The following is a 69,507-nucleotide window of genomic DNA, read 5'->3' as shown; positions in this document are numbered from 1 at the left end:
GGAACCATTAGCCATGTTTGATTTCAAGTTAAAACTATTAGAATTGTTAGCTGAGGTACTAGCTTAACTCTTATCCCTAGCTACTGCACGTTGAGATCTAACCTGAGCTGCTCTCTTATTCTTTCTTTCGGGCTGTAACTTGACCTTTCTCTTTGGGAGCCATCTTTCAGGATCGGGTGGAGGACCAAGATTTGCCGGGTCAAACCAGTTGGGATACCTTGGCTTTCACTTCCTCCGTTTCTTTGATCTGTCCTTAGTCTTTCCTTCCACTTGCGCTTCAGCTAGCCCACCATGAGGTGCTCTCCTTCAACATATTTTGCCACAGAAGTTTTATCCTAAACATCGACATCAACCCCCTTCAAACCTGGCAACGGCTTCAGTTGCTTCCTATATTCCTTGTCAATATTCACACGAGCAACTGTAGTTATTAGCCCGACTAATGCTTCCATGACTTTTTACAAGCTCCTTGAATAGGTATGCAACATCCTCTTCCTTGCCATGCCTCTTACATTATAACATTGAGCTGCTCGTCTTCAGTCATGGCAGTTTTCCACCATTTGATTGCGTAGTTAAGCACAGCAGCTGCACCATTTTTGTCTCCAGCGCTCTTTTGAGAGAAACAGTGGTGATCATGTGCTGGATATCAGGCAGCTTAGAAAGAGATTCAGCCGCAATTTGACGGTGGCCAGCAGCAGCAATCTGTGCCCCTGCTAAGAGGATGATCTTCTTTTAATGAAATTTCCTAGCTAGCTCACCTAACATTTCTTCGGCTTTCTCTGCGTTGTTTATTCTTGCTAGTACAGGCAGCACGCTGTCAGGAAACAGCTCTGGCAAAACAGCAACAAGTTTCCGAGCCTGTAGAATTTCACTAGCAAACAGAAGAAATAAAGAGAACCATCAAATTCATTAGCGAGCTGTCTATATTCTCAAATAAAGAACAAAAGATCAAAAGTGAGAAATGCAGAACCCCAAAATAGAAAACCTGATCCATCTTGTTTGCATGAAGAAGTAGAACAGGATTTGCATGTATTATCTCTCTTTGTTAGTTTCAAGTCAATTAATTGCATGTTCCAGCTGAAACTTCTTTGATTTTTTCTCATTTAAGCAGATCAAGCTTCTTTAAGCTATTAGATATATCTTTTGGACCTTCCGCTGCAGTAAGGTTGTTCACTGCCACTGCAAGTGATGGTTTATCAGCCGCATTTCGGATTATAATATCTGTGTAAGTAGATTAACAAAAATGAACCCATCTTAAAATAACCTTGTGATATTTTTACTGCTTTTATCATCATTATTGGTATCATTATAGCTAAACATGTTTACTAATATATTTTTTAACGTCATAGCTCTCATATTTGTAGGCCTATTTTTGTATTATTACTCCGAATCTTGATAGCATTTATAGTTAAGCATGTGTATATATACAAATTATAGGATAGAAGGGTGTGCAAGCTGCTCAGGAACTCTTTCTGCACTGACAGTGATAGTGGTAGCTGCAGCCTGCCAAACATAGTTTTAGGGAACGAAGCACAACCAGATGCAGAATAGCATGCATTCAAAAGCACTGGCGACTTGTTGGTACTAATTATGACTTTTCTTTTCCTTTTATCCTTGAAAATTTTGTTCATTATTACTAATTTTTTTAAATCTAATTGGATTGTGATAAAAAAAAACAAATACACTATTAAAACATGCTTTTTTTTCAAAATTTATAAAAAAATATATAAACTTTTAAACATGATTAGTATGTTCAAAGTCGTGGCATGTTCTATTTGGCACAACATAGATTGAAAATAAAAACATTAACCTTTTGTACATGTCCACGGTTATGACTAAAATTTTATTTTATTAGAGAGAAATGTCTCTTCATTTTAATACAGTACTTGTAAAAGTTAAATGCATGAATTCTTGGATAAAATAAAATATCAGCATTTGAAAAGCTAAGAGCAAAGAAAGGGAAACCAGCAAGCAAAATTATATTTAATTTTAAGTCCAGTAAGAAGGCAATCGTTTAAGTCTATCCCAATAAAAGGTAGGCTCATATTGGACTTCCTGAAGCCTTTTGGGCAATGGCACCTTTTGAATGTTCTTACTCAAACCAAGATGAGCCATGAGAAGTGCAACGCGGGTGAGCAATTCCTCACCTTGCTGGAGTTGCCTCGCATCTTCTTTCCACGAACATTCAGCCGCGATGTAAGTCAGCATGTCCAACCACACGTCCGCTATCAGTTTCCATTTATCTTCGTGACCCCACCTGAATTGCTCTAACAGTGTCTGCAGTTGGACGGCGATTTGGCACCCTTCAAAGAATGGCGACTTCTTCAAACTTCCCATCTGGGCAAAGAGTGTTTGAGATCCTATGTTAATCTCAAACAACCCTCTGATGACGTTTAAAATTGGACTCATCATGGACGAAGTTCTTGGCTTCAATGCAGGTATCTTGATGCCTTATTTTATCAATGCCTTGGGGAAAGCATTGCAGGGCATAGAAAAAGAAGATACACCATATAATCCAATAGGAGCTTACTGATTCTGCAATACTTACCCAAGTTTCCTGGCTCGAAACCAGTGATGATTGTCGAAACCACCCTTTTATTTAAAATTTTAAGGTTTAATGAAAAAAGCGGACGAGGATCGACTTTTGAAAAATAGAAATATGGAGTTGCCACTGATCTTTTTGTTTTGGTGTGATCGGATCACCTAAGAATTTAGTTATTTTAATAAAACATTTTGGTTTACTAAAACAACGATTCTGGTCTATGAAAATATGAGAAAACGGGCTCGGGAGTCGGTTACGTATGAGGAAGGATTAGCACCCTCACTACGCCCAAAATTGGTACCAAATCGATTAAATACTGTCCTCATGTCTAAAATTAAAAATGTTTTTGAAATGTGGTTCTTTTTTAATAACATTTGAATAACCCGAGTTGGTTGCCAAAAATCTTCTTGTTTCGACGTCCGAAAATTTATAATTTGAAAATTACAAAAGGATACCCAACTATTTGGTCCAACGAAAAACCGAAAACCCAGCACAGTAGGGCACGATTCCTCGAATTTCCAAACATTGGACATTGCCTCACTTTAGAAAATACGAGTGAAACTCCGAAGAGATATTCGATTATTTTGAACAAACGGAAAATTGCAACCCAGCACGATAGGGTACTATTCCCTGAATTGTCAAACATTGAATATTTCTTTCGTTTTAAAGGGTTTTTAGAAAACGTGAGTGAAATTACGAAGGGATCTTGGATCGTTTAGAACAAATGAAAAAGCGCAACCCAGCACGATAGGGCACGATTCTCAAATCACCAAACCTCGAACATCCTTTGTTTTGAAAGGTTTTTAATAAACATGAGTGAAAACCTAAAGGAATATTCAATTGTTTTGAGCAAACAAGAAATCACAACCCAGCACAATAGGGCATGATTCCCAAATTGTCAAACACCGAGTATTGCCTTCGTTCTAAAGGATTTTTAGAAGACCTGAGTGAAATTTTGAAGGGATATTTGATTATTTTGAGCAAACGCGAAATTGCAACCCAACACGTTAGGGTACGATTCCGCGAATTGCCAAATATCGCACATCGCCTTCGTTTAAGGGATTTTTAAAAGACATGAGTGAAATTTTGAAATGATATTCGATTATTTTGAGCAAACGCGAAATTGCAACCCAGCACGTTAGGGCACGATTCCGCGAATTGTCAAATATCAAATCTTGTCTTCGTTTTAAAGAGTTTTTGAATGAATGATTATAAAACTAACTTAAAACGTATTAATTCAATTTGAAATAAGATGAAATTGTTCATAAAAATTCGGATTTTATAAAACAACATTTCATAAACTAAATGGAGAATGATGATATGGGATAACAGATATATGAGATACAATCAATTAACAAACTAATAATTAAATATGGCTAACCTAAAAAAATGTAATCCGATTACAATAATGCATGGAGAATAATTCATGTAATGACATATAAAAATGGGCAAGCACGAAGTAGCAAATATACAAGAAATATCGTGAATATAATTAACACATGAGATACCAAACTGTAATAGCCTAAATTCAAGGTTATCGGAATAGTAGTTTCGTAACCACAAATCCGATTTAAAGAGAAATTTATTTCAATATTTTTGCATGAAAATTGATATGATAGGAAAATCGTATGAAAATATTGATAGAAAAATTTTACCGATTTAGTGGTTAGTTAGAAAAAGAAATTATTGAAGAAATTGGGTAAAAACAAGATATCGGGACCTCTATCTTGTAAAACTGAGTCGAAAATATTTTTATAAATATTTATGAAATGTTATTAGTGTGGTATTTAAATTTCGTTAGGAAATTTTAATGTTTGGGTAGTCAATTAAATGAAAAGGACTAAATTGTAATAGGTGTAAAAGTTCCTGGAATGATTAAATAGCTTAAGAGTCTAATGAGAAAGGATTTAAAAGACAATTAGACCCAAAATTTATTATGGCTGGACGGCAAGGGCATGAAATCAGCAGGAAAATTGATAAATTAAGGGCAAAATTGGAATATTGCAAAATTAACTAAATGAAGCTAGGACTAAATAGGAAATATCTAGATTTCTCTTCATTTCTCTTCAATTCCAGCAGCTAAAAACGCCATAGGAGGGTTCTCTAAGCTGGTATTTCATAATTTTTGCACCAAGTGAGTTAATCCTTGCCTTTTTCTTGTAATTTTTGTGTTTCTAAGACTTTTACAACTAGGTCCTACTATTAAATTCATTAGTTTTTGATTTAATGGATGAAATTTAAAGTCACCATGGTTGAGTGCTGTAAGTCTATGATGAAATAGAATGAAATTAAAGCTTTAATTTGTTTATGAGATGATTTTATTAGGTAATTTCAATAGAAATTGATTTTTAGGATCTAATTGTGAAAATGCTTGGAATTAAAGTCTATTGCTGAAATTCTGATTCCTAAAGGTTGTAAACTAGTTTAAGGTGATAGAATAAAATATTAATTGAGAAAAATCAGTTCAATTGAGAGGCTAATTGAGTAGGGACAAAATTATCATTTATTAAAAGCTTAAGGGAAAAATGGTAATAAACAGCTTGCACAAAAACAGTTTGGACAGCAGCAGTAGACTAATTTTGAAAAATCACCATAGATTATAAAAATCGAATTAGAAGATGAAAAAAATATAGAATTAAAGCTTATTGAGTCTAAAAATATGGAATTAAAGCTTATTGAGTCTAAAAATATGGAATTAAAGCTTATTGAGTCTAGTTTCTCATAGAAGAAATAGTGTAAGCAATGGATTTGTAAATTTTGAGATATAATAAATTTTGTGAGACAAGGTCAGAATGAATTCGGGTTTCCCTGTTCTGACTTTGAAAAATCATAAAAATTTGAGGAAAAATAATTAGGGGCTTAAATTTATATGTCTAAAATCCAGAATGAGTCTATTTTTAAGAGAAACAAACAAGAACATCATTTGAATCCTGTATGAAGAGATAATTAATTTTTAGTGAAGAAGGGTCAGAACTGTTAGACAGCAGAACAGGGGTGACTTTAAAGAATAACCTGTACTTATTGGCTAAACCAAAAATTCTGAAAATTTTATGGTAAGAAGATATATGAGTCTAATTTCAGGAAAAATTAATGGATCTTAATTTGGAGTTCCGTAGCTCGATTTATAAATAATTTAGTGACTATGACTCAAATAGATAGCTTTGAATAAACTATAAATAATAATAGTTGAATTATAGAGAATGTTGCATATGAACATGAAATGTATTAAATTGATAATTAAATTTATTTATTTAGATCCAGAAGATTCAAATACGAAGCTAAATCGAGGAAAGGAAAAAGTTCAGGATTAGTAGATTTTTGTACACGAATAAGTATCAAGGTAAGTTCGTGTAACTTGAATTATATTCTTAAATGCTCGAGATTGTATGTTATTGATGTGAATATGATTTGAATGTTCATTGTATGAAAATTAATGAGACATTGATATATTTGATAAAATAGGAAGAAATCCCGGTTGAATGAAAGGAAAATTCGATGGATCTCTGAAAAGAAATTGACGGTAAAAAGGATCTAGCCCGGACGGGTGATCCTATCCTGATATAGCCCTCTCGAAGAATATGTGTAAAATGGATTTAGCCCGGATGGGTAATCCGAATTAGGTCTCAATTTAGCTGGACTGGTAATTGGATCCAAGCTCATTAGAGTAATTGTCGTTGCAGGATTTAGCTTTGGTGGTAATCCCGACAATACTCTATGAGTTTATATTGCAGGATTTAGCCTAGACCGGTAATCCCGCTGTAAGGTTGAGGTTCACGGGAGTGTGCTCTCTGAAATGGAAATGTGCGCACATGAATATGAATTGACGGACCCGGAAATGTACACTAAAAGTGTAACTCTGAAAATCTATCGAAATTCCGATAAATTCAACGGGATAAATATGAAAAAATAACAAGGAAATGGAAATTATGATATTGATGAGCTCATCAATCATGGTATATATTATTGGTACATGGAAATTATTGTACTAACTTGAATGTTGAGTTTGTGCATATTAGGGTAATAATGCATTGAATGGATATATGAATGTTTATTGTACTGTATTGAAAATATTAGGTAAGTATAATTCTTGTTACATGAGCTTACTAAGCACGAAGTGCTTACCCCGTTTCCTTTTTTCCTGTTTTGTAGTGTTAAGAGCTCGGAGGTCGGATTTGGTCAGAGACACATCACACTATCAACCTCAGGACTTCGGTATATAAAGAAACTTTATTTTGGAAATCAATGGCATGTATAAGCTAATAAGGTAAATAATTCTGTGAAATGAATGTAGAGTTAGCCATTGGTATGGTTAACAAACCTGGTTTTGGGTATGTGATGACGTTATTTTATAAATATGCATGAATTTATCTTGAAAATATGTTGAATTGGATTGGTTGATTTGGATTGGTCTCGATATAATATTGCAGGGAAGGTTAAATATCTGTAAAGGGATTATATTGAGTTTTCCTAAAAAAAAAAAAATTCGTAAACTCCGGTAATACCTCGTACCCTATTCCAGCAATGAATACGGGTAGGGGGTATTACACAAACGATACAGAATCAACGTGACATAAAAATAATAGACTAAAAATGATGGACTAACAATCAAATGATATATGCTAGAGTTTGGAATAATTTATAAAAGAAAAGTTGAGAACATATATATACGTAAAGAAAATTTAATAGACGTTACAAAAACGTTTGGATCAAATAAAATACTAAATATTTAGCCATAAAGCATTTACTTAAGGTTGGTAATATCCCTACCATGAGAATAATCTATATAATATATAAGATGTGAAAGGATAATGGGTATAAAGCATGTAGCTACATATATATATATATACAAGTATGAGTAAATCTTGAAGTAATTTATACAAAGATAAAATGGAATTAAAATATGAATTATATATATGAAAAAATGATTTTATCATAAATTATATATATATATATATGTATATAAATAAACTAGAAATAATTGCTTGTAAAAATGCTATAGAAACGTACTCAAGATTGAATTATTTTATTATAAATTATGACAGACTTAAAAGCATACTCTTGTATAAAAAAGACTATATATAAAATGTAGGTTTAATATTGTATGTAAAACAAAAACATATACTAATGTAAATGAATGTAAAATAACTTAAATTTTATGTAAAACATATATACAAAGCATATTCGAATAGCAAAAATGTATATTAAAATATATGGATTTAATAATATATAGATCAAAGGTAGGTATCGATATATATATATACACTTGCATAACGATGATTTAAAAGATATATTATAAGAATTATGTAATATAATATAAGAATATATTTGAAGGAAATTATATGTATATAAAATAATACAATATTAATAATATGCATGAAATAAAAATAACTTTGTTATAAAATACTTGGGTTAGTAGTGTATAGGTTAAATGTGAGTGTTCACATTTAATGATAGTAGCTAAAAATATTACATAGGGTTACATAACGTGCACAAAATAAACTTAAATTTTATTATAAAGCATATATATATATAATAGTAATATATACAAGGATATTTACGAAGCATTGTGCAAAATGTTGTAATAATATGACATAAAAAAAGCAAACAATACAATAATGATCCAAGAAAAGAGAAATAAAATAAAAGCATTAAACTAATCTAAAATATAAAATGTAAAACAAAGATAAAAGTGTCGAATGTGCCTTTAAAACAAAAATGAATCACAAAATGAAAAATAAAAATAAAAGGGACTTAATTAAAATAGAATTAAAATAAGAGAGACAAATTATAAACAAAATCAACTAACAAGATACAAAGGGACGGCGTGTAACATGCACGAATCTGTGAGGATGAATCTGAAATAGCCTGCACCCCAAAACGCAGTCTTGAAGCTCGGACCACGGTGTAACGCGCAAATTAGGGGAAATTTTAAAAGAAAAAGAAATGCGAAATGTGAGTTGATTTGCACATAGCGTGAAAGGGAAGGGGCCTGTATCGCAAATTCCCCATTTGAGGGACAGAGGCGTGGATCTGAGTCTTGGGACGAGTCGACGCGCGGAGCCTCAATGTCCCAAATGGCGCCGTTTTCATAAACAGGTTATTTGAAACCCTTTTTCTTTTTTCTTTCTCACCGAACGCAGCCCTCATTTTATCCCTAATTTGCAGCCCCCAAAAGACGATTTTTTAGGGTTCCTTCCAGCGACCGCCGATCCACCATTTCATTCGGTGGTCAGCGATTCACGGGCCACAACCAGATTTCCCCGACGACAGCACCATGCGAGGAACCATGTATGCCATCTCATTTCTTTCGTTTTCTTTTAAAAAAAAAAACATCAGATCTAATGCTGTTCTAAAAAATGAAACCGAATATAAAAAAAGAAACTTAATATCATCCGACCCTCATCCGTATCTCAATATTTCTGAGATATTCGGGGTTGCATTGGTGTCGTTCCAAACGTTTCTTTCTTTTTTACTAAAGTCATAAGGGAATGAGAAAAAAAACAAACGGATAAACAGACTTGAAGATCACCTTTCTCTTTGGTCGCTTTGTATTGCTTGTGTATATTTTCATTTGTAAAAAATGTTCCCCCGATTATAAGATTAAAATATGGCTTTATAGCCGAAAAAGCCGAAAAGAAAGAGGAAAATAAATCAAAATACAATATGTGTTTTTTTGTTTGTATTTGCTGTTGTGTTTGTCTGTTTCTTTTGCAGGTACGGGTGTGTGGCGTGTGTACGAGGCTGTACTGGCGTACGAGGACTGTTGACGTGGAGGCACGAGCGGCGTTGGGGCTGTACGGCGGCTGATGGCTGCGGCGCGAAGAGAGAAAGCCCTAGGGTTCTAAAGTTGTAATTTTTTTGGGCCTATCGGGCTTGTATTTGGGTCTTGGGTCTTTAATCATGTAACTTGGACTGTTATAAAACTTGGGTTTTATATTTATTTATTTATTTTATAATTATATATATGTTTGGGGTTTTTAGCAGGCCCGCGCCAAAATTGGTCACTACAATGATCATCGTTGAAAACGTCAGTAGCGATATGCCATGGGAGGAGGCTGTGGGTGAATCCCACATCGGATATACTCCAACCAAAGTCATCAAAGTTACTTTTCTCAGACAAATTTGAAGCAGTCTAAGGCACTTCTTAGTGATTCGTAATTAATTTAAAATATTAGGCTGGATTGCCTTTTTGGTTTATTATTGTGGTCAGCTCAAGTTCTGTTTTGGGCTATTCGTAAATTGATTTAAAATATTAGGCTGGATATTAAGTATTTTAACATAATATATATAAATATTAAAAATATTTTTTTATTGTCATATCTTCTTGTATTCGTGTCTTTATTTTTTTTAAATTACCGTATTACCGTATTGCCGTATTCATATCGTGTTGTATCTGTATTGCATTTATGTGTACATGCTTCATAGGCACTAACTCTCCCCTGCTCCAACTCAAATATGTGATTCAATTTATTGTAAGTTCTGAGCTTGAGATCCGAAAACATGGGCTTGAGCACCTGAAAATAATGAAACGCTCGATAAAGATACCGATATTTGTACTTAATTTGTTTCTGATCCAAAAATTCCTCCAGTGTCATATCGCCTCCTGAAGCCCCCTGTGAAAGCTCAACTTCCAGCTGGGAACCTTTGTCACTAGATTGAAACTCCATCCCCATTTTGCTAGCTTGGAAGAGAGCCCAAACCCTCTCCCCATACTTTATAATCCCAACAATGAAGATTGGAATGGCTAAAATGAGCATAGTTGGGGCTGCTAGCGTCCAGAATTTAACATATATATAGAGAGCCACTCCACTGGAAACGGAGCCCGAAGAAATGTCGGGGCCATCGATCATTGTGTGAGAAAGAGCGAGCTGCGATGGTAGTGGCGCCACGAAGATGCATGAGCAAGAATGGGGTCCAAAATAGAACCGGTGGATTGGTTATTGGCTCCTTGTTAGGGTAGTCAAGGTAACTCTGCGTAGATGTATGCCGCTGACTCTGCGTAGATTCCCACAACTTACAAGTATAAGTTGAACAGTTAGGCTGAGGACAACCATTACCCTGAGTTCCCATTCAGCCAAAGCGCTGCCATCACCTTCGACATCGATTTCAGAAATGCAGCATCCTTGATCTCTTCGAACAGTAGAGCACTTGCAACTGGAATTAAACATATGACATAAGGAAGGAGAATACCATTGCGGAAGGAATTCTAGAGTCATTAACAAAATGGAATTTGCCATTTGGCCCTTTGGAACGTGGATTTGAAAAACAAACAAAAAGAAAAAAGCCTTTTTTTATTTTATTTAGATTTACAAATCCAAATTTATGCTTTGGATATAAATAAAGTTGGCTTTGTAAACTTAAAGTTGATTTAATTTAAATAATTTGTTTGGAGAGTTAAATTTTGAATTTGGATTTAAATTTAATTAAATAAAACTTTATCTTTATTTTTAATGTGTGATATTATGTAAAGATTAAATGAATTTTTATGTTAAAAAAGAGAGGAATATTTGATTGAAATTATGTAACATGAAGCGGTGTGGGTAATTTTCTAAATTTAATAAGGTTAATTTAACTCTTATATTCTAAAAAACGTTGACTAACATTGGTAAAGAAATATTATGGATATTGTGCTAATGTATTGATTGTATTTAAGTTTCTGAACTCAAAATGGTCAAGCCTAGATAAAGAATATGATTGTGTATTTGAGCAGAATAGGTTAATGGAGCATGTATTGAAGCCTTTGCTTGGTTTTCCAAGGAACGGTAAGGTTACCAAAACCAAAGGCAGAGTTAACGTTAACACACACTTGCTAGGCTGCTCTGCTTTTATTACTATAAATACGTTCCAGCTGTCTTCACTCACCAACACCGACTTGCTGATCCCAAAATCAATGGACAACCGGAGTCTCCATCTCACTCTTTTTTCTTTCCTTTTTCTTCTCTTTTTTTATTTGGCTACCTCAACAACTGTAACCACCACTTCTTCACATGTAACATCAAATCCATTACAAGGTAACATCCATCGTCTTCGTAGTTCAGTTACGATGAAGAGATTTGAATATCTGAGGATGGAACCTGTGGGCATGTTGCAGGTGTTTTCTGCTCGGTTATAGATTGTGGGCAAGGAACATGTCAAGCTTCCAACAACTCACTGCTTGGATTTGACTGCCTTTGCAAACCTGGTTGGAAAAAGATTCAGATCGGTCCTTTCACCTTCCCCTCTTGTCTTGTTCCTAACTGTCAGTTTCCCCTTCTCCCTCTCTCTCTAAGATCAAAGCATCCTTAAGTTTTTTAACTAAAATTAAATAACCATTCAAGTTTTCTTCTTTTATTGCAATCTCAAATTTTTATTTTTATTTGATTAAAATAGATTTAAATCATGATTAATTAGTTTTTGTTAGTTGATGGTTTAAGTGGGTGAAAATAAAATTTTAAAAGCTTAATTTTTTTTAATTATAAGAGGAGAGCAAATAACAATGCAATTAGTGCAATTTAAACTCAAATTACATTTGAGACAATAAACATTTTTAAATTAACACACAAAATTTTTAAAACTTATTAAAATGTACATAAATATTTACTTATATATAATTTTAATTAAACCCTTTTAATATGTTAATTAGTGGTCACAGTTTACTTATGGCTGAGCTTCCATTCCGCCTAATATCGGCCAAACTTTTGGTTCGTCTTAATTATCTTAGAAAATAGCGGCATGATAAGCTTGTGAAATTATTTATGTGCAAGTTTTAAGTCATCATCTTTATTAACATTCAATTAATTAGCGGATAATAGTTAAATACAGAAAATTAGCATGAATTTGCATCTATCTTTGTTGAGAACAAGAAAATTAATACCCGCAATTATAATTAAACAATTGCAGGCACAATCGATTTTGATTGCGGCAAAGGATCTCCACCGCCACCTTCTCTTCCACCACCACCAAATCAGACTAACAGTATAAATAAATCACTGTTATATAAGTTTTTTTAATTTTCTTTTATAATATCTTTGCTAAACATCTGTGCTTAACATGTATTTAAATATGAATGTAGAAGTGTATATCATCTTTCAAATATAAAAAGAAACTGAATAAATCAATATCTAATGCTTTGATTGATGAAAATTGCTTTCAATTACTCTATTTTTAAGATTGGTGGTTAATATTTATACAAGCTCCAACTCAAGGAATTAAAGAAGGTGCTTTACTTTTGACAGATTGTGATCTTGTTTGGTGCGGTGATGGGGAATGTGTGAGTAATGGAACTGGATATATCTGCCAATGCCATCAAAACTCTGAGAATTTGTTTAATTCTTCTGGGCTAGCCTGTTTTAAACCATGTAAGTTGCCACTACCCACTCTCTTGTTAGGTTAAAACCCAGCAAAGAGAACCGAGTATAGGAGATTAAATACTTCAAATTCTGAACTTCTTGTTGCAGGTTACTTTGGAGCTGACTGCCAGGGCCTTGGCTTGAAGTTTCCCTCTGGGAATCCGCCGCCACCACCACCATCGTCTAATAGTCCAACCTCATATGGCAATGGTAACTACTTTAAGTTTAGTATACTATATATGTTTTCTTAATAAATAAACTTGAAAAAAAAAATTGCTTACTATTATTAATTATTTACATATTCTGAGTTCATCATCTCGAATCAAATCCAATCATAAATACTCAAGATGAGTCAAAAAATTAAATACCTAATTTTATTTTATTTTTACTTGGGAGTCAAATAACCCTTCATGCCAGCTGATTAACGAAAATGAACCGTCTTAAAATGACCTTGTGATATTTTTACTGCTTTTATCGTCATAATATTGATATGATCATTACAGCTAAACATGTTTTGAACGTCATAGCTCTCAAATTTGCAGTCCCTATTTTTGTATTATTACTCTGAATTTTGATTGCATTTATAGTTAAGCACGTGTATATATACATGTTATAGGATTGAAGGGTGTGTCAAGCTGCTCAGGAACTCTTTATGCACTGACGGTGATAGTGGTAATAGCAGCCTGCCAAACATGGTTTTAGGGAACGAAGCAAAATCATATGCAGAATAACATACATTCAAAAACAATGGCAACTGGTTGGTGCTAATTATGACTTTTCTTCCCCTTTTATCCTTGAAAATTTTGTTCACTACTACTATTTTTTTTTTAATATTACAATATCACACTTGGATATGATAATATAATTAGACTCTGATAAGAAAAACTGCAAACACAATATGAAAACATGGATTTTTCAAAATTTATAAAAAAATATAATCTTTTAAACACTATTAGTGTAAATGTCCAAATTCATGACATGTTTTATTTGGTAAAAAAGGAAATGAAAATAAGAACACCCACAAGCAAATTATATTTAATTTAAGCTAAGTAAGAAGTCAAACCATGAAGCTTGTCCTAATAAAAGCTAGGCTTAAAGACTTTGTAGAGCCTTTCAGGCAATGGCACCATTTGAATTTTCTTATTCAAACTAACATGTGCCATGAGAAGTGCAACGTGGGTCTGCAATTCCTCGCCTTCCTGGAGTTGCCCCGGCATAACTCAACATTTCCAGCCACAGTTCCCCTATCAGTTTTTATTTATCTTCGTGATCCCATTGGAAATCCGATACCAAAGTCAATTGCTCGGGGATTTGGCACCCTTCAAAGAATGCCGACTTCTCAAACTTCCCATGTCGATAAAGAATGATCGAGATTCAATGTCCATCCCAAACACCCCTATGATAGCTATCTTAAATTTCAAGTTTTCGAAGACGAAGTTCTTGGCTTCAATGCAGGTATCATGGTGCCTTATGTTACCAATTCCAATCGATATAATAGCTGATTTTATTACTGTAGTAATTAATTTCATTAAAGCCAATTTCACCCCTCATTCAAATCAACGCTAAATTAGAATTTCCAGAAAAATAATTATGTGAGTATAAACTGTAAGCAATGAAAATTGACAGCCACAAACAAATCAAATATTAAAATTATTATATTTTAATTTTTATTTAAAATTATATAAAATATTATATTTATAAGAGTAAAATTACAAAATAAATAATTTAAAAATCAAGATTTATTTTTATTAACACTAATATTCCAAATAATATTATAACATAATTTCAGTATTTGTAAAATTTAATGACAAAAATTCAACATTTAATTTTAGCATTTAATTTTTATTTTATCAAACAACACTTAGTATTTTTGGAAGTAATAAAACAATAAAATGAAAAAAAATATTATTAACTTTTCATTTCATTTTATTGCTTTACTATTTTAATCAATTTTTATGTCAATGTCATATTTGAGTTGTAATTATTTCATTGCTCTAAAAAGATATCGTTTTACACACATCATTTAAAATGTTCACACATCAAATTACCATGTTAATACCGTTAATATTTAATAGTACAATTAGCATTTCTATTAAAAAAAATAAGTAATTTAACTTGAAATTAAATGCCGAGGGTCAAAATGCTTTGAAGAAAAAAATTGAAGCCAAATAGGGGCCGATTTTGAATTATGCCATCATGGTATTATACATGATAAACCTTTTTTTTTCTCATCAAAAGGAATTTTATGAAATATAAAAGAGAAACATTACAGACAGTACTTCAACAATCCACTCAATACACAAACAATAACAATCCCTTACCATATAGAAAATAAGGAACTACTATCAATTCCCCCTTTAGCCAGGCGTCACCAATGTTGTTTCCATGAGATGCAAAACAATCAATAGATTAAAAGATCTCCAAAGCTGTCAGGGCCTTGTAGACGGACTAGAATACCATGTCATAATAACATATGAATTGGATACAACAATCAAATACCAATTATTTTTCTATTTTATTTTATCTAAGATGCACAATGTTAATAGAATCGCATGTACTTCAGTTTCATTAGACTTCTTGTTGCCTAGAGAACAAGAGAATAGCTAGATTTGAAACATTATGGTTTCTTTAACATGCCACTAGACTTTTCACTTTCAGTTTGCCTTGTAAAATACTATTGACACTTAATTTAAGTGGCCTTTCGATAAAAACATTCATACAATCTTAAATCGAGATTTTCTATATATAATAGAAGGTACACAAAATGCCAGATTGTTCCACCTGTATCAAAACATAAAATTTACTAGTATAAAAATTTCAAAATAAAATTACAACTTTATCCAAATAATAATCCATTCGAGAAAAGAAAATGTAATATGGACTGTGAACCATAAAAAGAGAATGGAGCATCCTCTTTCACGCCACAATAGATTAAAAATTTAAACCAATGTCAACAGCAAACATGGACGGCAACAAACTGGAAAGATCAACTCAGAGTGCCATTAGGACTAGTTATCGATCCCGGAGGCATCGAGCCAGCTGTTGGAGCTGCTGTACAATTAGTGAGCATGCCTAAAGTAAGAGGAGTTGCCAGGAGTGTTCAAAATATTTTCTCAAAGTTTAGATGAGTTTTCGAGCTTCAACAAGTAATTTAATTCTTTAACAAATTTAATTATATATAAATATAATAATATAATTATACACAGTGAAATAATGTTGATAAAAAATAAAAATAAATTATAATTTGAAAAAAGAATTCTTAGCTTTGATGCACATGTTCAAAATTACTACAAACATTTTAGTTTATTGGAATTAATTGGGATCCTCATGTTAATATTATCTAATAAGGATTTATCTTTCCTTTTCTTTTCTTTTTTCTGTTTCTCGTAAAACTTTTGATTAAGATGGTATTATGAGTTAATCGAGTATCAATTTAATTGAAAAAAATATTTATTTTTTCTAAAATGATAACTAATATTAGTCTTTTACTTTTTGCAAAGCTTATAATTGAATTCGTTTCACAAGTTAACCAAGTATCACCTCAATTGAGAAAAGATTTATTTACCCTTTTCTAAAATTATAACTAACATTAATCTATATATACTTATTAGATTACGATGTTTTTGTCCTTTCATGCTTTTATATAATTTTTAAATAAACAATTAAAATTGATATATCTAAAGATTGAATTTTACGTTAATAAGATTTAAACTCCAAAGATTATAGCTGAAAAATTTTAAAATATATATTTTTACTTGAAATATTTATGTCACATCATCTAAAATACATGAATTCTTTTATAAATATAACCATAAGAAAGCTAATTTCAATATTTTGTAAATAATTGAAAAAAAAAACAACCAAAGCAACATTTATTTGATTTAAGCCAAGTAGGAAGGCAATCGGTCAAGCCTGTCCCAATAAAAGGTAGGCTCATATTTGACTTCCTGAAGCTTTTTGGGCAATGGGACCATTTGAATTCTCTTACTCAAACCAAGATGTGCCATGAGCAGTGCAACGTGAGTCAGCAATTCCTCACCTTGCTGGAGTTGCCTCGCATGTTCTTTCCACGAACATTGAGCCGCGACATAAGTCAGCATGTCCAGCCACACTTCGGCTATCAGTTTCCATTTATCTTCGTGGTCCCATCTGAATTGCCCTAACAGTGTCTGCAATTGGACGGCGATTTGGCACCCTTCAAAGAATGCCGACTTCTTCAAACTTCCCATCAGGACAAAGAACGATCGAGATTCTATGTCAATCCCAAACAACCCTCTGATGATTTGTTTAAATTTGGACTTATCATGGACGAAGTTCTTGGCTTCAATGCAGGTATCATGATGCCTTATGGTACCAATGCCTTCGGGGAGCATTTCAGGACATAGAAAAAGAAGATACATCATGTAATCCGATAAGAGCTTACTGATTCTGCAATATGGGCCAAGTTTCCCGGCTCGAAACCAGTGATGATCATCGTTGTAAACAACGTCAGTAGCGATATGCCATAGGAGGAGGCTGTGGGTGATTTCCACATCGGATACACTCCAACCTAAGTCATCATCAACATTGTTTTGTAGAAGCGGAATGCGACCTCTCTCATCCAATAACTCTAAGAGCTCTTTGTACTCAAAGTTTTTTTCTTTATATTTTTTTCGTTTTTTTTGGAAATGGGAGTAGATGATCTGTTGCAGCTCAAGATCTACATCTTTCCAACTGGTGTGTAAGTACTTCTCGGCAGTGTCCTCAGGGTCGAAGATGTTTAAAACTTTAGCAAGCTTCAGTTTCCTGGGCTGGAGGCAATAATCTAGGAGGCTGTGTTGTGCCATGGCTCGAATTCCCTTGTTGGGCTTACTAAAATGGACCAATTTAGAACCAGCAGCCGTAAGAAGCCTGTTGTTTTGACTAGTCAACCAGCGGATCCCCCAATCCGAGCTAAGATGCAGGAAGGCCGAATAAAGTTCAAGAAAGATGGCACCAACTATTAACAAGTAGGAGATGCCAATGTCAACTTTGGAGAATCCATGCTTCCCAACCACCAGCAAGAAGGCAATCAGTGTGGAAGTGATTAATGACAGGGAAATAAAGCGAAGAATCACACCGATTCGAGTTATAACTATAGGAATCTTGGTATACAGTAGATCATAGAGGAACCCAAGTTCAATCCCCACAATTTTGAAGGCCTCTTCTGCATCAACATTCTCCTCCAACTCAAAGATGTAATCCAATTTATTGTAGATTCTGAGCTTGAGATCCGAAAACATGGGCCTGAACACCTGAAACAAAAGAAATGCTCGATAAAGATACCGATATTTCTTATCAATTTGTTTTTTATCCAAATATTCCTCCAGTGTGGTATCGCTTTTTGAATCCCTCCGTGAAAGCTCAACTTCCAGCTCCGAAGCTTGGCCACTAGAAAACACAGATTTCCTAAACCGAACGTTGCTGGCTTGGAAGAGAGCCCGAACTCTCTCCCCATACTTGATGATCCCAACAATGAATATTGGAATGGCCAAATAGGTGAGCTTTGTTACAGTTAGAGTCCAGAACTTTACATATACGTAGAGTGCCACTCCAACCTGAAAACACAGCCCGAACAGGTGTCGAGGCCACAGTTCATTGTCCGACAATGAGTAAGCAGTGATGGTATCGGGGCCACCAAGATGCAAGAGCAAGAATGGAGTCCAAAATATAACCAGAGGACTGGTTATTTGCTCCCTTCTACTTCTAAGGAGGGTACTCAAGGCCACCGTCGCCAACCAATCCGCAAACAGGTACATGGTCCACACCAGGAGGGAGACGATCTTTAGATGTCTCCCGCTGTTTTTCCGCCGATTCCCAAATTTTATCAATATAAGTTGAACAGTGAGGCTGAGGACCACCATTGCCCGGAGCTCCCATTTCAGCCAAAGCGATAGCATCACCTGCGACAACGTTCTCATAAATGCTGCATCCTTGATCTCTATGAACAGCAGAGCGCTTGCAACTGGAATTAAACAAAAGATTTGGGATTTAATTATATGTAAAAAATGAGAATACTATTCTTGAATGCTTACTTTTCAATTAATAAATTTGATTTTTTGACAAACAGAGTTTGCTAAACGGCTCCTTGAAGCTCAGATTGGATTTGGATTTCCAAATCCAAATTTGTGATTGAATTTCAAATCAAAGAAACATTGTACTTAGATTTCATCAATTCATTATGTAATACAAATCTAGAAATTGAAATTTCTTTTAAAAGGAGAAGTTATATATATATATATATGATGATGAATTTCATTTGTCTTTTTTCTAACTTTATTTGGAAAATTACAAATTTATCTCATATATGTTGTTTTATCAAAAAATATTTGTACCACCATTTATTTCATTAGGATAATTTATAAATATTATCTCTAGATTCAGTTATTTATTTTATGTAGATTTGGAAGTGTCGATGTGCTTATATTGTGTTTCAATTAGGTTTTTAACATAAAATGTAATAGGATTCATGCTACTTACAAAATAAATAGAAAAGAAAAAGGATTTTATACCTATATATGTAAGTCCAAATCATAATCTTCAATAAATAAATTTCTATTTCTATTCATTCTTATTGATGTTGAATTCGGATTTTAATTTCATATTACATTTGTTTAAAATTGAAATTAATTCATGCGAAACACTAAAAACTATTCAAGCAGCCGAATAAAATATAAACAAATAAAATAAATAAATGGTGCTGTGATATATATAATTCCACCTCCATGCACTTACTTGTAACTATCATTCTGGGCGGTGCTTGTTATGCAACAAATTTACACTTGAGCCCTTGGAGACCTTGCCTGCAATCGCATTTCAGTGTGATTAAATTAATGCAATTTATAGCATTTCTAACTTGACCTGTTATTCACAGAATCTCTATCCTTTTTTTTCCTAACAAAATAATAAAGAAATGCTATAAGCAATCTATTGGGGAAGATTCCATAAGCTTTCTTAATTAGTTACAAACTCTGGGGCTAAAGACCTATAAACCCTACTGTCTCTGAAACCTCAAATGCGAAGGAATGCATGGCTCAACATCCCCACCCCATAGACAGTATAACTTGCTTTGAGGTTTCAATAAATGTATTTATAACTGAGAAAAAGGGGATTCTATAATCGATGTTCATGATACATGTGTTATAAGATTTGTGAATGCAATGAAGTAAAGAATCTACCCACCACCTCTCACAATCTGTCAACCTTTTCATGAAAAATTAATAATAATAATAATGTTGTTGTTAGTAGTCAACTCTTAAATGTTTATCAGTGGACAAAACTAATAGCCAATTGCCCAGTTGGGCAAGTTCAGTCAGCATATTTGAAGGAATGGAAGAAGAAATATAAAAAAGAAAAAGGATCAAATTTTATCACTTTATTAATCTATGGGGTGCAGAAGAGAATAATAATGGTAGATAAACTTGGATCGGCCCATAAGCAATGAATTGATGCAAAGTGTTGGGTACTTTCTACTAGCGTAAAGGAAATTGAATCGTAGACATGCAAATTCCGAAATAACAGTTCCAAAGATCAAGCAATCTTATATTCTTACTACAAACTCCGTTAAGCAATCTTATATATGCTAAACCACCTATTTCTTATATAAATTTTATTTAAAAATAAAAAAATATAGGTTGAAATTATAATTAATAATAAGACCTGAAATATATACAATATTAAAATAAAAAATTTGATTAAATTAAATTTTAATATATGAATACATCATATTAAGAATACTAAATAAATATAATTATTTATTATGATGGTGTCACCAATTCTAAGTTCATGTCAAATTAATTTGTAACACAGTCTCAATCAATAACATTATTAATATATACAATATGATGGAGGTAATAGTTTTTGCATAATTAAATTAAAATGTATAAAATCAAACTAATGTTTCGATTAAGTGGTAAATTTAGGGCTTTGTCAATGCAACTAGCATGGGTTCAAATTTCTTCATGTGTATAATTTTTATCGGTTTTTTAAATAAAAAAGACTAAAATATCTTCAAATAATATTACTTGTTTTAACTAAGAATGGAAATTTTTTTTAATTATCCTAACTGAGTCGGTGCCCGATTGACTCGTGACACCAACACAATCAAGTGTTTAAATAATAGTATAAATACAAAATACTTTATATGTGAAATTTTTTCAACTTTACTATTTTAATTCATTTTACTTAAACCAAAATGAAATAGTAATTAATTAATAATTAAATCCTATGCTTCTTTAATATTTTTTTAAGTAACATTATATTTATTATTTAAAAATTAAAAATTTTATTTATTTTACTCTACTTGAAATGTTGGATTACATATGTAATATAAAATAAGGAATGGAAATAATATTAATTTTAGAGTTCCAAAATATTTGCTTTAGTTATATTTAAAGTAGACTTTGTTTTAAAATTAAATTTTAATATGATTTTTTACCATTAGTAATAATGGTGTTTTATTAAGTTAATAATAAATTTTAAATTATTAAACATTTTAAATGACTCCTCAATACATTTTTTGCATTTGCATTGTAGATTCCTAATACTCTATTTTGAATTGTAATTTACAACTAGCACAATTTATAACTAAGCTAATTAATCACCATAATAATAGATAGTGAAGATATTTACCATATAAAATGTCAGCACTTAAAAGGTTCTAAATAAAAATTTTAATATAAAGATCAATTTGTTCTTTAATATAATATATAGAGATTAATTTACTTACTTTTTAAATAAAAATAAAATACAATCTAACTTTTAATATATTGATATTTTTATCAATAATATTTAACTAAATTCGAGCATATCAAGTTTTGCACTAGAATAAGCTGCTGTTAATGTTAATACTTTTGAGCAACTCAATTTATTCATCATATACACGATTTCTTTTAAGGAAAAATAAGAAGTGAAAAAAAAAACTAAAGTTTTTTATTCCCCATACTTCTAACACGGTAATATATCTTAAAGTACAAAATTTTCATATGAAATTGCAACTTTATTCAATGGTAGCTCAGTAGAGAAAAATAATTAATCATGAAGTGTGAAGTGTGAAGTGTGAAGTGTGAAGTGTAAGAAGATTGGTATCCTCGATCCTCAATATAGATCAGAAAATTAAACCCATGAAAATGGGGAACATGGACAGCAACAGAGTGGCAAGAGCAGATAATGAAGATGAAGAATTAGGAGTGGCATCGGGAGCAGGTATCGAGCCAGCTGTTGGACCGGATGTCGGAGCCGGTGTACAATCATTGGAAGTAGGAGAAGGGGTTGTAGGAGTAGTAGGTGAAGGTGCTGGCAAAGGAGAGCTGGAAGTGGCGGAGACGGTAATGGCTAATCTTTGGCCGAGTTCACAGTGCCGCCCAATTGTGCAAATGTAATATTGCTTGCCAGTGGAGTTGAGGGTAACGTTGGCTGGACCGTTGATGAGCATGTTTCCGATAGGGTTGTCGTCGCTGCACTCGTCGAAAGATGCCTTGGGGACTTGTAGTACATCATGCTCATTTGTTGTGAAGTTGAACACTTTAGACATACATGAAGTCAATATTGTGTCAAAAATACACATCTTTAAAGCCAACAAAAACATCATTAACAATTTTTATTGGAAATTACTTTAAATGGAGAGAGATAATAAGATGAGAGCTTTGTTAATTACCTAAGATATCTCCAACCAAGAACCTCTTACTAGCCGCCCAATTGCTGTATGCGGTGGCACCGTTCTGCGGAACGATCCATCCCAAGTCATCCCCGACAACATGCACCGTTTGAGCCGCCGTGAATTGCATTAAAGCCACCGCATTGATGATTACGAAAAATAAGATGTACATGATGAACCTCGCCATTGAACCAGAACTCTTAATATACTATTTAATTGAACTGTATATATAATTATAAACGTGGTGAGATGAACCATGTTTAAGCCTGTATATATAAGAAGTGAGCATAGACACCGGCAGGAAGAAGAAGAAGAAGAAACGGGTGGTCGTGGGCACCAACGTAGACGAAAAGCATGAACGCCGGTCTACTTAGTGCATATGTGAGGGGTGGGTCCCTCTCCCTCCCCGGTATACCCGACATAGAAAATCTGAACTCAAGATTAGTCAACCCTTATTTATTCCTGGACTACCTAAAACTTACCTGGTTATTCAAAGCAGCTTGACCTTAACTTCACAAATTTTTCGGTTAGCTTTCGCTATAGGAATAAAGTAAGGATTACTCCATGAATTTGGCAAATTTTGCACACACCATAATTCCGTACTATACTTTACTTTCTTTTTTCTTTTTTTTTTTTAATATTTGTATGATTATATAAAGGCATAATCTTCCAATTATATTAAAAAATTCAAAAAATAAATTATTTTATTATAATTTTTATTTTTAAAATACTTGTATTCATGTAATACGAGGACGAATGTACTGCATCAACTCTTAAAATATGATTTTTTTATCGAACACAATTCATGTTAAAAAATTTTCAAATATAATATATACACGTAAGTAGAAGAATGTTATCAAAATTTTGCATATAAAAATGTTAATTTATGTTTATTGGATCTATTAATTACACGAAATTAAAGCGAAGGAAAAAAGTTAAAAAAAAAAGAAAATTCTCAGGGCATTATCTGATGGCTAAAGATTTTTTTTTTTAAAATTAAGTAATGGTGACTTTGTGAACGAGGGATAGGATATTTCCTCAAAGTAGGACATTTTAGCCTCCAAGTGAATAAAATACAATATTTTATTTAAAAAACAAAGAGCTTACAATTTATTCGGCGTTTAATAAATTTAAAATGTCATTATTATGTTTTTCAGAAAAACAAAACAATAAGACTAATTTTTTTCAAATAAACTTGGAGGTTCCATTACCATATACGTTTGAATTTTCCTTGTAGAAAGGGGTTTTAATATTACGCTCCTTTCAAGTGATTTTATATGTTTATATTTATATTAATTGAAATAATAGTCTCAAAAATATATACGTTTATTAATTTATTAAATCTACATTAGTATAAAACTATACCACTGTTGTTCCTAAAGTGAAATTATTTTTATATATAACTGTAATATTTCAAATTAAAAATAAATAAATTATTAGTCTTAACTTGTAAAAAGTAGTTGTTAAAACTCTTGTACACTTATATTCTATATAGGTTCAAACCATGTGACTCTTATCCAATATTGTATAAAATACAATAAAAACTAAAACGCTATAAAACTATACTAAAACAACTCTAAATATGAGAATTATCATAAAAACTGAATTATTAAAGTTTTAATCGATAATATATACACATATTCTGGTTTAAAAGAAGCTTATTTGATCAAATTGCAAAATAAAAATAAAAAAAATTACAAATTAAGACCTCAGTAATGTAACAAAATAAAAATTAAATGAAGTTTATATTTTTTTAAATAAAGAGATAATCTAATGATACGGTAAAAGTATTGATATCTAATAATTCATATATATATATATATATATATATATATCAAACAAATTTAAAACTAAATACTCTTAGTAGTCTAAAATAGAAAATAAAAAAAGATTGTTATAAATTTAAAATAAATAAAAACATAATAACCTAAAATATAGAATATAATGATAGGGTAAAACTAAAGGTTGATAACTTTTAACTTCAAAGTTTAAATACTTAACAACTTAAAAGCAATGAATAGTTAATAAATTTTTGCTGAAAATAAATTTTTTAAAATAGTTAATTGCAAAATACAAAAAAATTGGTATTTTAAATGTTGTGATTCCTCTCATTGAGGTATTAAGATATGGTTTAAATGTAAGGAAATTGACCCTTCTCCTTTCTTTATAAAAATCCCTAATCCGAAAGGATTCCCATTTTCTTCACTTAACTTTCCCTTACTTTTTTACCAATCCAAACATGTTTATTTTATTGATTACTTCTAATTTGTAATAAAATTGCTAGCTCATAAAAAAAATTTGGGAAAAGTTTATGAATTTTGAAAATTAATTGAGTATACTAAGAAAATAATGAAAGTAAATAATTAGATCAAATAAACAAAATATTAATCAATGTATTATTTTGAATAATTACAACAAAATAAATAAATAAATTCTATAAATTAAAATTGAAAACTCTAAACATATAAAACAAAATAATTAAAAACTATCATTATCTCACCATTGATGTAATAGCCCAAATTTCAGCGATGTCGGAAATAGTGGTTCGAGACCACCAAATATGAAAAATGAACTTGTAGATTATATTATTTAATATTTATGAGCCAAATGTAGCTTTTAAAATATTTTTGAAATAGTAAATTATGTTTTATAACTATTTTTGGTCAAGAAATTGAGAAAAAAAAGTATCAAGATATTGGTGTTAGAACCAAGCCATAAATATTTTTATAAATATTTATGGAGTGCTAATAAGATAGTATTAAAATTTCCTTAGAAAATTTTGAAGTTTGGGTGATTAATTAAATAAAAAGGACTAAATTGAAAAAAGTGTAAAAGCTGATAGAAGAATCGAATAGCTCAATTTTCAAATGAGAAAGAACCTAAAGGGTAAATAAGCCCAAAGGAGATATTTCGTTAGAAAATTTTGACGTTCGGGTGATTAATTAAATAAAAAAGACTAAATTAAAAAAAAAGGTGTAAAAGTTGCTAGAAGGATTAAATAGCTCAATTGTCAAATGATGAAGGACCTAAAGTGAAAATAATCCCAAAATAGATATTTTAAGCAGCAATAACTGAGTAAAATCAGGAAATGGGTGAAATAAGGGAAAAATTGAAAAATTGCCAAAATTAGCTAAATAAAAATGGGGCCAAATTCGAACATCTAGAATTCTCTTCATTTTCTCTTCATTTTCTCTTCATTTTCATCAGCTGAAAAACAGCCATGGAAGAGGGTTCAAGCTGGATTTTATACTCTAGCTTCATGTAAGTTTAATTCTTGCTTTCTCCTTGAAATTTCTAAGATTTTGGACTTTTACAATTAGGTCCAACTTACTATGTCATTAGTTTTTGATTCCATGGCTAAATTTTAAAGTTGCTATGGGATTGCTGGAAACATATGATGAATAAATATAGAATTGAAGCTTTAATTTTGATATATGATGATTTTATCAAGTAAAATTGATGGAAATTGATTTTAGGACCTAATTATGAAAGAGTTTAGGATTAAGGTCTAGTGCTAAAGTTCTGATTTTCATGGGTTATGAAGTAATCTAAAATGATAGACTAAAGTATTAATTGAGAAAAATTAGCTCAATTGAGAAGTTAATTGAGGAAGGACTGAATTGTATGAACTGTGAAATTTGGGGTAAAATGGAAATCAACATTTTGATTTAAAACTGTTTTGGACAGCAGCAGTAGTCTAACTTTGAAAAATCACCAAAAATTTTAGAAATTGAATAAGAGGATGAATAAAATAGAAATTAAATCTTATTGAGTCTAGTTTCTTATAGAAGAAACGATGTAAGCAATGGAATTGTAAATTATGAGATATAATAAATTTTGTGAGACAAGGTCAGAATGATTTCGGGTTCCCTTGTTCTGACTTTGGAAATCATCAAAATTTTAAAAAAAATAATTATGGGCTTAAATTTATATGTTTAAAATCTTGAATGAGTCTATTTTAAAAAGAAACAAACAGGAACATTATTCGAATCCTGTACGAAGAGATAATTAATTTTTAGTGAAGAAGGATCGGAACTGTCAGACAGCAGAATAGGGGTTATTTTAAAGAATAAATTGTACTTATTGGCTAAACCAAAAAATTAAAATTTTATAGTAATAAGATATGTAAGTCTAGTTTCAGAGAAAATTAGCGGATCTTAATTTGGAGCTCCATAGCTCAAGTTAAAAATAATTTAGTGACTATGACACGGACGGATGGCTTTGGAATATAAATATAAGTAAATAGTGAAATTATAGATAATGTTACTTATAAGCATTTTATATACATTAAATATGTGGAATGGAGAGGAGGAGGAGAAAAATATGTGAGTGACTTAAGCATAAATTGATCACATGTTTGATTATATTTGGTAAATGTTAAACTTTGTTAAAATAAAAATGTTATAAATTCATGTTTGAATTAAATGTTATATATGTTAAAGAATAATTTGAATATTTGATATTGCCTAATAAATGAATATCCAATATTGCTTAGTAAATGTCAAGCCAAATATATAAAAAAAAAATATGTTATAAGTGGAACATGTGTGATAGAATGTGGTAAGTATTTTCATGGTTATTATTGAGCCCATTCACATGAATATGTCAATTGAAATTGTGATAGACAGGAAGAAATAGTGAATGGCATGCTTATGTATTGTTATATGTATTTATCTGAAACACAAGAAAATGATGGTTATATATTTGATATATGGAGACATGAGACTATGATATATGAATATGGAATATGTTTTATAAATGCGTTCGTTCATAAATATAGAATTGTGCAACTCAAGTGTACTACTTGTATAAAGATAGTATTTCAAATGATTTGATGAGTAAAGCTCCAATGTGAGATAGTCCAAAATCAAGACAAATTGTTATTAAAGCATATTTAAAATATACAGATATGATTGTTATAAGTTATGTGAATAATGATGTGTAAAAGTATATACATACGAGAAATTTAATGAAAGTTGAGCCCATACATGTTTCTTAATATTTATATGAATCATATGACTAATAATGTGATAAGAATAGGTATTAGGGCTCATGATCAATTCGAATAATTATGTTTTGCACAATTATGTTGAATATAGAAAAGCAGTAAGTTAATTACTATGATATACGAATTTATTAAATATTACATGTTTACTTTGTTTTACTTTTTCCCCTAATTAATAATGATTCGATAAGCTCAGGTAATACCTCGTACCCTGTTCCGATGACGGATACGGGTACGGGTGTTACAATTGATCTTCCATCTTCCAAGTGCAATTGTGATTTGATATTTCTTCTTTAAATAACTATGGTAAAACATTCACAATTATCTAGTATTATTAAATATCAAATAATAATAAATAATATCTATTAGGAAATAGTATCAAAGAAACTCTCGTATTAAGAGTTAGATTACATTTTATCTCATTTACTTTAAAAATTTGGCAAATTAATCAATGCACATTAAATCAAAGAAAAAATTAATATTTTTTATTAAAAATTTCATCAATTTCTACTTATTAACAACAAGTCCGTGCATATTAGCGCGAGGTACACGTGACACACACGTATAACTATCTAGTTATTCTCTCAACCACTCTCATTTTTAATAGTAAAAAAGGATAAAAATTTTAACATAATTAACCAATTTACTTTTTAATCTACCATATAAAATTAATTTATTTATTTTTAATAAATGAACTAAAATAAAATCTAACTCTTATTATATGTTTATAGTACTTTTACTTCTATGCTACTATATATATAAGAGGCCCTAAAGCCTCCCTTATATGGCACTGACTCTCTCTTTGTACTCGATAAGATTGTTACTACTTTAATTTTAATTCCCTTTTTTTTAGATTATGTAAGAATAAGATAATTTTCAATTTTGATTCTTATACTCCATTCAAATTTTTATTTAATATTTATATATAAATTTTAACATAATTTCACACCTCAATTGATCAAATTAATTAATTTAACATTACATACTATCACCTTAGTTATTATTTAATTATTGTCACATAGTGATTAGTAATATAATAAATTATTTTTAATGTCACATAGTGATTAGTAATATAATAAATTATTTTTAATGTCAATTTAATAATAAAATAAAGAATAAATGGTGTTTTTATTTGTTAATAAAGCCATCTTTAAATTCTAAAATAATTTTTGTTTTCATTTTAGTGAGTTTTCATATTTTATTTCTATTTTAAAACGTGTTTAATAAATAAAAATGAGAACGAGAATAACCTCTCTCATACTTTTATATGAATATTTTAATTTAGATAAATTTATTTCACTAACTATTGAAAGGAAAAGAAAATATATCATAAAAGAACCGCCGTTGCCGGGGATCGAACCCGGGTCACCCGCGTGACAGGCGGGAATACTCACCACTATACTACAACGACTTTGTTGACAAATTGGGCAAGCTAATTTTATTATCTTTTTCTAATAACATGTCTCATTTTTTGTCCGAAACACATTCTAAGTGAAGCCTTGAATATATCTACCTAGGATTTAATATGGATTGTTTTATAACAAAATGAGTGTCAATTTATGGTTAAGTCATGGAAGAGACTCATACTTTGTATGATTCGCTTGCTTTTATTTATTTTTGTTATGCGTATCCATCAATCAATCTTGTTATTCATATTTTAATTTATTAGATTTATGTCTGTGTCCATATTTTTAAATATATGGTCTACAAGTACATAAAATATTTATCTAATATTTTAGATATGAATCCAATTATATAAAAATTTATTGATAATATGAATTTAATATTTTAAATATCACATATATATCATGCAAAAACAAAATTTATTAAATTAAGAGTAAAAACATGGGTATTATTTTATTATTATTTGGCAAATGATCTTAGTGACGTGTATCATCCAATAACATAGACATAGTCAATAAAGACTCAGAAGGTTTGACTCAAGAAGAAATTTTATTTTTATTTTATTAAATAAATAGAAGACTATCACCAACAATAATAGTTAGACAACCATTACCAAAGACAATACATAACACACTCAAATATTTTTCTCTCTAGGGTTTCTCTCTTTTCCTCCTTTGGTTTGAGCCTCCTATGAGCGGTACTTCAGCCTCAGGGCCAACACCGCTCACAAAACCATGCCGCTTTGCCGGACCTTGGTCCTCTCTCCCCTCCTCTGTGGCGATGTTGTTTAGGTCACTAAGGTTCTAGGTGGCTGTGTGTGGATCAAGCCTTGGGCTTTTGATTTGTATATGTTTGGGCTTTAACCCATCCTTTGTAACTGGTTTTTAATGAATGGATTTTCATCTGATAAAAAACAACAATAACAATAATGATTACACTATGGTCTTTAAATAGAAAAAGTAAAAGAAGAAGATAGAATTTTTGAACTTTTAAAATATATAAATTAATTTTTGAATTTTAAAAAGTACAACATTAGTAATAAAATAAATTTTTTATAATTTTGGAATTTTGTATAAACAGCGTCAAAATTTGTAAATATAAAAGTTAATTAGAAAAACAGAATTAAATGCTATAATACATAATTATTGAAGCTTAAATTTGTTGTTTTATAAATTTTAAAATATTAAAAAAACTTAGTTTTATTTTTATTTTTAATCCGACTTCAAACTCTGACAAGATTTGAAAGATTTGGATCACTGTTTTAAATCTTGTGCATTCATCATTGTTGATGAGGTTATAGTTTACAATCAAAGGTGCTATCGCTGTGGTAGAGTTGGTCTTCAAAGAGGATGCGATCGTGCAGATAGTGTTTATATTTTATAAAAATTGTGAATTTAATTTTTATATTTGATTTAATTGTTTTAAAATTTTAAAATTTTGATCTTTATTAAATAACAATTATTAAATTTATTAGGTTAAGTCGTGTTATTTTTAAAATTTAATATGAAAAATATATGATTATATGTATAACGTCATGTCAGCTAGTTATTTATCATATTATTCACTAAGAATCTAGCTTATAGATTAACAACGGTTATTTTTTCAAGATTAGCATTTTAAAATTTGAAAATTATAGAGATTCAGAATGACCAAATTAGAGAATACGGGCTAAATTTACTATTATTCGCAGAGTATAAGACTAATAATTAAATTTCACCAAATAAATTTATTTGCTACTATTTGAATTGTGACTAAAATTGATAAAATTAAAATATAAAAACTTAATTTTGCAAAAAAAAAAAGTACAGGTACTCAATAGCAGAATTTAACCGAGAGGAAAAAGAAATGAGAGGGGGGCCGGGCGGGGCCATCATGAAATGACCTGGTCAAAGGGAGGGACTATCTGTTTTTTTTTTTTTTTAAACAGAAAGGCGGGTTTTGGGGGCCAGACAGAAAAAAAAAATGGAAAGGAGTCCCGAGTCAGCGTGCTAAGAACCAGTCGGGGCCCCTCACCATTGAATTCTTTGCAAGCAATTTTATCCTCACACACGACCCTCTTTCATTGTAAAAACCAATTGCAACAGAAATGCAATGCATTCAAACGAAAACCAAGTGTCTTTCTTGGGGAGAATCAGTGTCAGGAGGTGATCATGGATACTCAGGAGCAAGAGCTTGAAGACATTGAGCTTTTCCAAAAGCATGTTTCTGATCGCTTCACCGAACTCTCATCACCACCCGAGGACGATGCCCTTCTCTCAGTTTCCTGGCTACACAGACTCCTCGATGTTTTCCTTTGCTGCGAAGCCGAATTCGAGGCTATTCTCATTATGGATCGTGACCCTTCCCAACTCTCCAAGCCTCCTTTTGATCGCTTGATCCCTGAATTCATCGAACGCGCCGTCAAGGCTTTGGACATTTGTAATGCCGTTGCCAACGGGGTTGACTCCGTTAGGCATTGCCAAAAACTGTCTGAGATTGTTATTTCGGCTTTGGACCAAAACCCTCTTGGGGACGGCCATGCCAAGCGAGCTAAAAAGGCCTTACTTATGCTCCTCTCCGCAATGAATCTGGACGATAAAGAAGGTACCCATGTTAAAGCCACGGAAAGGAGCTGGTCCTTTGGTCGCCGAGGTGTTAATAAGGAGCAGATCGCCGGACATTTCAGGTCACTTTCTTGGCAGGTGGCTAAGAATTGGTCATCCGCAAAACAGATTCAATCCATGATTTACAACCTGGTTGCACCACGTGGAGCAGAGGCTTCCGGTTTGCCCTCTCCAATTTATACCATGAACGTGATCATGATATTTGTGATGTGGGCATTGGTAGCTGCAATACCTTGTCAAGAGAGGAACGGGTTGCCCACTCATTTCCCGGTTCCCAAGCAACTGAATTGGGCCCATAGCTTGATTGGATTACAAGAGAAAATCGCTGATGAGTGGAAGAAGAAGGAGAAGAAAGGGATGTCTGGATTGTTGGATGAGCTGCAGAAAATGGAGAAACTGGCTCAGAGTTTGATTGACTTTACGGATTCTTTCCACTTCCCTGGAGACGCTGAGAAAGTGAAGGGAGCAGCAGCAGATGTTTCGGAATTAAAGGAGATTTTTGGGAGGATGGATCAAGGATTGACCCCTTTACAGATGCATATTAGGGAAGTGTTTCATAGGATTGTAAGAAGCAGAACTGAGTTCCTTGATGTGTTGGAGAAAGGTTCTGCACCTGTCCTATAACTCTCGATGGCCATGGGGGGCTGTTGACTTGAAGGTTACAATATTTACGAGATAAGATTTTGATCTTTCTTTTGCCTATGATTTGAAGATGGACACAAAATGAATATGTTGTTATTTTATTTATTTTTTAAGCTTTGGCCTTCGGTTAATGTGTTTACTGTTATTTGATTCTTTGCTTCTCAGGTAAATGTAAATATTCAAAACTACTGCCGTAATATTTTGTATTAGGAGGGCTTTGGATTCACACTTTCATTTACACTTTTTTTTTTTTTTTTAAAATTATATCACATTTGACCTTTGATGATTGTAGAGTGGATCACAATGATTTTAAGAGATCTCACGAAAAAAAAAATTTTATGCATTTAATTTAATTTAATTGAAAACTTTGGTTAATTTTATTTTCTTTTTTAATGTTTTGGTGGGATATTTCATGGATGGCTAATACTGTCCTTCCCTTGCTCCATACACCATTATCATGCTTTAGCACTTCAAACCATAATCACTATCCACTCCACTGGATGATTTAGATTTACACAAAGGCTTTTGCTGCAAATGTAGCCAAAAATTTGACTCAAACAATATTGTATCCACTTTTTAATCTTGGAGCTGTCAACCTCGGATAATATCTGTTTGGTTGGCCGGAATTCTTTTGGATTTTTGCTTTCTTTTTTAAATTAATTTTTTAGATTTGATTTTCTTTTTACTGTTTTAACAAAACAACTGTTTTGAATATTATTTGATTTTTCGTAATTTTTTAAATTTAATTTTTAAGTAAAAAAATAACCATAACTTTTATATGATATTTAAAATATATATTTGTTATATACAACTTTAAGTTATTTCCACACTTTTAAATATAAAAATATATTTTTATATAGAACTTTTAAGTTATTTTTACTATTTTATATAAAAACTAGAAGAGAAGGAAATAAAATCTTTTGTTTGCTGGCATTACAAAGAGACAAAGTCATACAACAACTATTTTAATAGTTTAGTGACTTAAATAAATTTTTTAATAATTTAATGACCATTTTATACTTTTTTGAAGTTGAGGGACCAAAACGTAAACTTATCAATAATATAGTCACCATAGATGTAGTTTACCCAAATCTTGAAATATTTTTTCAATAATATTATTTAAAACAATAATTTTTAAGTAAATAAAAATCAATAATTTTAATATGATGTTTTTGAAAATATTTTTATATACATCTTTTAAATTATTTTCACCGTTTCAAATATAAAATATTTATAAAATAAATAAATAAAATTCAATTGAATTTTGAGTAAAGATAACTTTTAATTGACATGTCATATGTAATCTAAATAATCGATTCAGATTGATTTTAGGTTTTTCAGAGCAATAGATGTTTTTTTTTCCATTTTGGTCTAAACCAAAAGCTTACAAAAATTACAAAGTTTAAACTTTGTTATTAAACGCTTTTGTATAAGTTGTGTATTTAATACCTATATTTTAATTTGATCAATTTTAATTTATATATTTTTAAATTTTAAAATTTTACTCCTAAGGGTGGCAATTAAATTTGTTTGGTTAAATTATGTCATTAGTCCCGTATTATACGTGAAGTTATAATTTTAGTCCATGCTCGTCAATTGGATCATTCTTTGTGACTATATTTGTTGAATTTTAAAATTTCAAAATTTCAATCTTAATACAAATGACATTTGTTAATTCCATTAACTGATTTTTTAAGAGTAATATGTAAAAATAACAAAACAAACATAGCATTGCTCATCAAATTTTAAAAATAACAAAACTTAGCTTAATGAATTTAATAACTATAATTTAGTTAGGAGTTTAAAATTCTAAAAATAAAAAAATTAAAAATAACTAAATTAAAAATATATATGTATTAAATCCACAACTTACTCAAAATATAAAGTGTAATAGAAGAATTAGATCTATTACAAAACATATAAAATGAAAAATATTCCTCCTAAAGCATATATTTATATTTCACACTCTTATTTATTCAAATTCAAATAGCATAAAATAAATCTCACTAACATAATTTGTTTTTGGTTAAACAATTATTCTCCAAATTTTAATTTGATATAACTAAGTTGTTAACCGAACTAAAATATTAGTAGTTTGATCCTCGCATTAGGTATAAAATAGTTTTAAAGCTTGTGATTAGCATATATTTTTTTAATTACAGAACACGAATGATTAATCATTAGACTCGCTCTAATGGATACATTGAGAAATTAAAAAAAAAAACCGAACATTAATGATACTTACCCAAAAACAAACCAAAATTTAATTTCTGGTGACGAGGATAAAGACATGATTATCGGTGTGATTAATAAATAAATGTTATCAGATGGAAAAAAGGCAATTGCGTACAACAGAACAAAGGTAGTGAGAAATGGATAAAAGGATAAAATGGGTCTAAAGTTGAGATGATTACAAGCATTGCAGTAACCACTATAAGATATCAATGACATGCGTCCTCTGCAATTACCAATGTGTAGTACATTTGGATTTGGTCCACGTTGTGAAGACGAATAAAATAAAATCAAACCAACGTTTTTTATGTATAAAATATATTTCATCTTCCAAATATGTAGCAAAAGATATTAAATCATCAATTTATGATGTCATCTATCGTGTTTTAGTCCCAATATTCTGTGTTGAAAGAAAGAAAGATACAGCATACGGTGTCCAGGAAATGAAGATTGAGTGAGTAATAAAAGCTTTAAGAGCAAGCCAGATGATTAAATCCAGGTGTTGATATTTACAAATGACTTCTTATTATATATATGTAGGCAAAATTATTGTTACGAGATGCAGTGAATGAGGAAAATCAACACAAGAGATTGTCATCTACCGTGTTCTATACATTAGCTCTCGACATATGAATGTGTAGAAAGACCTCCTGTACACCCGAATTGAATATATACTGCTATCCACACTCACAACCCACACTTTGAGAGTAGGATAGGATTTCCCACCGAGTCAGTTTTTGAACATACATTGATACTTATAAGTTAAGAAGGTGCGGTTATGGATGGATGTTGAGGAAGCCGAGGACAGAAATCTGGACGATGTATATGGTTATCAGTTTCTTGTCCACTCTCACCAGTCACCATGCCCGCTATGCTCTTCTTCTTCTTCTGCATCCCAAAGAAATTTTGCGTATGAAGCCAGGAGAAAACTGCAGATGATCACACGTTAAGTTTCAGGAGTTCCAACAATGGAAGAAGAGCGTTGAATAGATTGAATTCAAAGAATCCATCAAGTGCTTTGGAACTTGCAAAAGTTTCAGGCAAATAGTTGGTCTATTTGGATCTTATAGAATTTAGATGCCAAGAACATATAAAATATTCTTTTGATAAATTGGTGCCTTGGGGGGGGGGGTATTTTACCAGTCATGTGGGGAAGCCTGAACAGCTTGATCAAAGTAAGTTTGGGCTCTATGAGCATCCTTTTGGTTTTCCCAAATTAGATGAGCATAGAGCGACAAAACATTTCCATCATTAGTATTTGCCAAAATTGCTCGCTCGCAGTACTCCTCAGCTCTGCCAAAATCCCCTCTAATCTGCAATCAAACAACACGTAAATCGATGCAATGAAACCAAGATGTCAATTCAGACAGATGAAGTTGTTTGTCAGATCAAGAACCCAACAAGAGTTATCTTTCCTAAGAATTTATCCCTTACCTCTTTCAAAAACTTGGCATAATTCCCAAGAAAAAGCGGATTATCAGGATTTGCTTCAATCATTTTCTGGTAGTAAACATCAGTGCTGTCAGTCTCAAATAACCCTGAGCCGCCGCCACCACAATCATCTCCAGGGCCGCAGATACTACCACCATCCGTCACATTACTAACTTCATCATCATCCACTACTCTTTCTCCCACCCCAGAAATTGAAAATAGTGTTCGGATGGAACAAGACTTGGGTTCTGACTCTTGTTCTTGGTCATCACTTTCCTGCTCTGCTTGTTTGTGGAAGTCGAGAGAGTGCGGTGTTGGTATCATGGGTTTGCCCTCTTTTTTTCTTGGTTTTGGGAGATTGAGTTGTTTATGTTTATGGTAATCAATGGAAGCTGGGGTGTAAAAAGAGACTGATCCGGATCTTTGGAGAATGGGGAAATCGGGGTCTGGTGATGAACAACAGTCTTTGGAGTGACATAACCATGAATTTAAGATTGGTGTCGATAAGCTTCTCATCAGCAGCATTTTTTCTTTCTTTTGAATCAGAAACCCAACTAACCATATGGAAATTTCTACAAGCGAACCAAATTTGATATTTTCTTGCAATAAGTAACGAAGTATAAAGTGAGAGATTCTATATATATGATTCTTGTAAGGATTTATACAAGTATCTGTTTCAAAGTGAGAAGAAGATTTGACAGGGTTTGGGTTTGGGTTTGTCAGAGGAGGAGACTTCTCTGCTTACAACAGCAAATAGCTAACTGGGATTTAAAGAAGAAGAATAAAGAAACTGCGTATTATTTGATCAGATCCACCGGATAAGCATCAGCTCAATCCATTAAAAAACGACAAACATCCCAACAACCCTACTTACTTTTCCATGTCTTGATACTGCATGCTTTGATAAGATAATTTTATTTTGATGACGATGATAATAATAATATCATCGAGCTATTATTGTACACGTCCAAAACCATTTAATTAATTCATGAATTTAGTCAACTTTTCGTTTGTTATTTATATAATACAAACCCAAGTTTGAGATCCAATTCAAATACAAATAATTAAATTTAAAATAAAATACCAAAATTCAACTTATTTTTTATTACTTAAATAAACTTAATCGTGTACCTTAAATACTTCATTTTTATCTCGAAAGGTTTTAAAAGTAAAAATTGATTCAAGGTGCTTGATCCCAAGCTCCCTGCTTAAGCATACAATTAAACTTCCCATTAATCTGAGACAAGATTCATAAAACAAGAAAAAATAATATCATAATATGCCGTATGAAATTTATATAACAGACGAAGCATTAATCCACTCAAATTTATTCGGACATCTAATATATTAGATATAATTATAGCTTATAATACCAATATGATCGCAATATGGATATAGGTATACATATCGATTTCCGACTTACAGGAACACCAGGAGTGGGCAAGGCACACTGTGGGCGGCGCATTACCACACCCGCTTTCCGATTGCATTTTGGATCAAAGTAAATGGACGCACCTCGTTTGCTTTCACCATCACCATCATATTCATTTGACATCTTACCTTGCCCAAAACTATGTCGACGCGTGCCCTTTGCTTTTCATAGATAACAACACACGCGAACAGATCGCTATCTTTAACTTGTTTCACCACCCCATCCGAAAAACGAGTCAGATTTGGGCAAAGATTTTTTTTTTCTTACCCGATCAATTTAATCCTATCTGAATTTCATTTAAATGTAAATTTTTTTTTCTTACTAATATCAAAACAGTAAAACGACGGTCAAATTTGAGCCCAAGCTGTAGAGTATTGCCGTCAACGGTATTTCTTATAGATTTATATCAAATCTACTTTTGTCTACCCTTACATCGTATGCATCAACGTTAGACAAACAATGGCCATTTGTCAAATCTTCTGTTCATTTCACATTACTCAGCTGGTTTTACATTAATAAACCCTAAAATACGAGACCAATTCAAGCAGTCTTACTACCTACTTGAACCACCAAATTTTCCATTACTCCTAGTCCTAGACCACCTCCCAAGAATACAATCAACTAAACCCTTCCTCCCCTAACAATGCTGTAATTGAACATGAAACAAAACATCAATTCTCTGAATCTAATTAATCATATGAATACCTCGTCCTACGTACAAAACAAGCTGCATACATAACAAAGCTATGTTATCTATACCTTTTTTATTTCTAAAATAACTATTGCTAGGCACGCATGTCTAATATATATAGATATGATTCTCCAAATATTAGAACATCTTTCAGGAAACTAAGCATAAACATGTCAAAAGCCCATCCATATCAGACACTCACCTCTGGTCCAAATAATATCAGTTAAGTACGTAGCTATTTGACCTGACTACAGCTGCATTAAAAGGGAGTAATGTTGAAATACAGCTTCTTGAAAAAGTATTGTTGATCTTGATATTATTTGAATAACAGCTTTTGTGCAAAATCTCAATCATAATCTAATTGGTTAGCATCTCCACCATGTACTCAAGGAACAATAGCCCTGATATACATAAAATTTATAAATTCAATAAACGGCAGCAAGAAACGACTAATAGATTTTCATATTAATGCCATCTGATTACGCATGTAGCAACTCACTCTTATGATGTCTAATTAGACATAATAAGAGTAACTATTATTGGGATTGATTTTGTAAGCAACGTGGAAACATCTACGTTACCTGGACTCAAGATCGAGTATTGGATATCAATACGTAACAGACATAGGTATGCTCAATTTTTATTAAGTTCTTTCATATATTTTTAGGAGCCGTGCCAGTGTATCTGAATATGTTGTAGAGAAAAGAAGTCAGATGGGATTCTTAAGGGAAAATGAAGAGTGCCAATAATGCAGAATAACACTCACGTCAACAAGAGACAATTTTTTCTACTCTTGCTGACAAATAACGGTACATAAAAAGCAGTCAATGAATCTGTTAATCTACAACAACAATGGAAACTACAAACAGCAGCAAGCTACATTTACCCCTTCCTAACTATTTTAATTACACTGTCCGGCATCTCAACTTTATGATCTTAGAAAGTGAAAGAAATATGGAATTGATTCACTAAGATGTTACAGGAAAATGTTTCCTTAACATCACAAAACCAATTGGAAATGGAAGAACACAATTACATATCATTGTCTATATTAATGATGTATTTCTTGTATATATATGCATGTATATAGAATCAAAATCTTACTAGGTTATCTTCTAAATCGAGACCCTTTATCTGGTCTACCAGAATTCCCCCCATCCCATGCAGAGGACCAGAAGAACAGAGACACCCAGAAAAGGACAGCAAAGAAGATCCGCACTTGATCTTGAAATTTTGATAACTTTCCTGCAAACTCTGTTCCATGAAAAAAGATCATAAGACGCCACCTTCTAAGCAATTTCAAATGCAATAAGCAAGGAAGAAAGAGTCAAATCCAGCCAATTACATGCAAAGGGAAAATATGGGTACTTCTAATTCAAATCTTTTCCATTACCATTGTCAAAACAAAAATTTCTCATCAGTCGGTTTTAGTCTCTGCATTTATGGATGATGTCCAAGATTAAGCACTAATGCTTATTTGTTTCAACAATTATATTATTTTGTTTAATAATATTACTACATTCTGGAGGAACTTGAAATACTATTTATAAACTATGATTCTCTCTGTTTATTTCTTTTTTTACACCACGAATTCTTTTTTCTTTTAACAATAAAAAAGAGTAACCTTGCCAATGTTTTTCCTATACAAAATTTCACTCTCTTTGTCTACACTAAGCTTGAATTTACATTGATATATCTGCAATTGAAAGAAAAAAAAACACAGAAAGAAAAACTAAGCAATTAAAACTAGAAGGACAGAACATCAACATAAGGAACCTAGGCTTAACCTAACATTCCGATTTCCCCATGCCCTTGGCCTCCTCTTGCTCAAAAAGAGTCTTCAGCATAGTATGTCCACTCAATTTCGGTTGTGAGTATTGAATATGGATATGTGTGCATATTTGAAAAGCTTGAAGGATCATATCCCGTACTCATATTAGAGGAATAGTTTTTGTTTTAGTCGACAAAGCCTAAATTTTGAAGAATTATTTATACAAACAAATTAATCTGAGTTCAAACGCATGAATAAAATTACCAAAAATAAGAAAGCGGATTCAGAAGGCAGTGGAAACCTGGGGGAGGAGGCGGGTCGGCGTCAGGCGGTCCGGGGCCAGCCGAAAGACAACGTGGCGAGCGCGTCTTGGAATTGGACCGGAGGCGGACAAGGAATGAGGGACGATGGCGATCAAACTTCCGGGGAAAGATCAACTGTTGAGGCGAACCCGAATGGAAGCTTTTGGAATTGGAATAAGTGAAACAATAGTGATGGCGCCAAGGAGACGAAGTACACAAAGTGGTGGTCATTACCATTTCTAAGGTATCGACGCCAAATGTCTGAAATTGATAAAACCATCAATATATATAGTAATGGGCTTGAACTGCGTGGCTCAATTTCTGCTTCGGGACTCATTATTGTTATTCATCTTCTCTTTTCAATTTGAGCCTACCTCTTATCTTAATTTAAAATAAAAAAAAATAAAACAGTTTTATATAATTTTAGTTAAATTTTAAATTTAAAATCTTATAAAATCTTATATCACTCCTTTATTTCTTACTATTGTCTTGAAAGTATTTCTTTATTCTTAAATTACATTTAAATTTTACTACTTCAAGCGTATATTCTTTCTTTTTCGGTTAACATGTACAACATTAATCCATATTTTTTTTTTCCCTTGGGAGAAAGGAAATTGAAATTTATGTTTGATGTATTGACTTTTAGTGAATAAAATAATATCATTTTGGTCTTACCACTAGGATGATTTTTTATATGCGGGTTTATTTAGAAAATGAAGTGCGAGGTTACTCTTGATGGTAAGTATGTAGATATTAATGGGGTCATTTGTAGAATAAATAAAATCTACTACTCAACAATATATATCAGTCAGAAATGAATATTCGATTGAGGGGGATTTAAAGCAGGAGGGTACTGAGACCACCTGAAAGATGGTTAAGATTAACTGCGATGGGATGTTCGATGTTAAATATGGTGTAGGTGTCATTTGTAGAGATTGTAGAGGAATGGTTCTTGATGGAGCAGCTGAAAAGGTGACAGCGGATGAGGTTGAGGTTGTAGAAGCTATGGCGGTCACTAAAGGGGTCCAACTTGGTGTTAAAAATAGATTGGGAGATTTGTGTTTTTGAAATTTGATTCTCTTATTCTTTTTTCAGAATCTAAGAAAAAAGATTCTGAGAGAAGGTGGAAGCTGAAACTAATTTTAAAGAGGTTTAATACTTCAAAAAAATCAAGGGAACAACTTTTTAATTTAAAAGATCAAAAGGAATGCTAACGAAGCTGCGAACTAGGCAGCTAAGCATGCTACAGTGGAAATGTATTTGGAGGGTTAGATTCATCACCCACCATCTTTTTTGGTGTTTATCTTAAAATATAATGGCTTGTCATATTCGCCTATTTGGCCTAATATTGATAGAGTTGATTTTATGTCTGGTCTTTTAATTTTATTAGGCACCCTATTTACCTTTAGTGATTCATTGGTGTTTTTTCTTTGTTGATGATACTGCAGTACTTTATTTATTCAATTAATACATGAATGTTTTTTTTTTGGGCAAAAAACTAATAATAATAACATCATTTTATTTTTTTAATAATTATCACATTTGATTTGGTACATTAAATATAAAAATTTAAATCAGACAAAATACCAGTTAAATTTTTATTAGCAACATATGTTCAAACTGTTTATTTTCCCATTTCAGTTTCATACGAAAACACCCAGCATGGCAAACAGAAAGATACTAAGCAAGCAAGTTCATACATGAAGGTATCAATTGATTGGAACTTGCTTCACATCCTTTTTGGGCTGTTCAGTTCTAGGGATGATGATAGAAAGCACACCATCCTTCAACTCAGCCTTAATATCATCGACTTTGGCATCATCAGGCAACACAAGGCTTGTATTATAGTAGCCATAGCTCCTGGCAGACCAATACTCATCGCCGGATCCTTGTTCTTCTTCTTCCTTATGCTGCCCTTTTATGTTTAGAACCCCATCATCAATGGTGATCTTTACATCCTCTTTGGTTAACCCCGGCATGTCGTAATGCAGTTTGTAGCAGTCATCTTGCTCTTTTACGCGCCCAATCAACTGGGATGGTGTCATGTTGAGGCTGTCGAATAGCCTGTTTATGTTCTCACTCGCCTGCAACAGTGCATTCCCAAGGCCTGATGGGAATAACTCTTAAGAACCAAAAAAGGAAAAAAAAAATAGTCAGCTGAGAACAAGATAGGAAAAAAAAATTAAGGATTAAATCAGGAACTTGAAATCCATGAGATTTACCACCATAAAGGGGAGGAGCATAATCATGTTGTTTATTCCTCCAATTCCAAAGACTCCTCCTGTTTTTCCTCCTAGGGAAAAGCCTGAATTTCTTTTCACCATCTGACACGGATACTTGTTTTTTGTCGTCAGAGTCCTTATCAGTAGCTGTTGCCATAAACCTCTTCAGCATCTCATCATTCCACCTTTGCCATTGCAACCCACCAACGCTCCTCTCTCCAACATTATGACCCAAAAGAGATGATGAAGAAGATGACACCCTTAGTTGCAAATTTCTCAAAGCCAAACGAGCCAGTGCCATTGTTGGGTGCAGAGATTGATGGTGAGTTTACAAGCTGCTACGCAGGCAAACTTAGAATGGTTGTACTTTTCTTTGTTTCCTGTTTTATCTTTTGTTGTTGGTGTCCAAGTGTTTGATGCTGAGGGAGGAAATTTAAGGCAAATCTTATACGTGTGTTGGACGATTGGAGTTTGGAAGAGTGTTCTGCGAGGTTCTAGGAGGTGGTGGAGACAATCCTATCAACAAATTGATAGACAGTTGAGAGGATTTTTCCTGGACCTTCTCAAACATTAACTGTTACTCTTGTGGAGTGTTCCAGAGGAAAAGGCATCAGATGCTTTCTACCTTCTCACTTTGTAAGATATTTTTTATCCTTTTTTTTCCTTTGGGAAAATGATAAATTTAGATAACAGTATTTAATTATTTCCACAATCTCTCCCTGTGATACCCTTGGGTAATTAATGAAAGTATCAGTGCCTTGCCTAGAGAATCTCATTTCTAGCAAATAGCTTCTAATGCTTGTATGTAATCCAGGCCAGATTTAAGTCAATAGCCCCTATTTAAGTAAAGGTAAAATAGGGCTTAAGCTCCCATTATTTCATCCTAATCACACACACAACTAACAGAAACCGAGTCACCGGTCCTTGGCAACTAACACAATTTTCACAAAATAAGAAACAGTCTCTGAAAGGCGAGAAAGGTCTGAACGGTGAGGCATTGCCTGGACTAAATGAATCTGTAAAGTTTTATCCTTAGCTAGTGAAAGGGAGGACCATAGTTATTGCATTAACAACTCAAAAACTTCCTGGAATAAATAGTTGACCCCGCCCCAAACATCACATAAATTTTGGATTTGTCTCTCGTCCTTCAGATTCCAATCTAGCCAACACGAAGATCCTGAGGGACTAGCTATATATCTTGGACCTTTGAAACTAATGAAAGCGTAATACTTTCTGATGGGACATATGGTCACAGCTTATCACTAACCTATGGAAGAAATTTTGCGAAAAAAACAAATTGCTGTCTCAAACACCTGAGGCAGCCAGCAATTTTTTGGATTAGTTCCAATGCAATACAATGGCACGTTCAAAAAGGTCCATTCAGTTGGTGGAAAAAAAACCATAACATGGGAAACCGCAGGTAAGCAAGACCTGCAATTGCTACAATAGACATACAAGCAAGGCTAAGCTCTAGTGCGTTTTCCCTATGGGACCAATAAAAATGTTACAGCAAGTAAGATTGATATTAATATCTAACCATCTTCCAAATGCAGTTTTTATTCTGTTGCTCAGTCATACAATCCTTCTTGCTCCCAGACATCCACAAGAAAATCTATCATTTCCTGTCAAATTTCAGGAGAATGCAAATCAGGTAAGCAAGCACTTTATGATTATATGAGTGCGGTGGAGTTGGGACTTACACAAAGAGGAATAGGCTGAGGGAACAGCTTGTTGCTTCCAAGTAAACTTTCATAAGTTGCATTCCAACTGCAAAGCCAGAATCGTTTAACCATGCAGAGCCAATTAGAAAGGTAAGTTCCTAAATGATTAGGGCTTATATCCCAAAAGTGATTTTCCCTCACTATACACAAAATTCTGTTTCAAGGTAATAACCTAAGATACAGATTCTACAATGGCAAGCATCTGGATTTTTGCTAAAACCAGGATGCTAGACACAAGTCTTAAGAAACCGAAAAATAATGGAAGCATTATGAATTATTGACATACACGCATTAACCTTTTTTGTTTTCCTTCTCTTTAATCTTCAAATCTTATGAGCTATGGAAATGAATACTAGGCAAATAAATATCAACACACGTGGAAAACAAAGTGAACTAATGGAGAAATCCAATGTCAACTAGTGAACAGAAAGACCAAAGATGTCATAGACAGTAAATTTAAAAAGGGACCTCAATTTTATGGTCGCAAATAGAGCATAGTGACAAAATATGATTCACACAGCCAGCCCCACATAGGTAAAGGTTTGATAGCAAATGGAAGAGAATTCATAGGAAGAATAGAACTTGAAGATCTTAAAACTATGGGAATTTAAAAAAACACTAATTTAATACATTCTGATAACAACTCACTTTAGTTTCGGTTCTCGAGCCTGCTGAGGCTGATTTTCAGACTTCTTGTTTCCTACCCACCGCTGCCTAGTCTGGTTCCAGTGAATAAGGCCTGCATCCAAGAGCAGCAGTGAGTTGGAGAAAACGGAGCATTATCTTGTTTAGTGCCAAAAGTGGTCTGAACCGGACTATCTAGATTCCAGATAGGCGGTATCCAGATGTCAGATATATTAGTCCAACACCAACCAAGGTAACCCTTTGTTTTTTAACTACCAACCAAAGAAACTTAAGAACAGAGAACTTGCCATGATTTACAAATTCGGAGGGGCCATTAGCACTTGCAGCATTGCCATTTGGATCAAGTGTCTGGTTGCTTGTGCTGATTGAGGAGATGCTTCCCTGTGACTGCACGGCACTGTTATCCATATCACAAGTGCTAGTGGTCCAGAAACCTTCTGATATATTGGGTTTACTCACTGTCTGTCCTTGAAATTTTAATCCTTTTGATGACTCATTCACCAAGGGATTGAAAATGGGCCTCGCACAGCATCCTAGACAACCACTGCTCTGTTACAATCACGGATAATCATATAAATGATTAGTACCATACCAAAAACTCCAAAGTTGAGCCTAATATCATGATAGAAAGTTCATTAGTTAGACACAAGATAATATTCACATAAATTCAGAGAGACACATTGAACTTATGCCAAGTACAATAAACATCTTGGCAAGACTCTCTTTCAAAATGACAAAACTTGCTAAGAGTTCATAGGAATCAGAGCACCACCTTAAATAGCCAAAAAGTACATAGAACAATAACAACAATAAAGCCTTCTCCCATGGTGTAGAGTAAAATTTCACCATTTTGTTCTGTTTAGGACTAACATCCCAGGTAAAATAATAGCAAAGTCCTTTTCAATGGTTTCCACAGATGTACTAGTTGATCTCAATCTACCTTTTTCTTAATGAGTACTCTCCATTAAATCACATAACCTAACAAAAAGCATTGATAAGCATTTTATCTCAAATGTTCAAACTAATTTAAAACATGTCTCTCATGTTAACCCATATTGGTGCCATCCAAATCTGTTCTGACTGTGTCCATTTGCTAGTCCTAACGTTTTTGCATATCCAAATGCCGACCAAAGAATTCTCATATCAGCCACAATAACTTTTTTTTGTACATATCAATAATTGAAAACCCAACAGTAGCTATCACAAAGCAATGTTGATCTTTAAGATGCCTTGTAGAAGTTTCACTTGATCTTAAGAAGTATGTTGCATATGTAACTTCTAAAGCACTTCTTCATTTTAGCAATTGTACTTGTGGCTCCTTTGGTTGACTTCTCGATTGATGCCATCATCATTTGACATGACTGGGCCAAAGTATCTGTTCAATTTGCAATAGGTTTTGCTCTCCATTTTTTATAGTTGCTCCTTTAACATTCTTTCTTTTGTGAACTCACAATCCATGTACTCCATCTCAGACCAACTTGACTAAAAACATTCCAGTCTAATGTTTCCTTACAGAACTCAAGTCCATGTTAGCCCTTGACCAAAAATATTCAAAGGTGATCCACGGTACAAATCTATTACTAAGCAGAGGTATTGGTCGCATTATTTCATCAAAACTAACTTCTTGGAACAAAGTTAAGTAGGTATAAAACCTACAATAAATGCTCCCTAAAGAAGTAAGTGCTGGCAGTTTATCTGAAAACTAAACCAATCAAAACTATGACTGGAACCATTCATTGACCTTGAAAATTGATGCCCAGCATTGCAGCGGGGTTACCAAGATAAACATCCTTCGATAATGGACTCAATACTTCTAACACATATGAAACTGGAAAAAGTGGTAGGGCATTCTGAAGTCCTTATGTTGCCGTATCTTATCAACCTCAATAAAAAATCATTCATGTTCACTCAATAAAAGAAAAGTTATCCACTAAAATAAAACCCCTAGACAACATTGCAAATTTTCACAAATTACCAATGCTAATAAAGAAGCGCATACACTTTTTGGCCATATCCATCAAAAACTAAATGGACTTTCGTATTTAGTTTCAAACAAAACCCTAGTGGTTTGCAGAACCAAGTGCTACAACAAAAATTTATGATCATAATTAAAGAACCAAATGAGCATGCAATTCCTAAAGTAAAAAGGGGTTAGGATGAAGCTTATGTCCGAATTGAGTGGGTATCAGTACTTCCCATCAAAATGTTTACAAGTAAATGGTAAATTCAAAACATAAAAAAAATGAGAGGAATAAAATTTCCCTAAGCAACTGGGGAAAAAATCAATAAAAACGACGTAAAACAACAAAATCGTAAGAGGGGGGAAAAACAGAAAACTTACCCCATATATACAAAACAAGAACTAGCAAAAGCTAAAAGAGATCTGCAATTCAATGGAATCTGATTTCCTGAAATGAAAGACCAAACATTGAGGAAACAACAGTTAATCAAATTTATGGAAATGGAACAAAAACCAAATAGGCATAACAATATATATATATATTGGTTGATTCTTCTTGGGAAAGAAAACAAATTTACCTGTGTCAATTTGGGTTTTCTTTGTTTTATTCAGCGTCTCTAGTTGCTCGAAAAATTTCACTGATGATGCCTTTTTAAGTCTTATTTTTCCTCTTTTATTATTGTTCTTCTTCTCAGTCTTTCTTTTCCAGCAACTTGGCCAATTTGAAGGATTAAAAGAAAAAAAAAAGTTGAGAAGAAAAGCAGAGCTTACATAGACCAAAGAGTTTTGTTTAAGCTTTCCTTGTGCTGAAGTGTTCCTTTTAACCTTTCTTCTTCTTTTTTTTTTTTTTGGTAATAAGTCAACAAGATACAAAGTTCCATATTTTGTTTTTGGTGGACCTTTTTAAATATTAAAAGAAAACCTTAAAAACTGATTGTTATTTCTATGCTATTATTTAAAATTTATCTTAAAAATTATCTTTTCTCAAATTGATAAAATAATAAGTAATTAACTAAATTGAGAATTTATGAAATAAAACAAAAATGAAAATAAAATTATCATATTTTTTAGACATTAAGGTTTGCTTCTTTGCATGTAAAATATTTTTATTATTTTACTATATTTATTTGGTAAAAATGAATTATCAAAAGAAATCATTCTCCAAAAAGAGATAAAATCAAGATTCTTTTTAAGGAAAATGTCTTACCAAATTTTGTTCGTAAGACATTTTTCAATCTGATAAGGCTTTGTTTACTATTTCTACTGTCGAAGAAACAAAAAGGGAAGCATTCAGAGCAACAGAAAGGAAGCTCCTTTCACTGTGGAGGGAAACAATCCCTTATATTCTAATTTTATAATTTTTACGATTTAGTTCTTAAAATCCAAATTTTTTCTAGTCTACAGTTTAATTCCTCAAAATCATATTTTCTTATTATACAATTCAGTCTTAAACCTTGTTTTGTACAATTTTGTAAAACAATCACTTTTTTAAAATTTCTAGATTTTTAATTTAATCCTTCCACTAAAATTGTCAAATTTTCCAAAAATAGTATTTGATTTTTGAACAATTAAACTTTCATATTCTATTTTTCAAATTTGTAAATTCTCAAATAATGTAAATTAGTCCTAAAACTCAAGTTTTGAAATCTTTACTATTTAACCCTATATAGTTTCAAACTTTACTATTTTATGCTCAACTGTCCCAATTTTCATATTTCATAATCATATAATTTAGTTACTACATCAATGTTTCAAATTTTACTACTCAAACCCTTAGAATTGAAAATTTATAAGTTTTATAATTTGGTCCTTTTTTATCAAATTAAATTATTTTTCAACTTACTCACCCAAATAATATTCAAAATAAATATTTACCACTTTCAACTTAATTAAATATAAATTTATATTCCTAATGTATGAAATTAACAATTAAGCTTAATTAAGGTAAAAAAACAATTAAGCTTAATTAAGTAAATTAAGATTAATTAAAACTAAAACATGATTAATTAAAATATAAACAAACTTTATGAAATATATTCAATTAAACAATGAAAAGATAATAAAATCTCAAATGTATGTTTGCTTCATTGAAAACAAATTTTAAAAATATTTTAAGAAATCCGCCAAATAATAAAAAATATTTTACATGATTCATCTAAATCTTGGAAAATATTAGTTTTACCAAAGAAATGAATTATTTTCTAGAAATTATTTTCCAAAACTATTTTCAGTGAAATAAATAGAGCCTTAATCTCATAATAGGTTTTATTATATTTTTTATATAAACTCATATGCTCCCATATTAACAACAATATCAATACCAATTAAATTAATACTCAATCAATAAAAATAAAAATTAAAAATTAAAAAAACTATAACTCACACGCTATTAACAATAAATTACTGTCACATCATGACTCACACACCATAGTTTTATTTAAGCGAATAAAATATAGTAAGATTTTACTTCTCCATATGCAATGACAGTTCTCTATTTGTGAATATTAAATTTGAATGGTAGTATATATATATATATATATATATATAAGTTTTAATTTAAATATTTTTTATAAATTTTATGTTGAAATAATTTAATTTTATTTTGTAATTCTAATATATTTATATTTATAATTTTTAAAGAAAAATACCGTTAATATTTTAAAAACACAAAATATTTAATTATTGCAATTCTAAATTAACTACGAAAAAAGTAAATTAAAAAAATGCAATTAACAAGTTATGTGTCAAAAATTGACACAAGGATAGAATATAGAATCATTAAATTCAAATAAATTTAAATCGAGATATTACAACAATAACACATCAAATTCAAAACTAACCTAACATTGTATTCTTTAAAATATTAAAGCCTTATTGGACTACTCATCCAAAACGAAAAAGAGAGGCCCGTGTTAATGTGGGCCTTGCAGCAATATAAATATTTATTAATATTTCATTTTTAGAAATGTTGCTTATTGCCTTCTTCATTAATTTTTGTTTAATGTATAAAGTTATACATAAAATTTAATTTTGTTTAGGTTTTGTAAATACTTAACACCATTATCGTTATAACTATTATTTTACATTTACATATTACATATACAAATAATTATACTTATCTAATATGAAAATGAATTGATGTATTCATTTATTTTAATGTTACTGTTTATTAAAAATCAGAATTTTATATATACATTTAGACTAAAATTAAAATTTAATGTGCATAATTACATAAAATTAAAGTTGATATTCCGCATTTTAATTGTTTAGTCTTTATTAAATCTAATTAATATTTTATCAAATATTCCATTAAAATATAGAAAATTATAGTTGGCATAGCGAATATGCTAGCAAATAACAATTGCCCTGCAATTGAATAGAAACATTTAAATAATCAAAACCAATAAATTCACTATCATAATGATGGGCCACAATCCAACCAAACACTTAGACGCTTATTTTTGACAATTTTATTCATCAATTTCAATAATTAAAAAATATTAGCGTAAAATTTAGGGTTTGTTTGTGAAACACAAAATAATTGATTGAAAATATAATTATTAATTTTGTAGTTACAAAAATTGTAATTCTTTAGGCGTATTTGGTTGACAATGTGTAACTATATCGTAATTATTTATGTCTTATTTTATAGTACAATTTACAATTATATAGTTATACAATTTATATATTTTTAAAAATATTAATTCACAAGCTATCTTTGATGTTTGTGTTTGGTACCATTCTCTCAACTGGTATTACATTTATGCCTCCATGATATAGTACAATAAAATCTTTTGTATTTGCATAATTAGCATTGACTTTATAATAATTGGGTTCATTGTCCAAATAATTCATAGTTTTAGTTATAAATATTTATATAAACTTAATTTGGATAAACACTAATGGTCAAATAAATTGGAGAAAGACTTATGCTAGATTATATTCTTTTATAGTACGTAAACCTAGTAAAAATAATATAAAATTTATATTATATAACTTTTATAAACAAGGTTTTATAAATTGTCTAATAAATTTTGTAACGCTTCTTACAAATAATATAATTTTTTCATAAGTTTTTCTATAAATAAGTAGTGGTAAAAAATATAATATTTTTTTTATGAATACGTATATTATTTTTACAAGTTTTTACAATATAAAGCATAAACGTATAAATAAATTATGTCTATACTTTTTATCGAAATTTCTATAAATAAATATATTATAACATTTTTATAATATGTAAATTATTTTATAATAATTTTTTGGATATAACTTTAATTATTTTTAAGATTTAAATAATATAATTTTTCGTTATAATTTTATAAAATACACAAATTATTTTTGTAATATAATTTTTTGAATTTATAACGTATGAATTTTTTATCATAACCATTTTGAACACCCATACATATTCATGCATACATTAAATTTTTTATAATTTGTATTAAAATAACTTTTAAAATTGACTCTAGTGTAATTGCTTGCGTGATTATTTCAATTCTCACATCCCTAAAATTTGGAAGGTGTAATTGAGACATTTCAATTACACAAAATTCAGTGAAACCTACTAATTACAATAGCTAACTAAACATAAATTATTATGTAATTACAAACAATTATACTTAAATTTAATTATTAGATAAATTTACAAACACTATCTTACCTAAATTAAGGCATTTATTACAATCAAATATAATATGTTTTTGCTTGTCAAGCTTAGCAAATTTGATTTATTTTTCAATTGAATATAATATTTTCACTAATGTATGATTGGAATAACGATTCAAATTATTAATATATCTTTTAATTTATCTCTAAACTTCAAATTTTTAATTAATTATATAGATAATAACTTATTTGGTTCTCTAATTTTATTAAAAAATTATTTCAGCATTTTATTTAATCATTCGTCTCTTTTAATCGTTAAACTTGGATTAGTTTTGTCAAATCACTCTAAAATAGATAGAAAATATTAACGTTTTGAAACTTTACTTATATGACAAACTTGTGGGTTGCCACGTGGATGACATATAAGTATTTAATTAATTTTAAAATTTTTAAAATTAAAATTAAAATAAATATATATTATAAAAATATTTTTAATAATTTTAAATTTAAAAAGATTAATTAAATGCCGACATGTCATTTACACAACAATACATGTGTATGCCATGTAAATAAAGTTAATAAGCGTTAAATTTTTCATCTATTTTGGACTGTTTTAACAAAAAATATATAAGTTTAAAGACTAAAAAATTAAATTAAAACTAAAATAAATTTTTTTATAAATTTATAGTGCAAAAATTATTATACCTATTATATTTACTTAAAGGAGAACATTACTGCCTAAGTTCGTTCGACTGTGCTACCTTAACTAATACCATCCGATAAGTTTAAATTTTAAAAATAAGTTTTAGAGTTAAAACTGAATTACTATATTAAAACTATAGAATTTATATAACCAGCTAAATCATGACAAAAAAAAAATAAAAGTAATTAAAACATATCAATTTGAAAAATAAAATCACAATACTAAAAAATGTTGAAATTTACTTTTAAACGAATTATTATTATGTGAATTTCTTTTTTAAATTTATAATATTTGACGCAATAAAAATATCAGAATATGGTTAAATAAATTATTTAAAATAAACTTAAATTACCATGAAAAAACACGTCATAAATTAAAATATAAAATAACATAATATTAACAAGTTTGTTCATATCTTCTACACAAATTAAAAATCTCATTTTTTTACAGTTTAATTTATTTTCATTAAATAATTTTAAATATTATAAATTTACAAATTAAAATTTAAATAATTAATAAATCAATTTAGATTTGGAAGTGTATTTTTCTACTAGTCAATAAGGTATTAATCCATAGTGATAAAGATAGATATGGGCTGATTGGTCAAATGAGAGGGGCAAATACGGTTGGTTTTTTTTTTCTTGTAAAACTGACGCTCACCAAATCTGAATAATTGACAAAGGCAGCCAGCATGGTGGCGACAGGCATGGCAATCAATCTTTGCCAAATTAACCAATCCAAAACTTACACTATTGCTAAACACAAAAAGCTAGATGATTAACGCGGTCCGTTTAATTTTGTTTGGCCCAAATTAAATCATGAGATAAAATCTTGTGGGTCAAAATAAATTGAAACCACTCGTATAAGCAAACATTAAATATGGTATTGCTTTGTCAATTTGCAATTGGCTTCCTCATTTTAATCTTCTTTACCAGATTTTTTATGCTGCAAAATATCTACATTCAAAAGTGTAGATTAGGAGTATGACCATATAATTAACTTACCTGTGCTGTTTATTTACCAGAATTAGGAATTAATTAATCAAAATATTTAACTTTTCATTTGCAAATTTCAAAACTAAAGGATGAGTAAAGACAAAATATTAAAGAAAACAGTTCATACTTTACAAAACTAAAAATATTTTATTTCCTTTACTGATAATTACAAATATTTTTTTTATATTTTGATAAATATAATTATATATAGCTTTGGTTTTAATTCTTATATCAATTTATTTTTGTTAAATACACTTATTATGATACAATATATAAATTTAAAATGAAATTATGTTAATAATTTGTGAAAATTTAACTAAAATAAAAATTATATATAAAAAATATTAAACAAATTTAATGTTCATCTGAGTTAAGTAAAAATTATGTGTAGTTTATGATTTATATAGTGGGATAAAATTATAAAAAGTCAAAAGGATGAAATTTACAACAGTAATATATTTTTGCCCGACATTTTCATTACTTACATTCTACAAAAGTGATTTTTTTTATATTAAAAAAATGAAACATTTTTTTTTTTCCAAAATTTAGAAGCGAGTTAAAAATCAATAAGAACTCTCCATTCTATGGAAACGAACACGATCCCTGAGAATTCCATTATATAAAGCAATCCTGTTAGGCGGCATTTCATTTCTGCAAAATCTATCAACTTCTGCTGACCTTGCACCTGCTGCTTCCGCCATTATCTTCTTTCGTTGTTCTTTCCTATACTCTTCTCCATTCCCATTTGTTTCCTTCACATTCTCAGCGAACTGCACTTTCTTCTTCTTTTTATCCCTTTTCTTCCCCTCTGACAAAATCCACCACCCATCAATAACAAAAATATGTCATAATTTAACAAAAAAAAGGAGAGTGCACATATATATATATATCTAAAGAGACCCCATCAGTGTATACCTGAAGAGATGCAAGGACGAAGAGTTTGCTTAGGAGGAGGCAAAGCCTTTTGCCTCGAAAAAGTAAGGAAAATCACAGTGCTGGAGACAACCATAGCAGTAGCTAACACCAGACCACTTTGTGAACATATTCCTGAAGACATAGTGGCACCACCACCCACCAAACTGTCACTAAGAAACCACCAAAGAAAGTTGCAGATAAAGCTGTACAACTATAAGGAGAGTAAGATTTCACCAAAAAAGACACTAAGTAGGTAAGACGTGTAGGGAAATTTTAAAATTTTAAAATAAGGTGGATAATTTAGTTTCTATATATAGATTGAAAAAATAAATTTGGGGGGGTTATTTTTGAGGGAAAAAAAGTTGAAATGAAGAATGTGAGGATATTTGAGATCTTAAAGAAAGAAAGAAGGAAGAAATAGGCGTGAGAATCTGGAATTCTCTGGCGTTTTTCTTATGGAGGTCGGTGTGGGATTTGGCATTTTATAAAATAAGTACACCACACGGAGAAGGCAAAATGGAAGGGAGGAGGAACTTTTGGAGGACATGGGACAACACCGTGTTCATGGACTTCTAGAACACTGAGTCAATGGTTTTTTTAAATTAAAAATATTTTATTGAGAATATCATATAATTAATTGTATTTTTAACAAAAATACATAATTTAACTCAGTATATGAAATCATATATATCATTAATTCATCGAATTTTCTTTGTGTTGAATATTTTCACAGAACAAAAAGCATGCAAGTATCGATAATTGCTACATATGATGAAAGGCTCTGTTTCTGACAATCATTTATCATTGATATAGTGTTAGTTTAGCAACCGAGAATCTCTAGCTTGCTGAATAAACTGATTTAACTGCAAATTAAAATGCTATTTAATTAAACAAAAACAAAAACAAAAACAAAATAAACCAAAATTTTTGTAATTGATAGAAAAAAAAAAAGAGCATACATCTGTTTTCGTGACATAGAAACCATAAATTTTAGAAATCTATGTGATTTTTCGACAAGTCACAAATCTTTGCCCAACAAAAATCAGTATGTGGATAAAATGTAATGATGAGAGAGATCAAATGATGGAGGCACGGAAGATGGGAGAACGCACCAGTTGGGCATAGCAGCAGAGCACCATGTGTCCAAACAATCGTGTGAAATCAAACCAGGCTCGTATACTATTTTGACACTCTTACACGCGTCCCTTCATTTTTCTGCAATTCAGTCTTACTCTCTTTAGGTTAACTGGCATTTTCTCTCCGAAAACGAAATAATAAGTTTTTACTTTTCAAAAATAATTAGACTTAAAATTCCAACTCAACGGATTTTATTCGATTCTATGTAAATTGAAATTTCTTTTGGTTAAAAATAGACAATTTTCATTTATTACGACATTATCCTTTTTTTCCTGAAATTCAGATTGATTTGTTTGGTTCCACGTGTTTACTGCTTGTGGAAACAACCAAATTTCAATTTGTTATACATAAAAGGACGTGAAAAATCAAAAACAACTATTTACGTTTCACAAGGTACTTGTGAATTCGCCCAATGGCGAGTAGACATTTGTCATTATATTTTCAATTCTCTATTAAAATAAAATTGATTTTGCAAAGCAAGAAATAAATCATCATTTTCAAGTCTTTTTCATTTGGTCCTTGATTTCTTAAAGGTACTAAAATCATCATCTTCTAATAAATATATACACATTCCAATGGGGTAAAGTTGGAGTTTTGTGATTTTCTCATGCGGATTTTTAATTTGAATTTATTATAGTTTAAGTCTGTGAATCTAATTTAGATTTATTTTAATTATAATATATTATTTATTATTGTACTAGTAACATAGAAATATAATTATATATCAATACCTCATCTATTTAAATATTTTTTATGAAATTTTAATTAAAAATGATTGTGTTTAAGAGTAATAAATTAATATTAAAATATTTTAACTAAACCCTACAAAAAATATTTATAAGATTTTAAATTATTGAGAGATTACACTTCAATATTTTATAAATAATTTTCTTTTATTCATCTTCAATTTTAAGATCTTATATAATTGTAAATTAAGTCTTGATACCTTTAAATCGAAATTCTATAAAAAAATTAAAGAATTATTGAGAGAAATTTTATAAAATTGAATCATCATATTCACTTAACTTACACTAATTTAATTTAACTAACTCAAACAAACATGAATTTTATAGATATAACTTCAACCTAAGCGTGCAAAAAACCTTGGACAAAAAATTACACATAACAAATAGAATTATTGTTGCGATTCCAAGTCATGATGTTTGGGGTAACGTCCAATGCTACTGCACCAATGGCTGAGGTTAAAAAAATTGAAAACTTGATTGTAAAGATGGCCGACCGACAATTTGTTAAACTTAATGTTAATAGTAAACCTGGTGATTTACTCTTCATGTATAAAATATTATCATATTCTATGGATGTTCCAACATGTCACAAATGGATTTATCGGTACTGTCCTTCCAAAAACTGCCAAAGAGAGAAAAAAGCACATCTATTAATGCTATTGCTAAGTAGGATCTCATGGATATTTCCGATGGATTTGAGAAAGATGTGATGTAGACGTTTTATATATACAAATAATACAACGAATGAGAGGGAAAACATTTGCAGCAGCAGCATCGCAGAATATGCATATTCTGCAGTGTAGGTAGAATATTCTGGTTTTGCAATGGACAGCATCAAATAATATTCTACCTCGTAATCTTCATTGCTCCAAGCTTCCAGCCAAAGTAATGCCTTTCTAAAGACATTTTATATACAAATCCATGTATGCATGCATATCCGCTTTGGCTCTTCACCCGTCATTGGAACATTGAGTAGAGATGAAATACGGAAAAAAACATCGAGCGGAGGTAGCAAAAAGCTTGCCTGAGTGGCGAGACTTGTTTATGTCTTACAAGGCATTAAAGAGGGAAGTGAAACTGATAAACCCCATTCGTTTTAATTCAAATGGAAAGAAAAGGTCAAGATCATGGCCAACTGAAGACATGGGGTTTGCCCTGTTACTCGCCAGGGAACTGGATAAGATCAATACCTTTTACATCGACAAAGAGGAAGATTACATAATCGGATTCAAGGTATCATATTGATTCTTTCAGCCTCTCTTTCCATACAATTAAATCAAAACTTTGTTTCTTTTTTTTTTGTGCGTGTGTGTGGAATTGTGAAACAAGTACATTTTGGCTTGAAAGAAATTACTTGGTTTTGCGCGTTTCATCTCAGGAGCTGGAAATCAGGGCTGAAAACGTGAACGGTAATGAAGAAATGTTGGAATTGCAGAAAGAAATTTTGGGTTTTCATTCAGAGATGGTGATGCTGCTACATTACAGTGTCATTAACTTTGCAGGTAGATATACATATTTACATACCCTTTTTAGTCATGTTGATTGGAATTGTAAATCATAGGTAATCAGTAGCAGGGATTTTTATTCCAGCAAAGTGTAATTGAAGACAAAATGAAAATTATATATCACCATCGATTAAGAGAGCTGAAATAGTAGTAGGCAGAATTAATTGTAACCTAGAAAAATAAACATGGTTTAAACAGGGTTGATGAAGATCGTGAAGAAGCACAAGAAGCGGACGGGTGCCTATACTTCAGTTTACTCATTCTACATGCCAAGAGTTCTTCAACAGCCATTCTTCTCTACCGATTTGCTTTACAATCTTATCAAAGGATGTGAAGAAATACTTGACCGTCTCTCTCCCCCCAATCATCCCTAACGGCCAATCTCTTTCAACACAAGCAAGAAAAATTCCATATGATAGATTATAGATTTCATTTGAAGAGCATGAACCAACTGTTATGATGTAATACTATCCAATGTAAATAGGACATGGGAAACAACAGCACAGATTGAAATGCTATGGATGCTATTAAACGAACAAAGACAAGGGAAATGCCCAATGTAATATTGGTTCACCAGGGTGTCTTTTAATGACCAAATTGGTTCTATTTCTATGCAGTGACATCTGAGTAAATATTTGATAGATATGGTGAGCTTTTCTTACAAGACTAAATACTGAGAAAAAAAAATAAGTAAAACATGGATTTATAGGGATAAAAGATGTAGAAATTTCTGAAACCCTGTATTTTCTTGGGTAGATGAAAAGCAGAAACATGTGCACATGAATGAGATGGGAAAACATTTGTCATCCTCTCCTTTGGACCTTTGTTAATTAGTAAGCCCTTTTCAACATAGTTGGTAGATTCGGTTATTTTACATAATTTTGTATATCTTATTGACACAATAAAAATATAAGTATGCAGATAATGCCAAGATAATATGGGACAATGAAAAGGGGACATTAATTTGGATCAAACTTAGAACAGTACAATGTTGTGATATTTCTTTTTTGCCTTTCACCCAAAAGACTCAACTACCCTTTCTTTTTACTAGAAAGCTCGACTTGTATTTTCATTCAATATTTGGTTAAAATGTGCTGTTAGTCCCTGTAATTGTATAAAATTTTAGATTTGATCCTTTTACTTTAAAAGTTAAAAATTTAATCCTCCTACTTTTTAAATTTAAAAATTTTAGTCTAATCATTATCTTAGTTGGTAGTTTCTGTCAAAATTTGTCTATTTTATATATTTAATTTATGTCATATGAGAACAACCTAATCAATTTACAAATTGACAAATTTTGATAGAAAATACTTATGTTTTTAATGAATGGACTGATATTTTAAATAAAAATTAGGAGGACTTAAAATTTAAAATTTTGAGGGTAAGGACTAAATATCAATTTTTTTCAAAGTACAGGGACTAACAACATATTTTAATCTAAATATATAATTTTTGGTCAATCATTTAGATTATATATCCGGTGGGAGTTTGTTACCCAGATAGATGCTAGTTTTTCTCCTCTTCACAGAAAATAGCGACTTCGAAGATGATGAGAGCAGTGATCTATTTGCTCCCCTTGACTTTCATCTTCTTCACCATAGCTGATGGTAAGCGCATCCTTCCACTGCTTCAGCCTCAGCCTCTTGAATCCTTCAAGGTCAATGCAACCCAGGTATGATTATGACTCCGATTAGATTGATCTCTTCCTTCTGCTTCTCTTCCAACTCATTCCACTAATATGTAGCATTTCCCAAGTGATTAATATCCATACATGCCTTGAAAACATCTTCGATTATGAGATTGTTTTGGTGAGAGTTTCTTTGAGCAAATCTTGCTGGGAAACTTCAGTGTTACAGATTCCCCTGTTCATGAAATTTCCAGGAAGTGAATGAGGGAAAAGACAAATATAGTGTCAGTTTTTATGGGTTGTTTCATTTAACTTCTAAAACATACTGTTTTACATCGTTCCTTTGATAGAATGTGGGGAGCTGCACTTACACAGTATCAATAAGGACAAGCTGTTCTTCAACTACCTACACAAGAGATCAGATCAGTCTTGCATTTGGCGATGCTTATGGGAATCAGGTATGTTTTAATTGCCCTTATTGGACCATCACATTTCAACTATTAAATGCTTTTTCAGTGGAATCAATGAAATTGGTAAAGGGGGGGCCGTTTTCTTAAAACAGAGTATTGTTTGAATTGAATAGGTGTATGCACCAAGGCTGGATGATCCATACTCGAGAACATTTGAAAGCTGTTCAACTGATACATTTCAAATAAAGGGTCCTTGCACATACCAGATTTGCTATCTTTACCTCTACAGGAGTGGATATGATGGTTGGAAGCCAGAGAGCGTGACTGTGTACGGATATTATACCAAAGCTGCCACATTTAATTACAATGTCTTTATTCCTAATGGGGTTTGGTATGGCTTTGATTTCTGTTATAGAAGGGGTTCCGCATCTGCATGAACAATGTAGCAAATTGTGGGGGGGTTCAGTTTGTGAATCTTTATTCAGGGATTTGGAGAAATAAGCTTCTTGTTTTAACATTTTGGGTAATAATGAGTAATGACTTGTTTTGTCTGAGAAAAAAAGGCCGTGAAAAGATGCAGCGGTGATTGGCATTTATGTGGTGAGTGCTGAATGACATTATTGCTTCAAGTGCTTACAGCCTGTGGTGGGGGCAAAATCCCTCTTTTCAGACTAAAATGGTGATAAAATTGAGAGTGGCAAATACAATAGAAGATGATGTCCATAACTGTGCTTACATTGCATTTCATACTGAAAATACCAAGTTGATACTGAACAACGTAGGAAATTGTTTTTTTTTTTTTTTGGGGGGGGGGGGGGTGGAGGTTCAGTTTGTGAATCTAGTGTTTTTGATTTATTGGAGCTTTATTCAGGGATTTGGAGAAATAAGTTTCTTGTTTTAACATTATTGGTAGTAATGAGTAATGACTTGTTTTGTCTGAGAAAAAAAGGCCGTGAAAAGATGCAGCGGTGATTGGCATTTATGTGGAGTGCTGAACGATGATATTATTGCTTCAAGTTCTTATAGCCTGTAGTGGGGGCAAAATTCCTCTTTTAAGACTAAAATGGTGATAAAATTGAGAGTGGCAAATACAATAGGGAGTCTATACTGTGCTTACATTTCATTTCATACTGAAAATACCAAATTGATAGTGAAGTGTGACAGGGCGCACTTATTGGTATACCAACATATAAACAAATAAATTATAATTAAAAAAAAAATTGTTAGGCTTTACTTTAAAAAATATTACTCATAAAATACATGGTACAAATAATGATGTAAGATTTCAATATATTTTCAGCAAGTAGAAAGCATATCACTTATGAGTCAAAGATAAAAAGAATACTTATGAGATATTTCTACATTCAACTAAATTGTGAACTCAAACTCTCAATCTAATCATTACATCACTTATTTATAAGGTTATAAAATTTCAACGGTAAAAGATAAATGAAATGATCATAGAATTTACTTAAATAAAAATATTATGAAGATTTTAGTACTAGTGTCATGGATTGCGCAAGAGAACCCGTAATCATGACACATTTGATTGATCCATCTTGTTTACAATGAATCACATGACTCAACAGGATTAACACGTTGCTTGGAGAGAGTAGATGTCCATCTACAAAGCATGACAAATATGAGACGTAATCTTCGAAAATATGCAATCTTAAAGGATTTATAATCTTAGAAGATTTGATTCTGTAAATCTTAGAGATTTAATTTTGTAGTTAGCTTTTAATCTTGACTATCGATGTACTTTAATTTGTACTGTAAAATTTGAGGAGGTTTAACTATAAATAGAGGCCTCTCCCCCTCATTGCAATTATTTCATTATTGAGTAATAGAATTCTTTGAAAGCATTCATTTAACTCTTGTGCTTTTGCCTTTTATTGAGTTGCTTTCACTTTGCATTGGTGTCTTAGAGAGATTTTGTGAGAATACTCAATTTCGGGAGTTAGGCTAACTTGGGCGTATTTGAAGCAAATAAGTCACTTAAGGCCGCACAGATTATGAGACTAAAGATCTAGTGCCGTGACAATAAAAGGTGGATTGTAATTTTTTCCTTTACTCAAAAAAGGGCAATTAGCCCTTATACGTTAGAGAACATGTGCAAATTGACCATTCTTTTAAAAATTTTGATCCATATGTGCAGTTAAGTGATGATTTAGCTTTTTCACTTTTTTTATGTAAGTGATTTAGAAATAAATGATGAGTACCATAGAGCTCCAATATTAGGAATTAGTTTACATTTTACTCACTCTAATTAAAAAATGACAAATCAGACACTAACACATGATGTTGCCACGTGTAACTCATATTATCTTGACAATATTTAAAAAAAATTATAATTATTTTAAAAACCGCATCTAGCAAGAACTTGGACAAATAATTATCCTAGCTCAAATGAATTGAAGAAACACTTGTCCAGGTTGAAACCCCCTCTGACACCAACTCAAATCTTGTTGCATGAATATATCCTTGAAAAAACACAAAGAGAGAATCTTTTTGGAACACAATTGGAGTAAAGATAGAAGAATCTCCAAAACCCAAAGCTGTTAAGGGCACACATTGGATTCGAGAAAACCACCTGTGCAAATCTATGGCCATCATCCGTTATACTATTAACGACGCTTCCTCCATCCAGTACCTTGGCTCCAAAAATCGACACCCGTATCTCGCCAAAGCATATGTAGCTGCATTAGCCTTCCTTCCAATGAAACAAAAACCACAATCTGTCAAAAAACCACATTTTTGACTTAATATCTTGGATAATCGGGACTTAGCACCAATCTGTCAGGTGTGAAAGAAGTCAATTTGCACTTTTAATTCATTTTTCACAATTTTTCAATTTAATCTTTACAAAAATTTAACTATTCATTCTTTCTTGTCCAATGTCCAATTTATTATTTTACTATTATTATTCGTTTGATAAACTCTTACTTTCAGAAAATTTTACTATTTGAAGTGTCAACAACATTAAAATTAAGATTTTTGGAGTGCTACGCTAATTATTATTGAGACTTGATGAAAGTTTTTCTCAAGAAACCTATTGTTTTATGATTTCAGACTTAATAGTAAGTTACTACATTTATAGTTAACTAATGTATACCATGATTTCTCTGCACTAAAAAGTAAAGCTTGATTCCCTTCCTAAATAAATAAATAAAAGTGTTAACTCATATTTTAGTGCCCTAAATAATATGTTAGAAACCTTACCAATATAAGGAAAATATAAATCGGTACTTACAAGACCAAAATATATGATACAAGTAGAGTTTTAAGAATATATATGTCCCATGTACAATAAAAAGGAATTTAACATATCAACTCTTGTTATAGAATTACAAATATATTGCTTTCTTTTAGAAGTAAACAAATTGGTTTCATAAATATCCATTCATTGCACCTTGACTATCATATAAAAGACAAACAACATGCTTGGTTGAAATGGGCAGTAAAGGATAAGGTTATAAATTTTATTTTTCATCAATGCTTTAAAACGCATACAATTTTTCCTTTTTGCATTATTTAAAATGAAATTCAGGTTTATTTATTTATTTTTTCAGGGTCGGAATCGAATATTTCAAGTGATATTTCGATTGTTGATAGTTGGGTCAATCAAGATATTTAATGTAATGGATTATGAAGCTATTGGAAGACGATTCCTAATTATATTTATTTATATAAAATCATATTCATAATTTCGTTTTTCAATTGTAAAATTGAACTGAATAATTAAGTTGAATACAATTACTATAAATAAACAATATATAATTATATTTTGGTACACATCTACTTGTCCCATTACTTCAGTTTGAATTAAAAATAATTAAGTAGTGAATATTACCAGTGTGAACTGTGGGTATAAGGTATCGTCATTAATTAGGCAACCTATTACCATGTTTAGAAATCGTTTGATTTTTATTTTTTAAAAGTGAATAGTAGTAACATTTGGAGTTTATTTCCAGTGTTGGGAAAGGATGGTAGCGATGCAGAAGTGGAAGAAATACATGTGTTTTCAATGGATCAAAACATGGCCGGTATTTCAACATTATCTATCTCACTCTTTCCACTTTGGTCTTTTTGTTGCTGTAATAATTAAAACAGGGAGGTTCTGGATATCATATTCCTCCTAATCCTATCATCATTCACCAGTATTACTGTTTCCCTGGTAATGACTGCGGAAATCAGGTCAGAATGTAACTATTTATTTAACTATAAGATTGGGTTTTCGGTGATGAGGTGAGCGGTATTTCATTCAATGGGTTTAGAGGGACAGGTGAAGCTGAATTGCCCCAACAGAAATCCAGCAGGTTGAGGGGATGGTTTCAACACCTCCGCTTAATTGTTTCTTACCTTCAATTTCTATATCAAACATCAAATCCATTCAATCTTTTATTTTTATTTCCATTAATTTAATCATTAAAATCATAATAATTCAAACATTAAAAATTAAGAAAATATATAAATATTAAAAACCATAATTGCAATGAACCAAGACCTAATGAAAAAATCAGGGGAAAAAAACTGTTTTCAACTTTTAACATTTTTTCCTCCATTTTCAAATTTTCTGTATCAATTTTCGGTTATATGTCATAAATTGAGCATTCGGTTTTTGGTTAAATCAATCTAATCATAGATGAAAAAAGATTTCAAGCAAATTAAGATTCAAAGCCCTGTCCAATACAAAAATAAAGGCTCAAGAGGTAAAAAAAATCCTGAACTCAAATTTAATAAAATAAGAGTAAATTCACTCGAATCAGGTTATAGACTAAATTATTAATGTAAAAGGTTATAAGTTTTTAAACTTTATTATATAAGTATAAAAGGTGAATCAAATTACAAGAGATTTAAAAAAGTTGATTTTTTTTTTTTTAATTTTGGGTAAAGCAAGTTTATTTCAGAATTAAGTGATTTTTTCCTTACTTCTCTATTTTTTAGGGTTTCTTTAAAAAATATATATATATCTGTTATAACTCCAGATTGGGTGCGACACAAAGGGAATGGAAAAAAAATTCTGGTTAAATTCGTTCTAAGGCCCTAAAACTCTCTTATCTTTTCAATTTGATCCCTCTTCAATTTTTAAATTTCTTTTTCTTTTTTTCCAAGTTATTCTAGGATTTCGAGGTTTCGGCATCAGCTGACCTTGTATTTTTCATGTAATTGAGGCACATTTTGAAAGTGGTAAATTTTATTAGCTGGAGGGAAGTAAAATTTGACTATTGGATTAAAAATTATTTATTTTCTAAATACCAAATTGGTAGACTTAAAATACTTTAGGGCTAATTATGCACTTAACCCAAAATATAACGACCAAGTGAAGCCGGGAGCTGGGGCTTTTGCGCCTTCGAATTTGTATATCAACCTGCAATTGCTAAACAGGAAGAAGAAAAACTGAGAAAACAAAGCAAGGAAGCAAGAAAGAGATAAAAGAAATGGGATGGATCGGAGACACCGTAGACTCCATCAAATCAATTCAGATCCGGCAGCTCCTCACTCAGGCCGTCAGTCTTGGTACGTTTCTTAATGGTTTTGCTAATATATGTTGCCCTGAATGTCATAAATCCCCTTTGGTTTTCTCAGTTTAATAATTCTCTCAACTTGTTTCAGTTTAAATTGAGATAAATTTTTAACCTTTTCGGAAAAACCCAAGCCAAATTGTATTACCCTTTACGAATTGAAAACCTTTTTTTTTTTTTTTAATCTTCTTATTTTGGATAGATCCAGAGTGGAGGAGCTTGTTTTGTTTCTGAGTTTGTTTAATGGGTTACTGGTGTTGACTGCCAATTTACTTGAAGTTGACTCCTATTGACTTTCAAGCCTAAACAAGATTTACTGGTGTTGATCCCAAATGTACTTAATTTGGGTGAAGATTAAGAGCTTGAAATCTAGATATTGATAACAAATTAAGATTTTGATACAAGTATATCTACCTTTTAATTTCTTTTATTTTGATCAAAGCTGAATTACCATGTTCAAGAGTTTAAGATATATCTATTCAAGTCCTGTTAGTACGGCATGCCTTGCATTATTGAATAAACAAGTTTGAAAGGTTGTTGTCATTAGTTATCCTCCCTGTGAGATTTTAATCATACAGGATGCCTTTGTATTCCAGGTATGATCGTTACATCAGCCCTTATAATATGGAAGGCATTGATGTGCATCACTGGCAGTGAATCTCCTGTTGTGGTTGTTCTTTCTGGAAGTATGGAACCTGGCTTCAAGAGAGTAAGTGAACTTAAAGAAGCAAATGCTTAAATGATTTTGGTGTGTCTTGCAACCTTAATTGTAACCTTATACCACTTTGCACCAAGCAAAGAATGTTCTTCCAGAATCTATGAGTTAGAATACACGAAACTATGATTGATGTTATATTCTTCCATGCATTATGATTATTTCTTTCATGTCACTTTTTAAGCTACCGAGAGTTTTTCGACTGTAAGATTTTTCTTTATGGCTCACTCAGCTGGAACGAAATGTTTCCTTCTGATCAGAATTGCCGGTTCTCCCCTTTAGAGTGGATATCCTGTCGTTTATAGAAGTTCAGACTTCAGATTATACACTCTTTTAGTTTAGAAAGAAACATAAGATAGTTTGAAAATGAAGATCTTATGGCTATAAATTCTAGCTTGTAACTTTTAGCTTTGACTAATAGCAATTGTCACATTTGTTACTTCGGTCTATTTTCCTCTGGAGTCAATATCCGGTTTTTACTTGTATTGTACCATTATCATGGAAATGTCTCTGGGCAAACTAAAGTATGCATTGATGACAACTGTACTCTGCTAGTTATGGTCAGCAATCTGTGATTAGTCATTCGATTTAATGAGTTAGTTACTTTGGATGTGTAATAAGATCATAATGGAGGTTATATTTTATATGAACACTTCTATGAACCTACTTGACATGTTTGATCATTATTGTTCATTTGGATGCCCCTAATTGTAGTTGTTGCTTAACTAGTGAGGATTGTATCATATGCAGGGTGATATTTTGTTCTTGCACATGAGTAAAGATCCTATTCGTGCAGGGGAGATTGTTGTTTTTAATGTTGATGTAAGTCCCTTTCTTTTACTTTTTATTTGTTTGTAAGTTTTGTATTTTTTTTTATTGTTGATACTGGTGTTTTTTCCTTAATGTTCTATTGCTAATTCATTTCCCGTACTGTGGATTTCTCAGGGCCGTGAAATCCCAATTGTCCATCGTGTAATTAAGGTAATATTTTGATATTTTTCACTTATTTTATTGATCTTGGTCTAATGCGTATGCATCATGATGGCAAAAAGTGGTTTTCAATTTATTTTGAAACTTTAAAGAGTTGCTGTTATCATCTCTGGGCATTTCATGCATGTTAGCAACCACTATTTTCACTTTAACATTGAATAGGAGCATAAAATCAATTTATTAAATTTGCTAATATGGTTGTGAACAGTTGGTCTCATGTAATAGTCAGCGTGTGAGGAACATGAATTTGGTCGATCAATTGGTACATGATTGATCAATTGATTAGTCTTAAATAGTGGATGACTGAGTTCCTTTTGCTAAAAGTTTGGTTTGAGATAATGATCTAAAGAATCTAATTTTCATAGACAAAATTTATTATTTTTAACAGATTTATCTAAGAGCATGGTCTGCCATCTGTTGAATTTTGATATTAAATATTATTTTAGGTCCATGAAAGGCAAGATACTGGAGAAGTTGATGTCCTCACCAAAGGTGACAGCTTATTTGAATTAAGATTAAGGTTGTTAGAAATAACCAGAATTGCATTGTTTGGTATTTAAATGTTCTTCCTTCATTTGTTCATTTTCAGGAGACAACAATTATGGGGATGACAGGCTTTTATATGCTCAAGGTCAGCAATGGCTTCATCGGCACCATATCATGGGCAGAGCTGTGGGGTAAGCCTCTCGCATTTGATAGTTCTATTTGTGTACATGGAGCTGATGGATGATTGATCATTTTTCATCATGTATGGTTGTCTTCAAAATTCATAGTAGTCCGACTCAAGAGTTCACACAGATGCACGTGTATATATTTTCATACGTGCTTATTATGGAGATAGGGCAATTTCTTTGGGACAACATTGCTGCTTTCATTTGAAATTTGGGTTCCAACTGATTAATTAATCTCAACATGTCATGTTTCAAGCAAAAGGTTGTTGTACGCTTTGATCAAGAAGATCAAAACCAAAGTTTTCTGATTAATTTCCTCGATTGCAGGTTCTTGCCTTATGTTGGTTGGGTAACCATAATCATGACTGAAAAACCAATTATCAAGGTATGTTAAATGACATTGCTTTGCTTAAAGTAGGAAACTATTTCCCTACGGTTATGCCCAGGTTTACCTGTAACATCAATGATTATCCATATTATACAATACTCATCAAAACTTGCTTGTGCTTCTTTTCATCATTGCAGTATATTCTGATTGGAGCATTGGGGTTGCTTGTTATAACTTCTAAAGACTGAACAGAAATTTGAAGGGTTGGCCAAATCTACAAGGAAATCCTCCTACAATCGCCAACGCTTCTACCCTCTCCTTGGTATCGGCCATTTCTTGCTTTTTTATACACAGAACAAAAATTACGATTCGATAATTTATGGCAGAAGGAAGTGTAGTGAAGTAGGATTCAGCAACTGTGGTTTTACTCTGCATTTTTATATATCGGATTTTCAGCTGTGGATCGCATGTTCCTGAAATGTTGAAACTGATTTTTTTTTTTTTTTTTGAAAGAATGAAGCTGATCTTTATAGAATGAAGGTATCAGTGATACCTTGTAGATCCCAGCCCTGATTTTTATTGAAGAAGATTAAAAAGCCCATGGCGATTGTGTGCTATATTGGGCTTTGGTGCAATGTAGGGATGAGCTTTAAAAAAATCAATCAAATTTGATTATTTCAATTTTGGTTTTGGTCGATTAAAAAATAGTTTAATTAACTAATTTGATATTAGAAACGGATAATTGAATAAATCATTTTATTCAACTCTATTAATTTATTTTATTTATTTTCATATGCAATAATATGCTATGATATCTTTTAATTGGTTTTCTTTAAATAGTGAAAATAACCCACACAAAAATATGTAATTTCATAATATATACTAAAACAGGGAAAAAAGTGGAAGAAGATTGAATTGAAAAATAAAAAACGAAAAATCCAAGAAATAATAAAGTATGAGAGGCAAAAAAAGATAAAGGGGGTGATGATGTTGGAAGCATCCCCCTAGTACGTTCCACCTTTCATCATCAAATGGAAAAGTTTGGTTTCACACATTGGAAATGGGTGCTGTGGGTCATCTATCTATAATTCAACATGCCAGCAACATCATCCACATCCTTATCGTATAATGGGCCAAGGCTGTGGATGGAAGATTGAGATAAATTAACTATTTATGTGATGCATAATTAATAATTAATAATTAATTATTGTGTCTGTGCCAAAAGAAAGAAGAAATGAGGGAACTCTGAAAGAGATAAAAAGAAGGAAACAAATCCTTGGATTTTAGAGGATCCGCTTCTTCGTCATTTTCCTTCCATTTTTACAACTCCTTTGCCTCATTTCAAGCACACGTGAGAAAGGCGACAATGAACTCTTCACATGATTTATTATTACATCATCTCACACATTTTGTATCAATCCTTTATCTGTTTAACATGCAGAATTAAGCAGTTTTTAATTGTAAAAATCTTCATAGTGGCTGTTGCAGTTAGAGATTATCAAAATTGATGTTGGAGTTCCACCATGCATAATTGTTCTGCGTTGGTCTCCAATATCATCTGTTAGCACACGTATCATTCAGTTAATGGAAGTTTTTTTACAGTTACAGTATTGGTTACAAATTAATTATTAATCTGTCTCTATAAATACAATGTATAATCAACAAATCAATGTAGTTTAGATAATTCTTCTTTTCTCTTCATATATAATTCTCGGGATTTAGTTGTCTTTTTACTCTCTAATATTATCATACTGAATTATACTTACAATTGCTCGGAGATATATATGGGTGTGGTAAGTAAAATTTTTACCCTTCTTTTGTAATTAAAAAAGAAAAAAAAACTGACGTGATAAATTTAATGCGTTAATTTTAATTTAAGTTTAAATTGTGCTTTTTCTTTAGTGGGTGCTTGAACATTTTATATGAATGGCTTTAATTTATGACCTGGACTGATAAGATTAGAGATTGGAGTTTTATGCCATAATAATTTGGTAGGTAATCAAGTTTGGGTTCTTCCAAATAATTAAATGA

General features: G+C 31.3%; 10 protein-coding genes, 2 non-coding genes and 2 pseudogenes across 16 annotated transcripts; 5 read left to right on the top strand and 9 right to left on the bottom strand.

Annotated features, from left to right (window-relative positions):
• Positions 1–63: 63 nt before the first annotated feature.
• Positions 64–991, bottom strand: LOC108451199 (uncharacterized; annotated as a pseudogene).
• Positions 992–11,204: 10,213 nt separating this feature from the next.
• LOC108452298 (uncharacterized) lies at positions 11,205–13,732 on the top strand. Its single transcript, XM_017750075.2, has 6 exons — positions 11,205–11,550; positions 11,631–11,777; positions 12,419–12,493; positions 12,754–12,876; positions 12,976–13,077; positions 13,484–13,732. Exons 1-6 carry the CDS (start codon positions 11,259–11,261, stop codon positions 13,567–13,569), a joined length of 825 nt encoding a protein of 274 aa, XP_017605564.2. The 5' UTR covers positions 11,205–11,258; the 3' UTR covers positions 13,570–13,732.
• Positions 13,733–16,630: 2,898 nt separating this feature from the next.
• Positions 16,631–20,181, bottom strand: LOC108452505 (uncharacterized). 2 transcript variants are annotated; one of them, XM_053028821.1, is made up of 3 exons: positions 20,068–20,181; positions 19,621–19,688; positions 16,631–18,850 (listed from the first exon to the last, which is right to left on the bottom strand). In XM_053028821.1, the coding sequence occupies exons 2-3, from the start codon at positions 19,631–19,633 to the stop codon at positions 16,749–16,751; spliced, it is 2,115 nt and encodes a 704-aa protein (XP_052884781.1). In that variant the 5' UTR covers positions 19,634–19,688; positions 20,068–20,181; the 3' UTR covers positions 16,631–16,748. The 2 variants fall into 2 exon arrangements, with proteins under 2 accessions (XP_052884781.1, XP_017605789.2); XM_017750300.2 differs by lacking the exon at positions 20,068–20,181 and having other exon boundaries at positions 19,621–19,967.
• Positions 20,182–21,851: 1,670 nt separating this feature from the next.
• Positions 21,852–22,951, bottom strand: LOC108451198 (cucumber peeling cupredoxin-like). The gene is made up of 2 exons (XM_017748924.2): positions 22,541–22,951; positions 21,852–22,407 (listed from the first exon to the last, which is right to left on the bottom strand). Exons 1-2 carry the CDS (start codon positions 22,725–22,727, stop codon positions 21,992–21,994), a joined length of 603 nt encoding a protein of 200 aa, XP_017604413.1. The 5' UTR covers positions 22,728–22,951; the 3' UTR covers positions 21,852–21,991.
• A 5,933-nt stretch (positions 22,952–28,884) lies between these two features.
• TRNAD-GUC (transfer RNA aspartic acid (anticodon GUC)) lies at positions 28,885–28,956 on the bottom strand. The gene has a single exon. It is a non-coding gene; the product is annotated as a tRNA-Asp (tRNA).
• Positions 28,957–30,876: 1,920 nt separating this feature from the next.
• Positions 30,877–32,420, top strand: LOC108451197 (protein ROH1-like; annotated as a pseudogene).
• Positions 32,421–34,928: 2,508 nt separating this feature from the next.
• LOC108450449 (uncharacterized) lies at positions 34,929–36,808 on the bottom strand. Its single transcript, XM_017748079.2, has 3 exons — positions 35,861–36,808; positions 35,567–35,739; positions 34,929–35,355 (listed from the first exon to the last, which is right to left on the bottom strand). Exons 1-3 carry the CDS (start codon positions 36,380–36,382, stop codon positions 35,277–35,279), a joined length of 774 nt encoding a protein of 257 aa, XP_017603568.1. The 5' UTR covers positions 36,383–36,808; the 3' UTR covers positions 34,929–35,276.
• Positions 36,809–39,022: 2,214 nt separating this feature from the next.
• On the bottom strand, positions 39,023–40,157 carry LOC108452119 (uncharacterized). The gene is made up of 2 exons (XR_008283128.1): positions 40,016–40,157; positions 39,023–39,234 (listed from the first exon to the last, which is right to left on the bottom strand). It is a non-coding gene; the product is annotated as an uncharacterized LOC108452119 (transcript).
• Positions 40,158–41,648: 1,491 nt separating this feature from the next.
• Positions 41,649–43,787, bottom strand: LOC108453627 (26.5 kDa heat shock protein, mitochondrial). 2 transcript variants are annotated; one of them, XM_017751849.2, is made up of 2 exons: positions 42,276–43,787; positions 41,649–42,175 (listed from the first exon to the last, which is right to left on the bottom strand). In XM_017751849.2, exons 1-2 carry the CDS (start codon positions 42,574–42,576, stop codon positions 41,763–41,765), a joined length of 714 nt encoding a protein of 237 aa, XP_017607338.1. In that variant the 5' UTR covers positions 42,577–43,787; the 3' UTR covers positions 41,649–41,762. The 2 variants fall into 2 exon arrangements, with proteins under 2 accessions (XP_017607338.1, XP_052884405.1); XM_053028445.1 differs by having other exon boundaries at positions 42,279–42,804.
• LOC108453628 (uncharacterized) lies at positions 43,555–47,495 on the bottom strand. Of its 3 annotated transcripts, XM_017751852.2 has the most exons (7): positions 47,180–47,495; positions 46,983–47,049; positions 44,929–45,185; positions 44,645–44,735; positions 43,976–44,042; positions 43,813–43,897; positions 43,555–43,715 (listed from the first exon to the last, which is right to left on the bottom strand). In XM_017751852.2, the coding sequence occupies exons 2-6, from the start codon at positions 46,985–46,987 to the stop codon at positions 43,844–43,846; spliced, it is 474 nt and encodes a 157-aa protein (XP_017607341.1). In that variant the 5' UTR covers positions 46,988–47,049; positions 47,180–47,495; the 3' UTR covers positions 43,555–43,715; positions 43,813–43,843. The 3 variants fall into 3 exon arrangements, with proteins under 3 accessions (XP_017607341.1, XP_052884406.1, XP_017607340.1); XM_053028446.1 differs by having other exon boundaries at positions 43,555–43,897; positions 44,929–45,190; XM_017751851.2 differs by having other exon boundaries at positions 43,555–43,897.
• Positions 47,496–53,348: 5,853 nt separating this feature from the next.
• LOC108452566 (uncharacterized) lies at positions 53,349–54,191 on the bottom strand. The gene is made up of 2 exons (XM_017750361.2): positions 53,823–54,191; positions 53,349–53,715 (listed from the first exon to the last, which is right to left on the bottom strand). Exons 1-2 carry the CDS (start codon positions 53,962–53,964, stop codon positions 53,471–53,473), a joined length of 387 nt encoding a protein of 128 aa, XP_017605850.1. The 5' UTR covers positions 53,965–54,191; the 3' UTR covers positions 53,349–53,470.
• Positions 54,192–56,389: 2,198 nt separating this feature from the next.
• Positions 56,390–57,783, top strand: LOC108451196 (SPX domain-containing protein 2-like). Its single transcript, XM_017748923.2, has 3 exons — positions 56,390–56,938; positions 57,084–57,207; positions 57,409–57,783. The coding sequence occupies exons 1-3, from the start codon at positions 56,684–56,686 to the stop codon at positions 57,582–57,584; spliced, it is 555 nt and encodes a 184-aa protein (XP_017604412.1). The 5' UTR covers positions 56,390–56,683; the 3' UTR covers positions 57,585–57,783.
• An 884-nt stretch (positions 57,784–58,667) lies between these two features.
• Positions 58,668–59,959, top strand: LOC108451941 (embryo-specific protein ATS3B-like). The gene is made up of 3 exons (XM_017749657.2): positions 58,668–58,882; positions 59,188–59,295; positions 59,421–59,959. Exons 1-3 carry the CDS (start codon positions 58,757–58,759, stop codon positions 59,682–59,684), a joined length of 498 nt encoding a protein of 165 aa, XP_017605146.1. The 5' UTR covers positions 58,668–58,756; the 3' UTR covers positions 59,685–59,959.
• Positions 59,960–64,217: 4,258 nt separating this feature from the next.
• LOC108450327 (uncharacterized) lies at positions 64,218–68,011 on the top strand. The gene is made up of 8 exons (XM_017747890.2): positions 64,218–64,767; positions 65,369–65,481; positions 66,238–66,309; positions 66,433–66,468; positions 66,924–66,969; positions 67,067–67,154; positions 67,476–67,533; positions 67,674–68,011. The coding sequence occupies exons 1-8, from the start codon at positions 64,689–64,691 to the stop codon at positions 67,722–67,724; spliced, it is 543 nt and encodes a 180-aa protein (XP_017603379.1). The 5' UTR covers positions 64,218–64,688; the 3' UTR covers positions 67,725–68,011.
• Positions 68,012–69,507: the final 1,496 nt, after the last annotated feature.

The sequence above is a fragment of the Gossypium arboreum genome, chromosome 5 (assembly GCF_025698485.1).
Source record: "Gossypium arboreum isolate Shixiya-1 chromosome 5, ASM2569848v2, whole genome shotgun sequence".
Lineage (NCBI taxonomy): Eukaryota > Viridiplantae > Streptophyta > Magnoliopsida > Malvales > Malvaceae > Gossypium > Gossypium arboreum.
Note: the sequence above shows the minus strand (reverse complement) of the source record. Positions and strands in the feature narration are given on the sequence as shown.

Coding starts and splice junctions, on each gene's coding strand:
- LOC108453627 (XM_017751849.2), bottom strand. CDS start 42,576: ATGGCACTGGCTCGTTTGGCTTTGAGAAATTTGCAACTAAGGGTGTCA. Junction 42,176..42,275: donor TGCTCCTCCCCTTTATGGTG/GTAAATCTCATG, acceptor TTGGTTCTTAAG/AGTTATTCCCATCAGGCCTT.
- LOC108450327 (XM_017747890.2), top strand. CDS start 64,689: ATGGGATGGATCGGAGACACCGTAGACTCCATCAAATCAATTCAGATC. Junction 64,768..65,368: donor CACTCAGGCCGTCAGTCTTG/GTACGTTTCTTA, acceptor TTTGTATTCCAG/GTATGATCGTTACATCAGCC. Junction 65,482..66,237: donor TGGAACCTGGCTTCAAGAGA/GTAAGTGAACTT, acceptor TATCATATGCAG/GGTGATATTTTGTTCTTGCA.
- LOC108450449 (XM_017748079.2), bottom strand. CDS start 36,382: ATGCTGCTGATGAGAAGCTTATCGACACCAATCTTAAATTCATGGTTA. Junction 35,740..35,860: donor ATGCCAAGTTTTTGAAAGAG/GTAAGGGATAAA, acceptor GTTTGATTGCAG/ATTAGAGGGGATTTTGGCAG. Junction 35,356..35,566: donor CAGGCTTCCCCACATGACTG/GTAAAATACCCC, acceptor GATCATCTGCAG/TTTTCTCCTGGCTTCATACG.
- LOC108451941 (XM_017749657.2), top strand. CDS start 58,757: ATGATGAGAGCAGTGATCTATTTGCTCCCCTTGACTTTCATCTTCTTC. Junction 58,883..59,187: donor TCAAGGTCAATGCAACCCAG/GTATGATTATGA, acceptor TTCCTTTGATAG/AATGTGGGGAGCTGCACTTA. Junction 59,296..59,420: donor GCGATGCTTATGGGAATCAG/GTATGTTTTAAT, acceptor TGAATTGAATAG/GTGTATGCACCAAGGCTGGA.
- LOC108452298 (XM_017750075.2), top strand. CDS start 11,259: ATGGAGCATGTATTGAAGCCTTTGCTTGGTTTTCCAAGGAACGGTAAG. Junction 11,551..11,630: donor AACATCAAATCCATTACAAG/GTAACATCCATC, acceptor GGCATGTTGCAG/GTGTTTTCTGCTCGGTTATA. Junction 12,877..12,975: donor GCTAGCCTGTTTTAAACCAT/GTAAGTTGCCAC, acceptor TTCTTGTTGCAG/GTTACTTTGGAGCTGACTGC.
- LOC108451196 (XM_017748923.2), top strand. CDS start 56,684: ATGAAATACGGAAAAAAACATCGAGCGGAGGTAGCAAAAAGCTTGCCT. Junction 56,939..57,083: donor ATTACATAATCGGATTCAAG/GTATCATATTGA, acceptor GTTTCATCTCAG/GAGCTGGAAATCAGGGCTGA. Junction 57,208..57,408: donor CAGTGTCATTAACTTTGCAG/GTAGATATACAT, acceptor TGGTTTAAACAG/GGTTGATGAAGATCGTGAAG.
- LOC108451198 (XM_017748924.2), bottom strand. CDS start 22,727: ATGGCGAGGTTCATCATGTACATCTTATTTTTCGTAATCATCAATGCG. Junction 22,408..22,540: donor CTTGGTTGGAGATATCTTAG/GTAATTAACAAA, acceptor GTATGTCTAAAG/TGTTCAACTTCACAACAAAT.
- LOC108453628 (XM_017751851.2), bottom strand. Junction 44,736..44,928: donor CTCCGAATTTGTAAATCATG/GCAAGTTCTCTG, acceptor TCTTGGATGCAG/GCCTTATTCACTGGAACCAG. Junction 43,898..43,975: donor CTCAGCCTATTCCTCTTTGT/GTAAGTCCCAAC, acceptor GAAATTTGACAG/GAAATGATAGATTTTCTTGT.
- LOC108452566 (XM_017750361.2), bottom strand. CDS start 53,964: ATGTCTTCAGGAATATGTTCACAAAGTGGTCTGGTGTTAGCTACTGCT. Junction 53,716..53,822: donor TCGTCCTTGCATCTCTTCAG/GTATACACTGAT, acceptor GGATTTTGTCAG/AGGGGAAGAAAAGGGATAAA.